A 72,089-nucleotide genomic window follows, 5' to 3' on the forward strand; every position below is an offset into this window, starting at 1 on the left:
CAGCAAAACTCTGCACTGTACACTACTGAGTACTCCTAATGCTCCCCAAAATTAGTAAATCAAGTGTCTAAACGGAGAGGACGCCAGCCACGTCCTCTCCCTATCAATCTCAATGCACGTGTGAAAATGGCGGCGACGCGCGGCTCCTTATATAGAATCCGAGTCTCGCGATAGAATCCGAGCCTCGCGAGAATCCGACAGCGTCATGATGACGTTCGGGCGCGCTCGGGTTAACCGAGCAAGGCGGGAAGATCCGAGTCGCTCGGACTCGTGAAAAAAAACATGAAGTTCTGGCGGGTTCGGATTCAGAGAAACCGAACCCGCTCATCTCTAATTTTCACCCTTAAATAAAGATTTTCTTAATTCCTTACCTGTGTGCTAATTAGATATCACCTTGTTTTCACATTAAACAGACTTCTACATGAGAAAGCAGCAAGGATGCAGTGGCGTTAATGTTTCCTGGTGTCAACCTGTATTATTTCAGTAGACATTGAAATGAGGATGCATCTTGCTGCCTTTCCAATGAAGCAAGTTTAATTTAGTAATAGGTGAAAAACCATCCTTACAAAGGTGTTCATCAGAGACTTGGCTTTGTGGACACTTTTCAGAGAACATATTTGTTAGCATAAAAATAAAGCCAGAAAATGAAGAGCTGTTTAATCACTCAATTGGATTTTTTTGCCAGCATATTTCTTTTTCTCTGCAACCCACTGCTAAATTGTGCTTCCTAGCTGTTTTTATAAAATCACTGAATCAAATCTAACTCTGATTACATCAGAGAAGGCCAGGTACCCTACACCATAAGAGGGGATTTGAAATTTTGACTTGTCTACTTAAAGATCACCAAAATCTGATAACAAGGTCAATTACGTCCCTGGGTGGGATTGAACCACCAACCTTTTGGTTTATAGCCGTACACACTAACTGATTGCGCCACAGAGACACTTTGCAAAAGTACATACTGACAAAGGCTAATAAGCATTCATCTAAAACGTTTCCTAGAAAAACTTTAAAAAGTCAATAATCTGGAGAGTTTTTGTAAGATGTTTCTTCCATCCACCAACGAAGAAACACATTGGTACTTTCCCATGATGAGTGAGTGCTTCAGGATCTCTTGCACTTACATGTGCAGCAGAGTACTGCAATGGAAGCATGCTGGGCCCATAACCCAGAGGTAGGCAGATTAAAACTATCCTCTGCTATATGCATTTTTTTTGTTAATTAAAGTAATCCAAAACTGGGATTGATATTTTTGCTCTTTTATTTTTCATTAAAGTACAATAACTTTTACCATTTTAATTTGTTTTAATAGTATATTGAAAGTATTGTTTTCTTTTAAAAATCCACTTAATTTTCTTTACCCTATTATTAAAATGGTAATTGACAAAAACAAACTACATTGTCACCAGAAGAGCAATACAAAATGTACAAGTGATATATTAAAATCATCTTTCCAGCTTGAATTTCAATGATGCATTGGGGCAACGATTTTGTGAGAAACATTTTCACCCTTAAATAAAGATTTTCTTAATTCCTTACCTGTGTGCTAATTAGATATCACCTTGTTTTCACATTAAACAGACTTCCACGTGGCGTTAATGTTTCCTGGTGTCAACCTGTATTATTTCAGTAGACATTAAAAAGAGGATGCATCTTGCTGCCTTTCCAATGAAGCAAGTTTAATTTAGTAATAGGTGAAAAACCATCCTTACAAAGGTGTTAATCAGAGACTTGGCTTTGTGGACACTTTTCAGAGAACAAATTTGTTAGCATAAAAATAAAGCCAGAAAATGAAGAGCTGTTTAATCACTCAATTGGATTTTTTTGCCAGCATATTTCTTTTTCTCTGTAACCCACTGCTAAATTGTGCTTCCTAGCTGTTTTTATAAAATCACTGAATCAAATCTAACTCTGATTACATCAGAGAAGGCCAGGTACCCTACACCATAAGAGGGAGGTTGAAATTTTGACTTGTCTACTTAAAGATCACCAAAATCTGATAACAAGGTCAATTACTTCCCTGGGTGGGATTGAACCACCAACCTTTTGGTTTATAGCCATACACACTAACTGATTGCGCCACAGAGACACTTTGCAAAAGTACATACTGACAAAGGCTAATAAGCATTCATCTAAAACGTTTCCTAGAAAAACTTTAAAAAGTCAATAATCTGGAGAGTTTTTGTAAGATGTTTCTTCCATCAACCAACGAAGAAACACATTGGTACTTTCCCATGATGAGTGAGTGCTTCAGGATCTATTGCACTTACATGTGCAGCAGAGTACAGCAATGGAAGCATGCTGGGCACATAACCCAGAGGTAGGCAGATTGAAACTATCCTCTGCTATATGCATTTTTTTTTGTTAATTAAAGTAATCCAAAACTGGGATTGATATGTTGGCTCTTTTATTTTTACTTACAGTACAATAACTTTTACCATTTTAATTTGTTTTAATAGTATATTGACAGTATTGTTTTCTTTCAAAAATCCACTTAATTTTCTTTACCCTATTATTAAAATGGTAATTGACAAAAACAAACTACATTGTCACCAGAAGAGCAATACAAAATGTACAAGTGATATATTAAAATCATCTTTCCAGCTTGAATTTCAATGATGCATTGGGGCAACGATTTTGTGAGAAACATTTTCACCCTTAAATAAAGATTTTCTTAATTCCTTACCTGTGTGCTAATTAGATATCACCTTGTTTTCACATTAAACAGACTTCCACATGAGAAAGCAGCAAGGATGCAGTGGCGTTAATGTTTCCTGGTGTCAACCTGTATTATTTCAGTAGACATTGAAATGAGGATGCATCTTGCTGCCTTTCCAATGAAGCAAGTTTAATTTAGTAATAGGTGAAAAACCATCCTTACAAAGGTGTTAATCAGAGACTTGGCTTTGTGGACACTTTTCAGAGAACAAATTTGTTAGCATAAAAATAAAGCCAGAAAATGAAGAGCTGTTTAATCACTTAATTGGATTTTTTTTGCCAGCATATTTCTTTTTCTCTGCAACCCACTGCAAAATTGTGCAGCCTAGCTGTTTTTATAAAATCAGTGAATCAAATCTAACTCTGATTACATCAGAGAAGGCCAGGTACCCTACACCATAACAGGGGGTTTGAAATTTTGACTTGTCTACTTAAAGATCACCAAAATCTGATAACAAGGTCAATTACGTCCCTGGGTGGGATTGAACCATCAACCTTTTGGTTAATAGCCGGACACACTAACCGATTGCGCCACAGAGACACTTTGCAAAAATTACGTACTGACAAAGGCTAATAAGCATACATCTAGAACGTTTCCTAGAAAAACTTTAAAAAGTCTATAATCTGGAGAGTTTTTGTAAGATGTTTCTTCCATCAACCAACAAAGAAACACATTGGTACTTTCCCATGATGAGTGAGTGCTTCAGGATCTCTTGCACTTACATGTGCAGCAGAGTACAGCAATAGAAGCATGCTGGGCCCATAACCCAGCGGTAGGCAGATTGAAACTATCCTCTGCTATATGCATTTTTTTTTGTTAATTAAAGTAATCCAAAACTGGGATTGATATTTTGGCTCTTTTATTTTTACTTAAAGTACAATAACTTTTACCATTTTAATTTGTTTTAATAGTATATTGACAGTATTGTTTTCTTTCAAAAATCCACTTAATTTTCTTTACCCTATTATTAAAATGGTAATTGACAAAAACAAACTACATTGTCACCAGAAGAGCAATACAAAATGTGCAAGTGATATATTAAAATCATCTTTCCAGCTTGAATTTCAATGATGCATTGGGGCAACGATTTTGTGAGAAACATTTTCACCCTTAAATAAAGATTTTCTTAATTCCTTACCTGTGTGCTAATTATATATCACCTTGTTTTCACATTAAACAGACTTCCACATGAGAAAGCAGCAAGGATGCAGTGGCGTTAATGTTTCCTGGTGTCAACCTGTATTATTTCAGTAGACATTGAAATGAGGATGCATCTTGCTGCCTTTCCAATGAAGCAAGTTTAATTTAGTAATAGGTTAAAAACCATCCTTACAAAGGTGTTAATCAGAGACTTGGCTTTGTGGACACTTTTCAGAGAACAAATTTGTTAGCATAAAAATAAAGCCAGAAAATTAAGAGCTGTTTAATCACTCAATTGGATTTTTTTTGACAGCATATTTCTTTTTCTCTGCAACCCACTGCTAAATTGTGCTTCCTAGCTGTTTTTATAAAATCACTGAATCAAATCTAACTCTGATTACATCAGAGAAGGCCAGGTACCCTACACCAGAACAGGGGGATTTGAAATTTTGACTTGTCTACTTAAAGATCACCAAAATCTGATAACAATGTCAATTACGTCCCTGGGTGGGATTAAACCACCAACCTTTTGGTTAACAGCCGTGCACACTAACTGATTGCGCCACAAAGACACTTTGCAAAAGTACATACTGACAAAGGCTAATAAGCATTCATCTAAAACGTTTCCTAGAAAAACTTTAAAAAGTCAATAATCTGGAGAGTTTTTGTAAAATGTTTCTTCCATCAACCAACGAAGAAACACATTGGTACTTTCCCATGATGAGTGAGTGCTTCAGGATCTCTTGTACTTACATGTGCAGCAGAGTACAGCAATGGAAGCATGCTGGGCCCATAACCCAGCGGTAGGCAGATTGAAACTATCCTCTGCTATATGCATTTTTTTTTGTTAATTAAAGTAATCCAAAACTGGGATTGATATTTTGGCTCTTTTATTTTTACTTAAAGTACAATAACTTTTACCATTTTAATTTGTTTTAATAGTATATTGACAGTATTGTTTTCTTTCAAAAATCCACTTAATTTTCTTTACCCTATTATTAAAATGGTAATTGACAAACACAAACTACATTGTCACCAGAAGAGCAATACAAAATGTACAAGTGATATATTAAAATCATCTTTCCAGCTTGAATTTCAATGATGCATTGGGGCAACGATTTTGTGAGAAACATCTTCACCCTTAAATAAAGATTTTCTTAATTCCTTACCTGTGTGCTAATTAGATATCACCTTGTTTTCACATTAAACAGACTTCCACATGAGAAAGCAGCAAGGATACAGTGGTGTTAATGTTTCCTGGTGTCAACCTGTATTATTTCAGTAGACATTGAATTGAGGATGCATCTTGCTGCCTTTCCAATGAAGCAAGTTTAATTTAGTAATAGGTGAAAAACCATCCCTACAAAGGTGTTAATCAGAGACTTGGCTTTGTGGACACTTTTCAAAGAACAAAATTGTTAGCATAAAAATAAAGCCAGAAAATGAAGAGCTGTTTAATCACTCAATTGGATTTTTTTTGCCAGCATATTTCTTTTTCTCTGCAACCCACTGCTAAATTGTGCTTCCTAGCTGTTTTTATAAAATCACTGAATCAAATCTAACTCTTATTACATCAGAGAAGGCCAGGTACCCTACACCATAACAGGGGGTTTGAAATTTTGACTTGTCTACTTAAAGATCACCAAAATCTGATAACAAGGTCAATTACGTCCCTGGTTGGGATTGAACCACCAACCTTTTGGTTAGTAGCCGGACACACTAACCGATTGCGCCACAGAGACACTTCCCAAAAAGTACATACTGACAAAGGCTAATAAGCATACATCTAGAACGTTTCCTAGAAAAACTTTAAAAAGTCAATAATCTGGAGAGTTTTTGTAAAATGTTTCTTCCATCAACCAACGAAGAAACACATTGGTACTTTCCCATGATGAGTGAGTGCTTCAGGATCTCTTGCACTTACATGTGCAGCAGAGTACTGCAATGGAAGCATGCTGGGCCCATAACCCAGAGGTAGGCAGATTGAAACTATCCTTTGCTATATGCATTTTTTTTTGTTAATTTAAGTAATCAAAACTGGGATTGATATTTTTGCTCTTTTATTTTTACTTGAAGTACAATAACTTTTACCATTTTAATTTGTTTGAATAGTATATTGACAGTATAGTTTTCTTTAAAAAATCCACTTAATTTTCTTTACCCTATTATTAAAAGGGTAACTGACAAAAACAAACTACATTGTCACCAGAAGAGCAATACAAAATGTACAAGTGATATATTAAAATCATCTTTCCAGCTTGAATTTCAATGATGCATTGGGGCAACGATTTTGTGAGAAACATTTTCACTAGAGATGAGCGCCTGAAATTTTTCGGGTTTTGTGTTTTGGTTTTGGGTTCGGTTCCGCGGCCGTGTTTTGGGTTCGAACGCGTTTTGGCAAAACCTCACCGAATTATTTTTGTCGGATTCGGGTGTGTTTTGGATTCGGGTGTTTTTTTCCAAAAACACTAAAAAACAGCTTAAATCATAGAATTTGGGGGTCATTTTGATCCCAAAGTATTATTAACCTCAAAAACCATAATTTACACTCATTTTCAGTCTATTCTGAATACCTCACACCTCACAATATTATTTTTAGTCCTAAAATTTGCACCGAGGTCGCTGTGTGAGTAAGATAAGCGACCCTAGTGGCCGACACAAACACCGGGCCCATCTAGGAGTGGCACTGCAGTGTCACGCAGGATGTCCCTTCCAAAAAACCCTCCCCAAACAGCACATGACGCAAAGAAAAAAAGAGGCGCAATGAGGTAGCTGTGTGAGTAAGATTAGCGACCCTAGTGGCCGACACAAACACCGGGCCCATCTAGGAGTGGCATTTTTGTTCTCCATATTTTAATAGGCACAACTAAAAGGCACCTCAGGTAAACAATGGAGATGGATGGATTGGATACTAGTATACAATTATGGATGGGCTGCCGAGTGCCGACACAGAGGTAGCCACAGCCGTGAACTACCGCACTGTACTGTGTCTGCTGCTAATATATAGACTGGTTGATAAAGAGATAGTATACTCGTAACTAGTATGTATGTATAAAGAAAGAAAAAAAAACCACGGTTAGGTGGTATATACAATTATGGACGGGCTGCCGAGTGCCGACACAGAGGTAGCCACAGCCATGAACTACCGCACTGTACTGTGTCTGCTGCTAATATATAGACTGGTTGATAAAGAGATAGTATACTCGTAACTAGTATGTATGTATAAAGAAAAAAAAAAAAACCACGGTTAGGTCACTGGTATATACAATTATGGACGGGCTGCCGAGTGCCGACACAGAGGTAGCCACAGCCGTGAACTACCGCACTGTACTGTGTCTGCTGCTAATATATAGACTGGTTGATAAAGAGATAGTATACTCGTAACTAGTATGTATGTATAAAGAAAGAAAAAAAAACCACGGTTAGGTCACTGGTATATACAATTATGGACGGGCTGCGGAGTGCCGACTCAGAGGTAGCCACAGCCGTGAACTACCGCACTGTACTGTGTCTGCTGCTAATATATAGACTGGTTGATAAAGAGATAGTATACTCGTAACTAGTATGTATGTATAAAGAAAGAAAAAAAAACCACGGTTAGGTGGTATATACAATTATGGACGGGCTGCCGAGTGCCGACACAGAGGTAGCCACAGCCGTGAACTACCGCACTGTACTGTGTCTGCTGCTAATATATAGACTGGTTGATAAAGAGATAGTATACTCGTAACTAGTATGTATGTATAAAGAAAGAAAAAAAAACCACGGTTAGGTCACTGGTATATACAATTATGGACGGGCTGCCGAGTGCCGACACAGAGGTAGCCACAGCCGTGAACTACCGCACTGTACTGTGTCTGCTGCTAATATATAGACTGGTTGATAAAGAGATAGTATACTCGTAACTAGTATGTATGTATAAAGAAAGAAAAAAAAACCACGGTTAGGTCACTGGTATATACAATTATGGACGGGCTGCCGAGTGCCGACACAGAGGTAGCCACAGCCGTGAACTACCGCACTGTACTGTGTCTGCTGCTAATATATAGACTGGTTGATAAAGAGATAGTATACTCGTAACTAGTATGTATGTATAAAGAAAGAAAAAAAAACCACGGTTAGGTCACTGGTATATACAATTATGGACGGGCTGCCGAGTGCCGACACAGAGGTAGCCACAGCCGTGAACTACCGCACTGTACTGTGTCTGCTGCTAATATATAGACTGGTTGATAAAGAGATAGTATACTCGTAACTAGTATGTATGTATAAAGAAAGAAAAAAAAACCACGGTTAGGTCACTGGTATATACAATTATGGACGGGCTGCCGAGTGCCGACACAGAGGTAGCCACAGCCGTGAACTACCGCACTGTACTGTGTCTGCTGCTAATATATAGACTGGTTGATAAAGAGATAGTATACTCGTAACTAGTATGTATGTATAAAGAAAGAAAAAAAAACCACGGTTAGGTCACTGGTATATACAATTATGGACGGGCTGCCGAGTGCCGACACAGAGGTAGCCACAGCCGTGAACTACCGCACTGTACTGTGTCTGCTGCTAATATAGACTGGTTGATAAAGAGATAGTATACTACTAATATTATATACTGGTGGTCAGGTCACTGGTCACTAGTCACACTGGCAGTGGCACTCCTGCAGCAAAAGTGTGCACTGTTTAATTTTAATATAATATTATGTACTCCTGGCTCCTGCTATAACCTATAACTGGCACTGCAGTAGTGCTCCCCAGTCTCCCCCACAATTATAAGCTGTGTGAGCTGAGCAGTCAGACAGATATATAATATATATAGATGATGCAGCACACTGGCCTGAGCCTGAGCAGTGCACACAGATATGGTATGTATGTGACTGAGTCACTGTGTGCTGTGTATCGCTTTTTTCAGGCAGAGAACGGATTATAAATAAAAGTGGTGGTCACTGGTCACTATCAGCAAAACTCTGCACTGTACACTACTGAGTACTCCTAATGCTCCCCAAAATTAGTAAATCAAGTGTCTAAACGGAGAGGACGCCAGCCACGTCCTCTCCCTATCAATCTCAATGCACGTGTGAAAATGGCGGCGACGCGCGGCTCCTTATATAGAATCCGAGTCTCGCGATAGAATCCGAGCCTCGCGAGAATCCGACAGCGTCATGATGACGTTCGGGCGCGCTCGGGTTAACCGAGCAAGGCGGGAAGATCCGAGTCGCTCGGACTCGTGAAAAAAAACATGAAGTTCTGGCGGGTTCGGATTCAGAGAAACCGAACCCGCTCATCTCTAATTTTCACCCTTAAATAAAGATTTTCTTAATTCCTTACCTGTGTGCTAATTAGATATCACCTTGTTTTCACATTAAACAGACTTCCACATGAGAAAGCAGCAAGGATGCAGTGGCGTTAATGTTTCCTGGTGTCAACCTGTATTATTTCAGTAGACATTGAAATGAGGATGCATCTTGCTGCCTTTCCAATGAAGCAAGTTTAATTTAGTAATAGGTTAAAAACCATCCTTACAAAGGTGTTAATCAGAGACTTGGCTTTGTGGACACTTTTCAGAGAACAAATTTGTTAGCATAAAAATAAAGCCAGAAAATTAAGAGCTGTTTAATCACTCAATTGGATTTTTTTTGCAAGCATATTTCTTTTTCTCTGCAACCCACTGCTAAATTGTGCTTCCTAGCTGTTTTTATAAAATCACTGAATCAAATCTAACTCTGATTACATCAGAGAAGGCCAGGTACCCTACACCAGAACAGGGGGATTTGAAATTTTGACTTGTCTACTTAAAGATCACCAAAATTTGATAACAAGGTCAATTACGTCCCTGGGTGGGATTGAACCACCAACCTTTTGGTCAATAGCCGTGCACACTAACTGATTGCGCCACAAAGACACTTTGCAAAAGTACATACTGACAAAGGCTAATAAGCATTCATCTAAAACGTTTCCTAGAAAAACTTTAAAAAGTCAATAATCTGGAGAGTTTTTGTAAAATGTTTCTTCCATCAACCAACGAAGAAACACATTGGTACTTTCCCATGATGAGTGAGTGCTTCAGGATCTCTTGCACTTACATGTGCAGCAGAGTACAGCAATGGAAGCATGCTGGGCCCATAACCCAGCGGTAGGCAGATTGAAACTATCCTTTGCTATATGCATTTTTTTTTGTTCATTTAAGTAATCAAAACTGGGATTGATATTTTTGCTCTTTTATTTTTACTTAAAGTACAATAACTTTTACCATTTTAATTTGTTTTAATAGTATATTGACAGTATTGTTTTCTTTCAAAAATCCACTTAATTTTCTTTACCCTATTATTAAAAGGGTAACTGACAAAAACAAACTACATTGTCACCAGAAGAGCAATACAAAATGTACAAGTGATATATTAAAATCATCTTTCCAGCTTGAATTTCAATGATGCATTGGGGCAACGATTTTGTGAGAAACATTTTCACTAGAGATGAGCGCCTGAAATTTTTCGGGTTTTGTGTTTTGGTTTTGGGTTCGGTTCCGCGGCCGTGTTTTGGGTTCGAACGCGTTTTGGCAAAACCTCACCGAATTATTTTTGTCGGATTCGGGTGTGTTTTGGATTCGGGTGTTTTTTTCCAAAAACACTAAAAAACAGCTTAAATCATAGAATTTGGGGGTCATTTTGATCCCAAAGTATTATTAACCTCAAAAACCATAATTTACACTCATTTTCAGTCTATTCTGAATACCTCACACCTCACAATATTATTTTTAGTCCTAAAATTTGCACCGAGGTCGCTGTGTGAGTAAGATAAGCGACCCTAGTGGCCGACACAAACACCGGGCCCATCTAGGAGTGGCACTGCAGTGTCACGCAGGATGTCCCTTCCAAAAAACCCTCCCCAAACAGCACATGACGCAAAGAAAAAAAGAGGCGCAATGAGGTAGCTGTGTGAGTAAGATTAGCGACCCTAGTGGCCGACACAAACACCGGGCCCATCTAGGAGTGGCATTTTTGTTCTCCATATTTTAATAGGCACAACTAAAAGGCACCTCAGGTAAACAATGGAGATGGATGGATTGGATACTAGTATACAATTATGGATGGGCTGCCGAGTGCCGACACAGAGGTAGCCACAGCCGTGAACTACCGCACTGTACTGTGTCTGCTGCTAATATATAGACTGGTTGATAAAGAGATAGTATACTCGTAACTAGTATGTATGTATAAAGAAAGAAAAAAAAACCACGGTTAGGTGGTATATACAATTATGGACGGGCTGCCGAGTGCCGACACAGAGGTAGCCACAGCCGTGAACTACCGCACTGTACTGTGTCTGCTGCTAATATATAGACTGGTTGATAAAGAGATAGTATACTCGTAACTAGTATGTATGTATAAAGAAAAAAAAAAAACCACGGTTAGGTCACTGGTATATACAATTATGGACGGGCTGCCGAGTGCCGACACAGAGGTAGCCACAGCCGTGAACTACCGCACTGTACTGTGTCTGCTGCTAATATATAGACTGGTTGATAAAGAGATAGTATACTCGTAACTAGTATGTATGTATAAAGAAAGAAAAAAAAACCACGGTTAGGTCACTGGTATATACAATTATGGACGGGCTGCGGAGTGCCGACTCAGAGGTAGCCACAGCCGTGAACTACCGCACTGTACTGTGTCTGCTGCTAATATATAGACTGGTTGATAAAGAGATAGTATACTCGTAACTAGTATGTATGTATAAAGAAAGAAAAAAAAACCACGGTTAGGTGGTATATACAATTATGGACGGGCTGCCGAGTGCCGACACAGAGGTAGCCACAGCCGTGAACTACCGCACTGTACTGTGTCTGCTGCTAATATATAGACTGGTTGATAAAGAGATAGTATACTCGTAACTAGTATGTATGTATAAAGAAAGAAAAAAAAACCACGGTTAGGTCACTGGTATATACAATTATGGACGGGCTGCCGAGTGCCGACACAGAGGTAGCCACAGCCGTGAACTACCGCACTGTACTGTGTCTGCTGCTAATATATAGACTGGTTGATAAAGAGATAGTATACTCGTAACTAGTATGTATGTATAAAGAAAGAAAAAAAAACCACGGTTAGGTCACTGGTATATACAATTATGGACGGGCTGCCGAGTGCCGACACAGAGGTAGCCACAGCCGTGAACTACCGCACTGTACTGTGTCTGCTGCTAATATATAGACTGGTTGATAAAGAGATAGTATACTCGTAACTAGTATGTATGTATAAAGAAAGAAAAAAAAACCACGGTTAGGTCACTGGTATATACAATTATGGACGGGCTGCCGAGTGCCGACACAGAGGTAGCCACAGCCGTGAACTACCGCACTGTACTGTGTCTGCTGCTAATATATAGACTGGTTGATAAAGAGATAGTATACTCGTAACTAGTATGTATGTATAAAGAAAGAAAAAAAAACCACGGTTAGGTCACTGGTATATACAATTATGGACGGGCTGCCGAGTGCCGACACAGAGGTAGCCACAGCCGTGAACTACCGCACTGTACTGTGTCTGCTGCTAATATATAGACTGGTTGATAAAGAGATAGTATACTCGTAACTAGTATGTATGTATAAAGAAAGAAAAAAAAACCACGGTTAGGTCACTGGTATATACAATTATGGACGGGCTGCCGAGTGCCGACACAGAGGTAGCCACAGCCGTGAACTACCGCACTGTACTGTGTCTGCTGCTAATATAGACTGGTTGATAAAGAGATAGTATACTACTAATATTATATACTGGTGGTCAGGTCACTGGTCACTAGTCACACTGGCAGTGGCACTCCTGCAGCAAAAGTGTGCACTGTTTAATTTTAATATAATATTATGTACTCCTGGCTCCTGCTATAACCTATAACTGGCACTGCAGTAGTGCTCCCCAGTCTCCCCCACAATTATAAGCTGTGTGAGCTGAGCAGTCAGACAGATATATAATATATATAGATGATGCAGCACACTGGCCTGAGCCTGAGCAGTGCACACAGATATGGTATGTATGTGACTGAGTCACTGTGTGCTGTGTATCGCTTTTTTCAGGCAGAGAACGGATTATAAATAAAAGTGGTGGTCACTGGTCACTATCAGCAAAACTCTGCACTGTACACTACTGAGTACTCCTAATGCTCCCCAAAATTAGTAAATCAAGTGTCTAAACGGAGAGGACGCCAGCCACGTCCTCTCCCTATCAATCTCAATGCACGTGTGAAAATGGCGGCGACGCGCGGCTCCTTATATAGAATCCGAGTCTCGCGATAGAATCCGAGCCTCGCGAGAATCCGACAGCGTCATGATGACGTTCGGGCGCGCTCGGGTTAACCGAGCAAGGCGGGAAGATCCGAGTCGCTCGGACTCGTGAAAAAAAACATGAAGTTCTGGCGGGTTCGGATTCAGAGAAACCGAACCCGCTCATCTCTAATTTTCACCCTTAAATAAAGATTTTCTTAATTCCTTACCTGTGTGCTAATTAGATATCACCTTGTTTTCACATTAAACAGACTTCCACATGAGAAAGCAGCAAGGATGCAGTGGCGTTAATGTTTCCTGGTGTCAACCTGTATTATTTCAGTAGACATTGAAATGAGGATGCATCTTGCTGCCTTTCCAATGAAGCAAGTTTAATTTAGTAATAGGTTAAAAACCATCCTTACAAAGGTGTTAATCAGAGACTTGGCTTTGTGGACACTTTTCAGAGAACAAATTTGTTAGCATAAAAATAAAGCCAGAAAATTAAGAGCTGTTTAATCACTCAATTGGATTTTTTTTGCAAGCATATTTCTTTTTCTCTGCAACCCACTGCTAAATTGTGCTTCCTAGCTGTTTTTATAAAATCACTGAATCAAATCTAACTCTGATTACATCAGAGAAGGCCAGGTACCCTACACCAGAACAGGGGGATTTGAAATTTTGACTTGTCTACTTAAAGATCACCAAAATTTGATAACAAGGTCAATTACGTCCCTGGGTGGGATTGAACCACCAACCTTTTGGTCAATAGCCGTGCACACTAACTGATTGCGCCACAAAGACACTTTGCAAAAGTACATACTGACAAAGGCTAATAAGCATTCATCTAAAACGTTTCCTAGAAAAACTTTAAAAAGTCAATAATCTGGAGAGTTTTTGTAAAATGTTTCTTCCATCAACCAACGAAGAAACACATTGGTACTTTCCCATGATGAGTGAGTGCTTCAGGATCTCTTGCACTTACATGTGCAGCAGAGTACAGCAATGGAAGCATGCTGGGCCCATAACCCAGCGGTAGGCAGATTGAAACTATCCTTTGCTATATGCATTTTTTTTTGTTCATTTAAGTAATCAAAACTGGGATTGATATTTTTGCTCTTTTATTTTTACTTAAAGTACAATAACTTTTACCATTTTAATTTGTTTTAATAGTATATTGACAGTATTGTTTTCTTTCAAAAATCCACTTAATTTTCTTTACCCTATTATTAAAATGGTAATTGACAAAAACAAACTACATTGTCACCAGAAGAGCAATACAAAATGTACAAGTGATATATTAAAATCATCTTTCCAGCTTGAATTTCAATGATGCATTGGGGCAACGATTTTGTGAGAAACATCTTCACCCTTAAATAAAGATTTTCTTAATTCCTTACCTGTGTGCTAATTAGATATCACCTTGTTTTCACATTAAACAGACTTCCACATGAGAAAGCAGCAAGGATACAGTGGCGTTAATGTTTCCTGGTGTCAACCTGTATTTATTCAGTAGACATTGAATTGAGGATGCATCTTGCTGCCTTTCCAATGAAGCAAGTTTAATTTAGTAATAGGTGAAAAACCATCCCTACAAAGGTGTTAATCAGAGACTTGGCTTTGTGGACACTTTTCAAAGAACAAATTTGTTAGCATAAAAATAAAGCCAGAAAATGAAGAGCTGTTTAATCACTCAATTGGATTTTTTTTGCCAGCATATTTCTTTTTCTCTGCAACCCACTGCTAAATTGTGCTTCCTAGCTGTTTTTATAAAATCACTGAGTCAAATCTAACTACATCAGAGAAGGACAGGTACCCTACAGCATAACAGGGGGTTTGAAATTTTGACTTGTCTACTTAAAGATCACCAAAATCTGATAACAAGGTCAATTACGTCCCTGGTTGGGATTGAACCACCAACCTTTTGGTTAGTAGCCGGACACACTAACCGATTGCGCCACAGAGACACTTTGCAAAAAGCACATACTGACAAAGTCTAATAAGCATACATCTAGAACGTTTCCTAGAAAAACTTTAAAAAGTCAATAATCTGGAGAGTTTTTGTAAGATGTTTCTTCCATCAACCAACGAAGAAACACATTGGTACTTTCCTATGATGAGTGAGTGCTTCAGGATCTCTTGCACTTACATGTGCAGCAGAGTACTGCAATGGAAGCATGCTGGGCCCATAACCCAGAGGTAGGCAGATTGAAACTATCCTTTGCTATATGCATTTTTTTTGTTAATTTAAGTAATCAAAACTGGGATTGATATTTTTGCTCTTTTATTTTTACTTAAAGTATAATAACTTTTACCATTTTAATTTGTTTTAATAGTATATTGACAGTATAGTTTTCTTTAAAAAATCCACTTAATTTTCTTTACCCTATTATTAAAAGGGTAATTGACAAAAACAAACTACATTGTCACCAGAAGAGCAATACAAAATGTACAAGTGATATATTAAAATCATCTTTCCAGCTTGAATTTCAATGATGCATTGGGGCAACGATTTTGTGAGAAACATCTTCACCCTTAAATAAAGATTTTCTTAATTCCTTACCTGTGTGCTAATTAGATATCACCTTGTTTTCACATTAAACAGACTTCTACATGAGAAAGCAGCAAGGATGCAGTGGCGTTAATGTTTCCTGGTGTCAACCTGTATTATTTCAGTAGACATTGAAATGAGGATGCATCTTACTGCCTTTCCAATGAAGCAAGTTTAATTTAGTAATAGGTGAAAAACCATCCCTACAAAGGTGTTAATCAGAGACTTGGCTTTGTGGACACTTTTCAGAGAACAAATTTGTTAGCATAAAAATAAAGCCAGAAAATGAAGAGCTGTTTAATCACTCAATTGGATTTTTTTTGCCAGCATATTTCTTTTTCTCTGCAACCCACTGCTAAATTGTGCTTCCTAGCTGTTTTTATAAAATCACTGAATCAAATCTAACTCTGATTACATTAGAGAAGGCCAGGTACCCTACACCATAAGAGGGGGTTTGAAATTTTGACTTGTCTACTTAAAGATCACCAAAATCTGATAACAAGTTCAATTACATCCCTGGGTGGGATTGAACCACCAACCTTTTGGTTAGTAGCTGGACACACTAACCGATTGCGCCACAGAGACACTTTGCAAAAAATATATACTGACAAAGGCTAATAAGCATACATCTAGAACGTTTCCTAGAAAAACTTTAAAAAGTCAATAATCTGGAGAGTTTTTGTAAGATGTTTCTTCCATCAACCAACGAAGAAACACATTGGTACTTTCCCATGATGAGTGAGTGCTTCAGGATCTCTTGCACTTACATGTGCAGCAGAGTACTGCAATGGAAGCATGCTGGGCCCATAACCCAGAGGTAGGCAGATTGAAACTATCCTCTGCTATATGCATTTTTTTTTGTTAATTAAAGTAATCCAAAACTGGGATTGATATGTTAGCTATTTTATGTTTACTTAAAGTACAATAACTTTTACCATTTTAATTTGTTTTAATAGTATATTGACAGTATTGTTTTCTTTCAAAAATCCACTTAATTTTCTTTACCCTATTATTAAAATGGTAATTGACAAAAACAAACTACATTGTCACCAGAAGAGCAATACAAAATGTACAAGTGATATATTAAAATCATCTTTCCAGCTTGAATTTCAATGATGCATTGGGGCAACGATTTTGTGAGAAACATCTTCACCCTTAAATAAAGATTTTCTTAATTCCTTACCTGTGTGCTAATTAGATATCACCTTGTTTTCACATTAAACAGACTTCCACATGAGAAAGCAGCAAGGATGCATTGGCGTTAATGTTTCCTGGTGTCAACCTGTATTATTTCAGTAGACATTGAAATGAGGATGCATCTTGCTGCCTTTCCAATGAAGCAAGTTTAATTTAGTAATAGGTGAAAAACCATCCTTACAAAGGTGTTCATCAGAGACTTGGCTTTGTGGACACTTTTCAGAGAACAAATTTGTTAGCATAAAAATAAAGCCAGAAAATGAAGAGCTGTTTAATCACTCAATTGGATTTTTTTGCCAGCATATTTCTTTTTCTCTGCAACCCACTGCTAAATTGTGCTTCCTAGCTGTTTTTATAAAATCACTGAATCAAATCTAACTCTGATTACATCAGAGAAGGCCAGGTACCCTACACCATAAGAGGGGATTTGAAATTTTGACTTGTCTACTTAAAGATCACCAAAATCTGATAACAAGGTCAATTACGTCCCTGGGTGGGATTGAACAACCATCCTTTTGGTTTATAGCCGTACACACTAACTGATTGCACCACAGAGACACTTTGCAAAAGTACATACTGACAAAGGCTAATAAGCATTCATCTAAAACGTTTCCTAGAAAAACTTTAAAAAGTCAATAATCTGGAGAGTTTTTGTAAGATGTTTCTTCCATCCACCAACGAAGAAACACATTGGTACTTTCCCATGATGAGTGAGTGCTTCAGGATCTCTTGCACTTACATGTGCAGCAGAGTACTGCAATGGAAGCATGCTGGGCCCATAACCCAGAGGTAGGCAGATTGAAACTATCCTTTGCTATATGCATTTTTTTTGTTAATTTAAGTAATCAAAACTGGGATTGATATTTTTGCTCTTTTATTTTTACTTGAAGTACAATAACTTTTACCATTTTAATTTGTTTGAATAGTATATTGACAGTATAGTTTTCTTTAAAAAATCAACTTAATTTTCTTTACCCTATTATTAAAAGGGTAATTGACAAAAACAAACTACATTGTCACCAGAAGAGCAATACAAAATGTACAAGTGATATATTAAAATCATCTTTCCAGCTTGAATTTCAATGATGCATTGGGGCAACGATTTTGTGAGAAACATCTTCACCCTTAAATAAAGATTTTCTTAATTCCTTACCTGTGTGCTAATTAGATATCACCTTGTTTTCACATTAAACAGACTTCCACATGAGAAAGCAGCAAGGATGCAGTGGCGTTAATGTTTCCTGGTGTCAACCTGTATTATTTCAGTAGACATTGAAATGAGGATGCATCTTGCTGCCTTTCCAATGAAGCAAGTTTAATTTAGTAATAGGTGAAAAACCATCCCTACAAAGGTGTTAATCAGAGACTTGGCTTTGTGGACACTTTTCAGAGAACAAATTTGTTAGCATAAAAATAAAGCCAGAAAATGAAGAGCTGTTTAATCACTCAATTGGATTTTTTTTCCAGCATATTTCTTTTTCTCTGCAACCCACTGCTAAATTGTGCTTCCTATCTGTTTTTATAAAATCACTGAATCAAATCTAACTCTGATTACATCAGAGAAGGCCAGGTACCCAACACCATAACAGGGGGTTTGAAATTTTGACTTGTCTACTTAAAGATCACCAAAATCTGATAACAAGGTCAATTACGTCCCTGGGTGGGATTGAACCACCAACCTTTTGGTTAGTAGCCAGACACACTAACCGATTGCGCCACAGAGACACTTTGTAAAAAGTGCGTACTGACAAAGGCTAATAAGCATACATCTAGAACGTTTCCTAGAAAAACTTTAAAAAGTCAATAATCTGGAGAGTTTTTGTAAGATGTTTCTTCCATCAACCAACGAAGAAACACATTGGTACTTTCCCATGATGAGTGAGTGCTTCAGGATCTCTTGCACTTACATGTGCAGCAGAGTACTGCAATGGAAGCATGCTGGGCCCATAACCCAGAGGTAGGCAGATTGAAACTATCTTTTGCTATATGCACTTTTTTTGTTAATTTAAGTAATCAAAACTGGAATTGATATTTTTGCTCTTTTATTTTTACTTAAAGTACAATAACTTTTACCATTTTAATTTGTTTGAATAGTATATTGACAGTATAGTTTTCTTTAAAAAATCCACTTAATTTTCTTTACCCTATTATTAAAAGGGTAATTGACAAAAACACCAGAAGAGCAATACAAAATGTACAAGTGATATATTAAAATCATCTTTCCAGCTTGAATTTCAATGATGCATTGGGGCAACGATTTTGCGAGAAACATCTTCACCCTTAAATAAAGATTTTCTTAATTCCTTACCTGTGTGCTAATTAGATATCACCTTGTTTTCACATTAAACAGACTTCTACATGAGAAAGCAGCAAGGATGCAGTGGCATTAATGTTTCCTGGTGTCAACCTGTATTATTTCAGTAGACATTGAAATGAGGATGCATCTTGCTGCCTTTCCAATGAAGCAAGTTTAATTTAGTTATAGGTGAAAAACCATCCCTACAAAGGTGTTAATCAGAGACTTGGCTTTGTGGACACTTTTTAGAGAACAAATTTGTTAGCATAAAAATAAAGGCAGAAAATGAAGAGCTGTTTAATCACTCAATTGGATTTTTCTGCCAGCATATTTTTTTTCTCTGCAACCCATTGCTAAATTGTGCTTCCTAGCTGTTTTTTATAAAATCACTGAATCAAATCTAACTCTGATTACATCAGAGAAGGCCAGGTACCCTACACCATAAGAGGGGGTTTGACATTTTGACTTGTCTACTTAAATATCACCAAAACCCGATCACAAGGTCAATTATGTCCCTGGGTGGGATTGAACCACCAACCTTTTGGTTAGTAGCCAGACACACTAACCGATTGCGCCACAGAGACACTTTGCAAAAAGTACATACTGACAAAGGCTAATAAGCATTCATCTAGAACGTTTCCTAGAAAAACTTTAAAAAGTCAATAATCTGGAGAGTTTTTGTAAGAATTTTCTTAAATCAACCAACGAAGAAACACATTGGTACTTTCCCATGATGAGTGAGTGCTTCAGGATCTCTTGCACTTACATGTGCAGCAGAGTACTGCAATGGAAGCATGCTGGGCCCATAACCCAGAGGTAGGCAGATTGAAACTATCCTTTGCTATATGCATTTTTTTTGTTAATTTAAGTAATCAAAACTGGGATTGATATTTTTGCTCTTTTATTTTTACTTAAAGTATAATAACTTTTACCATTTTAATTTGTTTTAATAGTATATTGACAGTATAGTTTTCTTTAAAAAATCCACTTAATTTTCTTTACCCTATTATTAAAAGGGTAATTGACAAAAACAAACTACATTGTCACCAGAAGAGCAATACAAAATGTACAAGTGATATATTAAAATCATCTTTCCAGCTTGAATTTCAATGATGCATTGGGGCAACGATTTTGTGAGAAACATCTTCACCCTTAAATAAAGATTTTCTTAATTCCTTACCTGTGTGCTAATTAGATATCACCTTGTTTTCACATTAAACAGACTTCTACATGAGAAAGCAGCAAGGATGCAGTGGCGTTAATGTTTCCTGGTGTCAACCTGTATTATTTCAGTAGACATTGAAATGAGGATGCATCTTACTGCCTTTCCAATGAAGCAAGTTTAATTTAGTAATAGGTGAAAAACCATCCCTACAAAGGTGTTAATCAGAGACTTGGCTTTGTGGACACTTTTCAGAGAACAAATTTGTTAGCATAAAAATAAAGCCAGAAAATGAAGAGCTGTTTAATCACTCAATTGGATTTTTTTTGCCAGCATATTTCTTTTTCTCTGCAACCCACTGCTAAATTGTGCTTCCTAGCTGTTTTTATAAAATCACTGAATCAAATCTAACTCTGATTACATTAGAGAAGGCCAGGTACCCTACACCATAAGAGGGGGTTTGAAATTTTGACTTGTCTACTTAAAGATCACCAAAATCTGATAACAAGTTCAATTACATCCCTGGGTGGGATTGAACCACCAACCTTTTGGTTAGTAGCTGGACACACTAACCGATTGCGCCACAGAGACACTTTGCAAAAAATATATACTGACAAAGGCTAATAAGCATACATCTAGAACGTTTCCTAGAAAAACTTTAAAAAGTCAATAATCTGGAGAGTTTTTGTAAGATGTTTCTTCCATCAACCAACGAAGAAACACATTGGTACTTTCCCATGATGAGTGAGTGCTTCAGGATCTCTTGCACTTACATGTGCAGCAGAGTACTGCAATGGAAGCATGCTGGGCCCATAACCTAGAGGTAGGCAGATTGAAACTATCCTCTGCTATATGCATTTTTTTTGTTAATTAAAGTAATCCAAAACTGGGATTGATATGTTAGCTATTTTATGTTTACTTAAAGTACAATAACTTTTACCATTTTAATTTGTTTTAATAGTATATTGACAGTATTGTTTTCTTTCAAAAATCCACTTAATTTTCTTTACCCTATTATTAAAATGGTAATTGACAAAAACAAACTACATTGTCACCAGAAGAGCAATACAAAATGTACAAGTGATATATTAAAATCATCTTTCCAGCTTGAATTTCAATGATGCATTGGGGCAACGATTTTGTGAGAAACATCTTCACCCTTAAATAAAGATTTTCTTAATTCCTTACCTGTGTGCTAATTAGATATCACCTTGTTTTCACATTAAACAGACTTCCACATGAGAAAGCAGCAAGGATGCATTGGCGTTAATGTTTCCTGGTGTCAACCTGTATTATTTCAGTAGACATTGAAATGAGGATGCATCTTGCTGCCTTTCCAATGAAGCAAGTTTAATTTAGTAATAGGTGAAAAACCATCCTTACAAAGGTGTTCATCAGAGACTTGGCTTTGTGGACACTTTTCAGAGAACAAATTTGTTAGCATAAAAATAAAGCCAGAAAATGAAGAGCTGTTTAATCACTCAATTGGATTTTTTTGCCAGCATATTTCTTTTTCTCTGCAACCCACTGCTAAATTGTGCTTCCTAGCTGTTTTTATAAAATCACTGAATCAAATCTAACTCTGATTACATCAGAGAAGGCCAGGTACCCTACACCATAAGAGGGGATTTGAAATTTTGACTTGTCTACTTAAAGATCACCAAAATCTGATAACAAGGTCAATTACGTCCCTGGGTGGGATTGAACAACCATCCTTTTGGTTTATAGCCGTACACACTAACTGATTGCACCACAGAGACACTTTGCAAAAGTACATACTGACAAAGGCTAATAAGCATTCATCTAAAACGTTTCCTAGAAAAACTTTAAAAAGTCAATAATCTGGAGAGTTTTTGTAAGATGTTTCTTCCATCCACCAACGAAGAAACACATTGGTACTTTCCCATGATGAGTGAGTGCTTCAGGATCTCTTGCACTTACATGTGCAGCAGAGTACTGCAATGGAAGCATGCTGGGCCCATAACCCAGAGGTAGGCAGATTGAAACTATCCTTTGCTATATGCATTTTTTTTGTTAATTTAAGTAATCAAAACTGGGATTGATATTTTTGCTCTTTTATTTTTACTTGAAGTACAATAACTTTTACCATTTTAATTTGTTTGAATAGTATATTGACAGTATAGTTTTCTTTAAAAAATCAACTTAATTTTCTTTACCCTATTATTAAAAGGGTAATTGACAAAAACAAACTACATTGTCACCAGAAGAGCAATACAAAATGTACAAGTGATATATTAAAATCATCTTTCCAGCTTGAATTTCAATGATGCATTGGGGCAACGATTTTGTGAGAAACATCTTCACCCTTAAATAAAGATTTTCTTAATTCCTTACCTGTGTGCTAATTAGATATCACCTTGTTTTCACATTAAACAGACTTCCACATGAGAAAGCAGCAAGGATGCAGTGGCGTTAATGTTTCCTGGTGTCAACCTGTATTATTTCAGTAGACATTGAAATGAGGATGCATCTTGCTGCCTTTCCAATGAAGCAAGTTTAATTTAGTAATAGGTGAAAAACCATCCCTACAAAGGTGTTAATCAGAGACTTGGCTTTGTGGACACTTTTCAGAGAACAAATTTGTTAGCATAAAAATAAAGCCAGAAAATGAAGAGCTGTTTAATCACTCAATTGGATTTTTTTTCCAGCATATTTCTTTTTCTCTGCAACCCACTGCTAAATTGTGCTTCCTATCTGTTTTTATAAAATCACTGAATCAAATCTAACTCTGATTACATCAGAGAAGGCCAGGTACCCAACACCATAACAGGGGGTTTGAAATTTTGACTTGTCTACTTAAAGATCACCAAAATCTGATAACAAGGTCAATTACGTCCCTGGGTGGGATTGAACCACCAACCTTTTGGTTAGTAGCCAGACACACTAACCGATTGCGCCACAGAGACACTTTGTAAAAAGTGCGTACTGACAAAGGCTAATAAGCATACATCTAGAACGTTTCCTAGAAAAACTTTAAAAAGTCAATAATCTGGAGAGTTTTTGTAAGATGTTTCTTCCATCAACCAACGAAGAAACACATTGGTACTTTCCCATGATGAGTGAGTGCTTCAGGATCTCTTGCACTTACATGTGCAGCAGAGTACTGCAATGGAAGCATGCTGGGCCCATAACCCAGAGGTAGGCAGATTGAAACTATCTTTTGCTATATGCACTTTTTTTGTTAATTTAAGTAATCAAAACTGGGATTGATATTTTTGCTCTTTTATTTTTACTTAAAGTACAATAACTTTTACCATTTTAATTTGTTTTAATAGTATATTGACAGTATAGTTTTCTTTAAAAAATCCACTTAATTTTCTTTACCCTATTATTAAAAGGGTAATTGACAAAAACACCAGAAGAGCAATACAAAATGTACAAGTGATATATTAAAATCATCTTTCCAGCTTGAATTTCAATGATGCATTGGGGCAACGATTTTGCGAGAAACATCTTCACCCTTAAATAAAGATTTTCTTAATTCCTTACCTGTGTGCTAATTAGATATCACCTTGTTTTCACATTAAACAGACTTCTACATGAGAAAGCAGCAAGGATGCAGTGGCATTAATGTTTCCTGGTGTCAACCTGTATTATTTCAGTAGACATTGAAATGAGGATGCATCTTGCTGCCTTTCCAATGAAGCAAGTTTAATTTAGTTATAGGTGAAAAACCATCCCTACAAAGGTGTTAATCAGAGACTTGGCTTTGTGGACACTTTTTAGAGAACAAATTTGTTAGCATAAAAATAAAGGCAGAAAATGAAGAGCTGTTTAATCACTCAATTGGATTTTTCTGCCAGCATATTTTTTTTCTCTGCAACCCATTGCTAAATTGTGCTTCCTAGCTGTTTTTTATAAAATCACTGAATCAAATCTAACTCTGATTACATCAGAGAAGGCCAGGTACCCTACACCATAAGAGGGGGTTTGACATTTTGACTTGTCTACTTAAATATCACCAAAACCCGATCACAAGGTCAATTATGTCCCTGGGTGGGATTGAACCACCAACCTTTTGGTTAGCAGCCAGACACACTAACCGATTGCGCCACAGAGACACTTTGCAAAAAGTACATACTGACAAAGGCTAATAAGCATTCATCTAGAACGTTTCCTAGAAAAACTTTAAAAAGTCAATAATCTGGAGAGTTTTTGTAAGAATTTTCTTAAATCAACCAACGAAGAAACACATTGGTACTTTCCCATGATGAGTGAGTGCTTCAGGATCTCTTGCACTTACATGTGCAGCAGAGTACTGCAATGGAAGCATGCTGGGCCCATTACCCAGAGGTAGGCAGATTGAAACTATCCTCTGCTATATGCATTTTTTTTGTTAATTAAAGTAATCCAAAACTGGGATTGATATGTTAGCTATTTTATGTTTACTTAAAGTACAATAACTTTTACCATTTTAATTTGTTTTAATAGTATATTGACAGTATTGTTTTCTTTCAAAAATCCACTTAATTTTCTTTACCCTATTATTAAAATGGTAATTGACAAAAACAAACTACATTGTCACCAGAAGAGCAATACAAAATGTACAAGTGATATATTAAAATCATCTTTCCAGCTTGAATTTCAATGATGCATTGGGGCAACGATTTTGTGAGAAACATCTTCACCCTTAAATAAAGATTTTCTTAATTCCTTACCTGTGTGCTAATTAGATATCACCTTGTTTTCACATTAAACAGACTTCCACATGAGAAAGCAGCAAGGATGCATTGGCGTTAATGTTTCCTGGTGTCAACCTGTATTATTTCAGTAGACATTGAAATGAGGATGCATCTTGCTGCCTTTCCAATGAAGCAAGTTTAATTTAGTAAGAGGTGAAAAACCATCCTTACAAAGGTGTTCATCAGAGACTTGGCTTTGTGGACACTTTTCAGAGAACAAATTTGTTAGCATAAAAATAAAGCCAGAAAATGAAGAGCTGTTTAATCACTCAATTGGATTTTTTTGCCAGCATATTTCTTTTTCTCTGCAACCCACTGCTAAATTGTGCTTCCTAGCTGTTTTTATAAAATCACTGAATCAAATCTAACTCTGATTACATCAGAGAAGGCCAGGTACCCTACACCATAAGAGGGGATTTGAAATTTTGACTTGTCTACTTAAAGATCACCACAATCTGATCACAAGGTCAATTACGTCCCTGGGTGGGATTGAACCACCAACGTTTTGGTTTATAGCTGTACACACTAACTGATTGCACCACAGAGACACTTTGCGATAGTACATACTGACAAAGGCTAATAAGCATTCATCTAAAACGTTTCCTAGAAAAACTTTAAAAAGTCAATAATCTGGAGAGTTTTTGTAAGATGTTTCTTCCATCCACCAACGAAGAAACACATTGGTACTTTCCCATGATGACTGAGTGCTTCAGGATCTCTTGCACTTACATGTGCAGCAGAGTACTGCAATGGAAGCATGCTGGGCCCATAACCCAGAGGTAGGCAGATTACAACTATCCTCTGCTATATGCATTTTTTTTTGTTAATTAAAGTAATCCAAAACTGGGATTGATATTTTTGCTCTTTTATTTTTCATTAAAGTACAATAACTTTTACCATTTTAATTTGTTTTAATAGTATATTGAAAGTATTGTTTTCTTTTAAAAATCCACTTAATTTTCTTTACCCTATTATTAAAATGGTAATTGACAAAAACAAACTACATTGTCACCAGAAGAGCAATACAAAATGTACAAGTGATATATTAAAATCATCTTTCCAGCTTGAATTTCAATGATGCATTGGGGCAACGATTTTGTGAGAAACATTTTCACCCTTAAATAAAGATTTTCTTAATTCCTTACCTGTGTGCTAATTAGATATCACCTTGTTTTCACATTAAACAGACTTCCACATGAGAAAGCAGCAAGGATGCAGTGGCGTTAATGTTTCCTGGTGTCAACCTATATTATTTCAGTAGACATTGAAATGAGGATGCATCTTGCTGCCTTTCCAATGAAGCAAGTTTAATTTAGTAATAGGTGAAAAACCATCCTTACAAAGGTGTTAATCAGAGACTTGGCTTTGTGGACACTATTCAGAGAACAAATTTGTTAGCATAAAAATAAAGCCAGAAAATGAAGAGCTGTTTAATCACTCAATTGGATTTTTTTGCCAGCATATTTCTATTTCTCTGCAACCCACTGCTAAATTGTGCTTCCTAGCTGTTTTTATAAAATCACTGAATCAAATCTAACTCTGATTACATCAGAGAAGGCCAGGTACCCTACACCATAAGAGGGGGTTTGAAATTTTGACTTGTCTACTTAAAGATCACCAAAATCTGATAACAAGGCCAATTACGTCTCTGGGTGGGATTGAACCACCAACCTTTTGGTTAATAGCCATACACACTAACTGATTGCGCCACAGAGACACTTTGCAAAAGCACATACTGACAAAGGCTAATAAGCATTCATCTAAAACGTTTCCTAGAAAAACTTTAAAAATTCAATAATCTGGAGAGTTTATGTAAGATGTTTCTTCCATCAACAAACGAAGAAACACATTGGTACTTTCCCATGATGAGTGAGTGCTTCAGGATCTACTGCACTTACATGTGCAGCAGAGTACAGCAATGGAAGCATGCTGGGCACATAACCCAGAGGTAGGCAGATTGAAACTATCCTCTGCTATATGCATTTTTTTTTGTTAATTAAAGTAATCCAAAACTGGGATTGATATGTTGGCTCTTTTATTTTTACTTACAGTACAATAACTTTTACCATTTTAATTTGTTTTAATAGTATATTGACAGTATTGTTTTCTTTCAAAAATCCACTTAATTTTCTTTACCCTATTATTAAAATGGTAATTGACAAAAACAAACTACATTGTCACCAGAAGAGCAATACATAATGTACAAGTGATATATTAAAATCATCTTTCCAGCTTGAATTTCAATGATGCATTGGGGCAACGATTTTGTGAGAAACATTTTCACCCTTAAATAAAGATTTTCTTAATTCCTTACCTGTGTGCTAATTAGATATCACCTTGTTTTCACATTAAACAGACTTCCACATGAGAAAGCAGCAAGGATGCAGTGGCGTTAATGTTTCCTGGTGTCAACCTGTATTATTTCAGTAGACATTGAAATGAGGATGCATCTTGCTGCCTTTCCAATGAAGCAAGTTTAATTTAGTAATAGGTTAAAAACCATCCTTACAAAGGTGTTAATCAGAGACTTAGCTTTGTGGACACTTTTCAGAGAACAAATTTGTTAGCATAAAAATAAAGCTAGAAAATTAAGAGCTGTTTAATCACTCAATTGGATTTTTTTTGCCAGCATATTTCTTTTTCTCTGCAACCCACTGCTAAAATGTGCTTCCTAGCTGTTTTTATAAAATCACTGAATCAAATCTAACTCTGATTACATCAGAGAAGGCCAGGTACCCTACACCAGAACAGGGGGTTTGAAATTTTGACTTGTCTACTTAAAGATCACCAAAATCTGATAACAAGGTCAATTACGTCCCTGGGTGTGATTGAACCACCAACCTTTTGGTTAATAGCCATGCACACTAACTGATTGCGCCACAGAGACACTTTGCGAAAGTCCATACTGACAAAGGCTAATAAGCATTCATCTAAAACGTTTCCTAGAAAAACTTTAAAAAGTCAATAATCTGGAGAGTTTTTGTAAGATGTTTCTTCCATCAACCAACGAAGAAACACATTGGTACTTTCCCATGATGAGTGAGTGCTTCAGGATCTCTTGCACTTACATGTGCAGCAGAGTACAGCAATGGAAGCATGCTGGGCCCATAACCCAGCGGTAGGCAGATTGAAACTATCCTCTGCTATATGCATTTTTTTTTGTTAATTAAAGTAATCCAAAACTGGGATTGATATTTTGGCTCTTTTATTTTTACTTAAAGTACAATAACTTTTACCATTTTAATTTGTTTTAATAGTATATTGACAGTATTGTTTTCTTTCAAAAATCCACTTAATTTTCTTTACCCTATTATTAAAATGGTAATTGACAAAAACAAACTACATTGTCACCAGAAGAGCAATACAAAATGTACAAGTGATATATTAAAATCATCTTTCCAGCTTGAATTTCAATGATGCATTGGGGCAACGATTTTGTGAGAAACATCTTCACCCTTAAATAAAGATTTTCTTAATTCCTTACCTGTGTGCTAATTAGATATCACCTTGTTTTCACATTAAACAGACTTCCACATGAGAAAGCAGCAAGGATACAGTGGCGTTAATGTTTCCTGGTGTCAACCTGTATTATTTCAGTAGAAATTGAAATGAGGATGCATCTTGCTGCCTTTCCAATGAAGCAAGTTTAATTTAGTAATAGGTGAAAAACCATCCCTACAAAGGTGTTAATCAGAGACTTGGCTTTGTGGACACTTTTCAAAGAACAAATTTGTTAGCATAAAAATAAAGCCAGAAAATGAAGAGCTGTTTAATCACTCAATTGGATTTTTTTTGCCAGCATATTTCTTTTTCTCTGCAACCCACTGCTAAATTGTGCTTCCTAGCTGTTTTTATTAAATCACTGAATCAAATCTAACTCTGATTACATCAGAGAAGGCCAGGTACCCTACACCATAACAGGGGGTTTGAAATTTTGACTTGTCTACTTAAAGATCACCAAAATCTGATAACAAGGTCAATTACGTCCCTGGTTGGGATTGAACCACTAACCTTTTGGTTAGTAGCCGGACACACTAACCGATTGCGCCACAGAGACACTTTGCAAAAAGTACATACTGACAAAGTCTAATAAGCATACATCTAGAACGTTTCCTAGAAAAACTTTAAAAAGTCAATAATCTGGAGAGTTTTTGTAAGATGTTTCTTACATCAACCAATGAAGAAACACATTGGTACTTTCCCATGATGAGTGAGTGCTTCAGGATCTCTTGCACTTACATGTGCAGCAGAGTACTGCAATGGAAGCATGCTGGGCCCATAACCCAGAGGTAGGCAGATTGAAACTATCCTTTGCTATATGCATTTTTTTTGTTAATTTAAGTTATCAAAACTGGGATTGATATTTTTGCTCTTTTATTTTTACTTAAAGTACAATAACTTTTACCATTTTAATTTGTTTTAATAGTATATTGACAGTATTGTTTTCTTTAAAAAATCCACTTAATTTTCTTTACCCTATTATTGAAAGGGTAATTGACAAAAACAAACTACATTGTCACCAGAAGAGCAATACAAAATGTACAAGTGATATATTAAAATCATCTTTCCAGCTTGAATTTCAATGATGCATTGGGGCAACGATTTTGTGAGAAACATCTTCACCCTTAAATAAAGATTTTCTTAATTCCTTACCTGTGTGCTCATTAGATATCACCTTGTTTTCACATTAAACAGACTTCTACATGAGAAAGCAGCAAGGATGCAGTGGCGTTAATGTTTCCTGGTGTCAACCTGTATTATTTCAGTAGACATTGAAATGAGGATGCATCTTGCTGCCTTTCCAATGAAGCAAGTTTAATTTAGTAATAGGTGAAAAACCATCCCTACAAAGGTGTTAATCAGAGACTTGGCTTTGTGGACACTTTTCAGAGAACAAATTTGTTAGCATAAAAATAAAGCCAGAAAATGAAGAGCTGTTTAATCACTCAATTGGATTTTTTTTTGCCAGCATATTTCTTTTTCTCTGCAACCCACTGCTAAATTGTGCTTCCTAGCTGTTTTTATTAAATCACTGAATCAAATCTAACTCTGATTACATCAGAAAAGGCCAGGTACCCTACACCATAACAGGGGGTTTGAAATTTTGACTTGTCTACTTAAAGATCACCAAAATCTGATAACATGGTCAATTACATCCCTGGGTGGGATTGAACCACCAACCTTTTGGTTAGTAGCCGGACACACTAACCGATTGCGCCACAGAGACACTTCGCGAAAAGTACATACTGACAAAGGCTAATAAGCATACATCTAAAACTTTTCCTAGAAAAACTTTAAAAAGTCAATAATCTGGAGAGTTTTTTTAAGATGTTTCTTCCATCAACCAACGAAGAAACACATTGGTACTTTCCCATGATGAGTGAGTGCTTTAGGATCTCTTGCACTTACATGTGCAGCAGAGTACTGCAATGGAAGCATGCTGGGCCCATTACCCAGAGGTAGGCAGATTGAAACTATCCTCTGCTATATGCATTTTTTTTGTTAATTAAAGTAATCCAAAACTGGGATTGATATGTTAGCTCTTTTATGTTTTCTTAAAGTACAATAACTTTTACCATTTTAATTTGTTTTAATAGTATATTGACAGTATTGTTTTCTTTCAAAAATCTACTTAATTTTTTTTACCCTATTATTAAAATGGTAATTGACAAAAACAAACTACATTTGCTTGGGAGAAAAATGCAAAGGTACAAGACAGCTTTTCCTTGCCAATATCTCTCTTTTGCAAAGAGCTACGCATTGGAAAATTCAGGGCTATACCGTGTAGATGAAGCACTAACAGGAGGCTTTAACATTTTCATTCTAGTGTCCTTCGTTTGGGAGAAAAATCCAATGGTACAAGACAGCTTTTCCTTGCCAATATCTCTCTTTTGCAAAGAGCTGCGCATTGGAAAATTCAGGGCTATGCCGTGTAGATGATGGCCTAACAGGAGGCTTTAAAATTTTCTTTCTAGTGTCCTTCGTTTGGGAGAAAAATGCAAAGGTACAAGACACCTTTTCCTTGCCAATATCTCTCTTTTGCAAAGAGCTGCGCATTGGAAAATTCAGGGCTATGCCGTGTAGATGATGGCCTAACAGGAGGCTTTAAAATTCCAAACGAAGGACACTAGAAAGAAAATTTTAAAGCCTCCTGTTAGGCCATCATCTACACGGCATAGCCCTGAATTTTCCAATGCGCAGCTCTTTGCGATTACAATCCAACATGAATCAGGCTCTATTACCTATCACAATGCACTGCAGGTAGTACAAAATGGGGTTAATATAGGAGAAAAACCCCCAGAGCTGTGCTCCTTAACTGTCCCTGGTGGCTAGTGGAGCTGCTGCCCAGTAATCAGTGTCCACGCCAGTGCGCACACGGCCCGCCCCCTACAGCCACGCTGGATCTCGGTATAGTGTGGGCACAGAAGCCCCTTACCTCCCTTTCATCAGCGGCCTCGTGATCCCGGAGGGCGGTGTGTGTGTGACTGACCTTAGGAAGAAACCGGAGCCTCCGCTGCAGTGACCCAGCAACCAGGGCACGGGAGTATACTGCGCCGCTGGGAGTGATGGAGCTGCAGTAAAGATGTCTATTAGACCTTGCCTGCTGCAGCCCTTGTAGATTCTTATAAAAAAAGTTCTTCTTTTCTTGTCAAAATTAATAGCTAAGAATAGGCTGCCTGAGGCAGCCCCCTGTTAAGTGGCCTGCTACTGAAGGCACCAACTACAAACTGAGCTCCCTGTTCATGGAAGCGAGGTTATAGAGCAGGGGGCGCTGAGCATCTTGGGAACAGTCAAAAACTTTTAGCCTGTTGGTGCCTCAGATCAAGATCCTACTCTACACCCCAATGTGAATCCTTGTGGAGTCCAGTGTACCCCACAGAAGAAATGAATGTGTCACACCCATTGGCAGCAACATTAGAATAGCTGCTGATGGGCACAATTGAGAAAGGAAGGGGGGAAAACATTTGAATCCAGCACATATATGTAATTTGAATATGTAATTTGTACCTTCCTACTTTAAAATGTAATGGATGAACCTCACCCTGTGAGAACTATCTTTATGATCAAGAGATCTCATATGCAAGATAAGTATGTGTTGGCAGAGGCGCTCACTGGGCAGAGATGCTGATCGCATCTCTGGCATGTGCCGGTGCACTGCGGCACCAGCACACACACACACTTCAGACCTGATCTCCTGTTGTGTGAATATGCACAGCAGAGATCAGGTCTGAATTAGGCCCTATATACAGCTGTCAGTAAGGCAGGGATCTGCTGCTGCCAGTGAGGCAGGGATCTGCTGCTGCCAGTGAGGCAGGGATGTGCTGCTGTCAGTGAAGCAGTGATCTGCTGCTGTCAGTGAGGCAGTGATCTGCTGCTGTCAGTAAGGCAGGGATGTGCTGCTATAAGTGAGGCAGGGATGTGCTGCTGTCAGTGAAGCAGGGATGTGCTGCTGTCAGCAAGGCAGTGATCTGCTGCCCACTATCTCCCTATCACCCCTGCCTGAGTCACACACTTTCCCTGTCACCCCTGCCCCAGTTACCCGCTATCTCCCAGTCGCCGCTGCCTCAGTTAACCACTATACCTGCGACCCCTGCCTCAGTCACCCACTATACCAGTCACCCCTGCTTTAGTCACCCACTATCTCTGTCACCCCGGCCTCAGTCACCCACTATCTCCCACTCATACATGCTTCAGTCACCCACTATCTCCCAGTCATCCCTGCCTCAGTCACCTACTGACACCAGTGCAGACATTTCTGCTGCGGACTCTCCACTCTCCAGCGTGAACGTCCTGACGACTGAGGAAATCCGCTTCCCAGTTGAGGACTCCGGGAATGAACACTGCCGATATTGCTGGCAGATGACGTTCTACCCAACTGAGGATTTTTGATACTTCCAGCTTTGCTATGCAATTTCGAGTGCCGCCTTGATGATTTGTGTACACTACCGTGGTGGCGTTGTCCGATTGTACTTGAACAGGCCTGTTCTGTACTAGAGGCAGGGCCAGTGTCAATGAATTGAACACTGCCTGCAATTCCAGAATGTTTATCGGGAGGAGAGATTCCTCCCTGGTCCACCGATGGTGAAGGGTCGTCATCACGGCCATGACCTTGGTGAATTTCCGAGGTGCCGTGGCCAAACCAGAAGGCAGGACCTGAAATCCAAAAACTAACCAGGCACAACACTGCTTAGCTTCCAACATCAGATGAGATTGGACATATCCAGTGTGATGCGGCTGTAGATGATTTTTGCTGTTTCTAACTTCTACTTCTAACTACTGGTACATCAATGAATAAGTTTCAAAATAGAATGCATCAAGAGAACGGTGTTGGTAGTATAAAACTACCTACAGCACCTGGTATTCCCAGGTGGTCTCACATCCAAGAACATACCAGGCCTAAAATCAGGTGATATTGGGCATATACAGTGTGGTGTGGCTGTAGATGAGCTTAGTGGTTTCTGTTAGAGTTCTTCTACTTCTAACTACTCGTACATAAATGAGTAAGCGGACGATTTATTAAACCTGGTGAAATGATAATTTGCATGGTGATAAAGTACCAGCCAATCAGCTCCTAATTGCCATGTCACAGGCTGGGTTTGAAAAATGACAGTTAGGAGCTGACTGGCTGGTACTTTATCACCTTGCACTTTATCAGTTCACCAGGCTTAATAGATCTGCCCCAATGTTTCAAAATGGAATGCATCAAGAGAACGGTGTTAGTATTGTAAAAATACACACAGCTCCTGGTATTTCCTGGTGGTCTCCCATCCAAGTACTAAAACCAGGACCAACACTGCTCAGCTTCCATGATCAGGAGAGATTGGGCAAATCCAGTGTGCTGTGGCTGTAGATGAGCTGGTGGTTTTTATTACAGCTCTTCTACTTCTAACTTCTGGTACATAAAAGAATACATGTAAAAATTAAATGTACCAAGAAAATGGTGTTGGTAGTTTAAAAACACCTAAAGAATCTGATACTACCAAGCAGTCTCCCATCCATGTATTAACAAAGTCCAATACTGCTTTGCTTCAAAAATCAAATGAGATTGGGCATATCCAGTGTGGTGTGGCTTTAGATAAGCTTTGTGGTTTCTGTTAGAGCTCTTCTACTTCTAACTACTGGTACATTAATGAATATGTATAAGGTTGTAGTTTATCCAATATGCCTTTACTACCTTACCTTTCAACCCCCCCTCCCCTCTTCTCCTTATAGCTTCCTTAGTTCTCTCCTCCTCATGTGTGCGTTATTTGTTTTCTCATACGTCCTAGATGATGCTGGGGTCACATTAAGAACCTTGGGGTATAGACTGGATCCGCAGGAGACATGGGCACTTTAAGACTTTCAAAGGGTGTGAACTGTCTCCTCCCTCTATGCCCCTCCTCCAGACTCCAGTTTTAGTATTGTGCGCAGTGATACTGGATGCACTACAGGGGAGCTCTACTGAGTTTCTCTGAAAAGACTTGTTAGTTTTTTTTATTCTCAGGGAGGCTGCTGGCAACAGTCTCCCTGCTTCGTGGGACTTAGGGGAGAGAAGTATGACCAACTTCTAGTGAGTTCAATAGCTCTGCTTCAGGCTGACAGGACACCATTAGCTCCTGAGGGTGCTGATCGCTGGGTACGCCTAGATGCACACTCCCGCAGCCTGCCGTCACCCCCTTACAGAGCCAGAAGACAGGTGAGTAGCAGAAGAACAGAAGACTTCTTCTCCAGTGATGGCATTCTGAGGTACCGAGCAGCGAGCGGAACGCTGCGCGCCATGCTCCCACACAAACACAGGCACTGCAGGGTGCAGGGCACAGGGGGGGGGGGGGGCACCCTGGGCAGCATAAATTCCTCACAAAAGGCTGGAAAAAGTGGACATTAGTGCCTGGGCACTGTCCTTACCCCGCTAGCGTAATTAATTATTTCTGAGCAGGACAGATACGCGCCATTACAGTAGCGGGGCTTCTTCCTCACCTCACCAGAACATCTTTAGAGCATTACAAGTCTATCACTATAGAGTTTATTATTTCCCAGACTGTGTACTTTTGGCGCTGGATTGTGAGCTGAAAAATCCTCTGTGTCCCTCTGACAGATTTACTGACGGTCTGTCCCCCATAAGCCGATGTGTCTGTGGGTACTTGGTACATGTGTGTCAACATGTCGATGGCTGAATGTTTTTCCCAAGAGGAAACTATATTAGGAATGCAGACATATGATGGTGGCCCTGTTGGCACCACCAATAACTGACTGGGTAAAAGTTTCAGTAATATCAGAGTAAGGTTGGATAAATCTGTGTCCCAGACACAGCCGTAGAGAATAGATGTGATGTTCTTGGCTATGTTTCTTTTCCCTCAGGCCCCGCGGGGTCGCAAAAATGTTATTTTGCCCAGTTACTACACACTGATACTGACACGGATACTGATTCCTATGTCGACCATAATGTTTCCTGATTAGATCCAATATTGGCAAGGAGCATTCAGTACATGATTGTGGATATTAAGGACATATTAAAATCACTGAAGACCCTGCTGTTCCTGAGAAAGGGGTCTATATGTATGTATATATAGATATATAATGAAAGCTGATGTAACGTTCCTCCATCTCTGTTTGAGAAAGTCTGGGCCAGCTCGACAAGATGGTTTCAAATCCCCAAAAGGATTCTGGTTGTTTATTCATTTCCCGCCGCGGACAGAATAAAGTGGGAGTCACCCCCTGTTCTGCACGGGGCCCTGTCACAAATCCAGCGGATCGTATGCAGGAAGCTACATTATTTCTAGTTATGTAACCAAGGGTACATTACTTAGACCTGCCATTACATGTGCATGGGTGAGTAGTAGTATTCAAGAATTGGTCGAATACCTTGTCATCCGATATAGATACCTTGGAGAGATGGGATACTCCTTACGTTGTATCATATCAAGGACACTGCAGCATACTTACGTGAGACTGCAAGGGATATAGGACTCTTGAGTTCACGGGCCAATTTCATGGCAGTCTCGGATAGGAGGGCATTGTGGATTCACCAAGAGAATGCTGATGCTGACTCCAAGAAGAAAGGGAGTCCCTTCCCTATGAAGGTGAAGCGTTGTTTGGTGACTGCCTAGTTAATTTGATCTCGGCAGCTCCCGCAGGTAAGTCAACCTTCTTGCCCTATGTTCCCTCCCAACGGATGAAGACGCATCATTATCTGATGCAGTCATTTCGGCCCAATAGATATGCAAGAAGTTAAGATTCCCCTTTCTTTGCAGGTAGAGGAAGGAGAAGAGGGAAGAGGTCTGCATCCTCTTCAAGATCGCAGGAGCAGAGATCATCCTCTGCTTCTGCCAAATCCACCGCATGACGCTGGGGCTCTCTTGCAGGAGCCCGCACCAGTGGGGGCACGTCTAAAACTCTTCAGTCAGTTCTGGATTCATTCGGACATGGACTCGTGTGTTTTACAAATAGTGTCCCAAGGGTACAAACTGGGGTTTCAAGACGTTCCCCCTCACCGATTGTTCAAATCGGCTTTAGTCAGCAGGGAGAAGGTTTTTATTCAAGCCTCTTCGTGGTCCCTAAGCCGGACAGCTCAGTCAGACCAATCTGAAATCTGAAATCCCTCAATTTCTACGTAAGGAAATTAAATTTCAAGATGGAATCTCTCAGTGCAGTGATCTCCAGTCCGGAGGAAGGAGATTTCATGGTTTTGGTAGACATAAAGGATGCCTACTTACATGTTCCCATTTAGCCTCTGCATCAAGCTACCTGAGGTTTGCAATTCAGTATTGCCATTACCAATTTCAGACATTGCCGTTTGGTCTGTCCACGGCTCTGAGGATTTTCACCAGGGTGATCGCAAGCAAGGAGTAACAATTATCCCGTACTTGGATGATCTTTTGATAAAGGCGAAATCCAGGGACCAGTTAGTGCAAAACATTGCACTCTCCCTGACAGTTCTTCAACAACATAGTTGGCTCCTAAACTTGCCAAAATCGCAGTTGGTCCCAATGACGCGGTTGTTGTTTTTGGGAGTGATACTGGACACAGAAGAGGTTTTCTTCCAGTGGAAAGGCTCTGGAGATCCAGAGTCTGGTCAAACAAATTCTGAAACCAGCAAGAGTGTTAATCCATCAATGCATTTGGTTGCTGGGTAAGATGGTTGCGGCCTACGAGCCCATTCAGTTTGGCTGGTTCCATGCCAGAGTGTTCCAGTGGGACCTGTTGGACAAGTGGTCCGGATCCCACCTACACACGCACCGGAGGATAATCCTGTCTTCCAAGACCAGAATCTCACTCCATTGGTGGCTGCACAGTTCTCACCTCCTAGAGGGGCAAAGGTTCGGGATCCAGGACTGGATCCTAGGGACCATGGATGCAACCCTCCGAGGCTGGGGAGCAGTCACACAGGGGGAAAACGTCCAAGGAAGATGGTCAAGTCGGGAAAGTTGTCTCCACATAAATGTTCTGGAGTTAAGGGCCATTTAATAACTGCAGACACAATACGCACTGGGACGGGTGCCCAGCATCCTCTACGGAATAAGAGAAAAGGATTTACCTGTAGGTATTAAAATCCTATTTTCTCTAACGTCCTAGAGGATGCTGGGGACTCCGTAAGGACCATGGGGATAGACGGCTCCGCAGGAGACATGGGCACTTTAAGAAAGACTTTAGTTCTGGGTGTGCACTGGCTCCTCCCTCTATGCCCCTCCTCCATACCTCAGTTTGATACTGTGCCCAGTGGAGACTGGGTGCTTTTCAGGAGCTCTCCTGAGCTTTCTGACAGAAAGTATTTTGTTAGGTTTTTAATTTTCAGGGAGCACTGCTGGCAACAGACTCCCTGCATCGAGGGACTGAGGGGAGAGAAGCAGCCCTACTCTCCGAGTTGCAAGGTCCTGCTTCTTAAGCTACTGGACACCATTAGCTCCAAAGGGATTAGCTCCAAAGGGATTGGTACGCAGGATCTCACCCTCGCCGTCCGTCCCAGAGCCGCGCCGCCGTCCCCCTCGCAGAGCCGGAAGATAGAAGCCGGGTGAGTATGAGAAGAAAAGAAGACTTCAGAGGCGGCAGAGGACTTCATGATCTTCATTGAGGTAACGCACAGCACTGCAGCTGTGCGCCATTGCTCCCATACACCTCACATACTCCGGTCACTGTAAGGGTGCAGGGCGCAGGGGGGGGCGCCCTGGGCTGCAATATAAACCTCTTTTTGGCAGAAATATAACATATATACAGCTGGGCACTGTATATATGTATGAGCCCCCGCCAATTGTACAGTTTAAGCAGGACAGAAGCCCGCCGCCGAGGGGTCGGGGCTTCTCCCTCAGCACTCACCAACGCCATTTTTTCTCCACAGCACCGCTGAGAGGAAGCTCCCCGGACTCTCCCCTGCTTATACCACGGTAGACAAGAGGGTTGAAAAGAGAGGGGGGGGCACATAATTTGGCGCAAATTACTTACAGCAGCGCTACTGTGCAAACATTAAGTTACTGTGCTATTCCTGGGTTATATAGCGCTGGGGTATGTGCTGGCATACTCTCTCTCTGTCTCTCCAAAGGGCAGAGCCGGCCATAGGCATAGGCAAACTAGGCAATTGCCTAGGGCATTTGATATGCCTAGGGGCATCAGCAACTTCTGCTGATTAAAATGATATGCGGCATGCCTATATTCTGTGTGTAGCATTTCATATGCAGATACAGCCACAGTCTCACACAGTATATAGGCGTGCTGCATATCATTTTAATCGGCAGAAGCTGCGTGTGCATCCTAACAACATAGCAATGCAAATAAGATGCATTTTAATAAAAAAAAGGTGCCCCAACGTTAGCATTGAGGCAAGATTTATGAGGACACATCTGTATCCAAGCAGAGGCAGAGGTCACAGTGTTAGTGGCAGTGTGAGTGCTGTGTGCATGTGAGTGGGTTGATTGTGCAGTAGTGTTCGGAATATGAGTAAGGAGCATTATGTGTGTCATGTAAAAATGCATTAATAATGTGCAACATATGGGTAAGGGGCACTATGTGTGTCATTATGTGTATAAGGGCATTAATAATGTGCGGCATATGTGTAAGGGACATTGGTGGTCATTTCGAGTTGTTCGCTCGGTAATTTTCTTCGCATTGCAGCGATTTTCCGCTAATTGCGCATGCGCAAGGGTGGTCATTCCGAGTTGTTCGCTCGGTAATTTTCTTCGCATCGCAGCGATTTTCCGCTAATTGCGCATGCGCAATGTTCGCTCTGCGACTGCGCAAAGTAAATTTGCTATGCAGTTAGGTATTTTACTCACGGCATTACGAGGTTTTTTCTTTGTTCTGCTGATCGTAGTGTGATTGACAGGAAGTGGGTGTTTCTGGGCGGAAACTGGCCGTTTTATGGGTGTGTGTGAAAAAACGCTGCCGTTTCTGGGTAAAACGCGGGAGTGTCTGAAGAAACGGGGGAGTGTCTGGGCGAACGCTGGGTGTGTTTGTGATGTCAAACCAGGAACGAAACTGACTGAACTGATCACAGTTGTCGAGTAAGTCTGGAGCTACTCAGAAACTGCTAAGAAGTGTCTATTCGCAATTCTGCTAATCTTTCGTTCGCAATTTTGATAAGCTCAGATTCACTCCCAGTAGGCGGCGGCTTAACGTGTGCAATGCTGCTAAAAGCAGCTTGCGAGCTAACAACTCGGAATGAGGGCCATTATGTGTAAAAGGGCATTAATAAAGGTTGTCATAATGTGTAAGACGCATTATGTTTATAAGGACATTAGTGATGTGTCTCATATGTGTAAGGGGCATTACTGTGTGGAATTATGTGTATAAATGCATTACTAATGTGTGGCATTATGTGTATAAGGTGCTCTAATATGTAGCGTTGCGTATAGAAAGGGCATTTACTGTGTCGTCTAATGTGAATAAAGAGCAATAGGGTGTGGTGTAATGTAAATAAGGAGCAATTCAGTGTGATGTAATGTGAATAAGGAGCACTACTGTGAGAAGTAACGTTTATAAGGTAAAGTAATACTACTGTGGGATGTAATGTGAATTATGGACACTATCGCGTGATCAAATGTGAATAAAATTGCAGTACTGTGTGGCGGAATTTTAATTGGGGGTACTATTGTGAGGACATGCCCATTGCCAGCAAAAACACACCCCTTTTTGGACTGTGCGCCAAATGTGCGAACTGTTCCTGTTTAAAATATAGGGGGTACAAACACCAAAATAAGTACTGTTATGGGTGAGGGTTGATGGTGCTGGGAAAGAGGTGCAAGGTCAGAGGCGGAACCAGCGGTGGTGCTAGGGGGCACCAGGCAAAATCTTGCCTAGGGCATCATATTGGTTAGGGCCAGCTCTGCCAAAGGGCCTTGTGGGGGAAATGTCTTCAGTAAAAGCATTCCCTGTGTGTGTGGTGTGTCGGTACGCGTGTGTCGACATGTCTGAGGAAGAAGGCTATATTAGAGAGGAGCGGGAGCAAATGAATGTGGTGTCTCCGCCGACACCTGATTGGATGGATATGTGGAATGTTTTAAATGCTAGTGTAAACTCATTGCACAAAAGATTAGACAAGGCTGAAGCTTTGGGACAGTCAGGGTCTCAACCCATGCCTGATCCTATGTCGCAGGGACTGTCAGGGTCTCATAAGTGCCCACTATCCAGATTGTTGACACAGATACCGACACGGATTCTGACTCCAGTGTCGATTACGATGATGCAAAGTTACAGCCAAAATTGGCAAAATACATTTGATATATGATTATGGCAATAAAAGATGTTTTGCACATCACAGAGGAGCCCCCTATCCCTGACAAGAGGGTACATATGTACAAGGGAAAGAAGCCTGAGGTAACCTTTTCCCCTCACACGAGCTGAACGAGTTATGTGAAAAAGCTTGGGAATCTCCTGCAGATTTCCAAAAGGATTCTTATGGCGTATCCTTTCCCATCAACGGATAGGTTACGATGGGAATCCTCCCCTTGGGTGGACAAAGCATTAACACGCTTATCCAAGAAGTTAGCCCTCCCGTCCCAGGATATGGCTACCCTCAAAGAGTCTGCTGACCGCAAACAGGAGATTACCCTGAAGTCCATTTATACACATTCAGGTACCTTACTCAGACCGGCAATTGCGTCAGCCTGGGTGTGTATGTGTAGTGCTGTAGCGGCATGGACGGATACTCTAGATAAGGATACTATTTTATTGCCCCTGGGGCATATAAGAGATGCTGTCCTATATATGTGTGTATGCAAACTACAGGTGGTGCTGCATGGCTCACACCCTTTTACTTGTCTTGTAGAGCAACTCTGGAGCTGTTACTGGGTCCAGCTGCTGCAAGAAATCAGCTTGAATGCTTCAGGGGCTGGGGCATGGCCAACATGAGCCCCACACTGATGGGGGTGTATAAAGCGATCTAGGGGTCATCCAAGCGCAACCCCACAAAGGCCGCCATGCCCTGCGTGACCATTTTCTCTTTTCATATGCAGACGAGGGTTGCAGCCAACTATACCCATTGCTTGGATGACATCACCATATGCGAATCCATCTGCTGCAGGCCTTCCCCCAGGAATGCTTGCACTAGTTGTTGCATTTGGTTTGTTGTTAGGGGGGTGCTTCAGTATTAGGCAGCCTTCTGCCCTCACACATTCGTCTGAAAATGTGTTCTCCCTGCAGTTGTTGTCCCCAGATGAGAGTTCCCTTGTGCTGCCTCAGTTGAATCTCCTTTACTTGACGGAGGTGTGCCTGAGCAGCGGCCCTCCCCAGCCCTATCTCAAATCATACTTATTTTGCTTAGGTGATACCATGGTCATGAAGATTGTTTTCCCAGGGTGAGGTTCATTCATTGCATTCTGGGTATGCTGACCTCTGTGATTTCCCCAAATGTGGGAATCTCGACTGCATAATTTGTGGTAGGGGGGGGGGACTGCATTTGTGCTTTCCCCTGGTTGGCTCTGGTATAATTTAGATCTCATTGTCTCAGGTCTCTCTCCCGCCTAGCTTGCTGTCTGTTTCCACTTCTCTTTTCTTGAGCCCCTCCCTTCTATGCCCTTGCGCACTATCCTGACTTCTCCCGTCTGCTTACTTTGTGCCTTCCAACGCACAATGCGAACTACAGGTGGTGTTGCAGGGCCCACACCCTTTTATTTGCATTACAGAGCAGCTCTGGAGCTGTTACAGTGCCCAGCTGCTGCAAGAAATCAGCTTGAATGCTTCAGGGGCTGGGGCATGGCCAACATGAGCCCCACACCAAAGGAGGGTGGGGGGTGTTCAATGCGAACTAGGGGTCATCCAAGTGCCCCTTTTCTCTTTTCATATGCAGATGAGGGTTCCAGCCAACTTTGGCCCACTGCTTGGATGACATCACCGTATGCAAATCCGTCTGCTGCAGACCTTTCCCCAGGAATGCTTGTACTAGTTGTTGCATATGGTTTGATGTTTGAGGGTGCTTCAGTATTAGGCAGCCTTCCGCCCTCTCATTTTCATCTGAAAAGATGTGGTCTCCCTGCAGTTGTTGTCCCCAGACAAGAGTTCCCTTGTGCTTCCTCAGTTGAATCTCCTTAACTTGACGGGGGTGTGCTCGAGCAGCCGCCCTCCACAGCCCTATCCCAACACATGCTTTTCTTGCGTATGAGATCTCTTGATCATGAAGATAGTTCTCACAGGGTGAGGTTCATCCATTACATTTTAAAGTAGGAAGGTACAAATTACATATTCAAATTACATATATGTGCTGGATTCAAATGTTTTCCCCCCTTCCTTTCTCAATTGTGCCCATCAGCAGCTATTCTAATGTTGCTGCCAATGGGTGTGACACATTCATTTCTTCTGTGGGGTACACTGGACTCCACAAGGATTCACATTGGGGTGTAGAGTAGGATCTTGATCTGAGGCACCAACAGGCTCAAAGCTTTTGACTGTTCCCAAGATGCTCAGCGTCCCCTGCTCTATAACCTCGCTTCCATGAACAGGGAGCTCAGTTTGTAGTTGGTGCCTTCAGTAGCAGGCCACTTAACAGGGGGCTGCCTCAGGCAGCCTATTCTTAGCTATTAATTTTGACAAGAAAAGAAGAACTTTTTTTATAAGAATCTACAAGGGCTGCAGCAGGTTAGGTCTAATAGACATCTTTACTGCAGCTCCATCACTCCCAGCGGCGCAGTATACTCCCGTGCCCTGGTTGCTGGGTCACTGCAGCGGAGGCTCCGGTTTCTTCCTAAGGTCAGTCACACACACACCGCCCTCCGTGATCACGAGGCCGCTGATGAAAGGGAGGTAAGGGACTTCTGTGCCCACACTATACCGTGATCCAGCATGGCTGTAGGGGGTGGGCCATGTGCGCACTGGCGTGGACACTGATTACTGGGCAGCCGCTCCACTAGCCACCAGGGACAGTTAAGGAGCACAGCTCTGGGGGGGTTTTCTCTTATATTAACCCCATTTTGTACTACCCGCAGTGCATTGTGATAGGTAATAGAGCCTGATTCAGGTTGGATTGCAATCGCAATAAGCAATCCAACTGCAAAAATTGCTAAGAGCATACGCATGCGCCTGCATTTTCTGCGGCACCCCGCAGATAATGCGATCGCTTCTGACTGTCAATCGGTGCTGGGGGGAAGGGGCAGCAACAATCCATTTCCAAGTCAGAGATGGAGCGGTGCATGGGCAGGGCTACAAAATGGGGTCGGCAACGGAGAAACAGGAGGCGTGGTCAGAGCTGCTGCATGACATCACATGCAGCAGCTGCGATCACAAAAATGGTGGCGGCTTCCTGCGCACACATACAGTCTGCACCAACAGGAGGCTAACCCATTTTTTATGATCACGCTGAACTGCACTGAGACTGCAATTTCAGCGTGGTCAAGAAGGGAGGCGGCATGCTGGGTGGCCCCAGCATGCGAACCAAAGTAACTAAGTAAGTTACAGAATTTGCAATCCTTACTGAATTAGGCCCATTGATTACAAAATGTATTTGTAAATATTTGAAGTTTTTCTTCAGGGACTAACACAAAAGATGCTTGGGGCTACTAACACATGGGTAAGCCACGTAAAGCTTCCCATGGGTCAGTGGCATCACAACGGGGTTGCGGCCCACACCCGAGTGTCACCCGCCAAGGGGGGTGACACCAAAGTGCCGGCTCCTCTTCAGTGACAGAATATGGGTGTTTCACTGTAACATTACGTGCAACACCCAGTTTCTGTCACTGTGCAGGAGCCAGCACCACTCACACACTAGTCCCCGGGTGCAGCACTCAACCCCCGGGATACCCGGAGCAACAAAATGGAGATTCAGGAAAACAGGCCACACCCCTACCTATGAGACCATGCCTCCTTTTTACCATTGCGCTGCTTATCTGCGCGCACTGCATTACAATCTCCCTCGCTGCCTCTCTGGGTGTCACCAATGATAGTGACACCTTTGCCATGCTTGTAGCAGCTGGTCCTAAGATCTACACCTCCAGCCCTGAGTGTTTGCCCTTGTGACTTGTTGATCATCATAGCGAAGCAGATTCTTACAGAAAACTGCAGGGGCTTAGATTGAAAAGAAAAACATTGACGAACCCATCATTTCAGCAACAGGGTCTGCCACACGGCTGACTGAAATGACTGGTTGGTTTGGGTCCCCACCAAAAAAGAAGCAATCAATCTCTCCTTGCACAAACTGGCTCTACAGAGGCAAGATGTCCACCTCATCATCCTCCGATTCCTCACCCCTTTCACTGTGTACATCGCCCCCCTCACATATTATTAATTCGTCCCCACTGGAATCCACCATCTCAGATCCCTGTGTACTTTCTGGAGGCAATTGCTGGTAAATGTCTCCACGGAGGAATTGATTATAATTCATTTTGATGATCATCATCTTCTCCACATTTTCTGGAAGTAACCTCGTACGCCGATTGCTGACAAGGTGAGCGGCTGCACTAAACACTCTTTTGGAGTACACACTGGAGGGAGGGCAACTTAGGTAGAATAAAGCCAGTTTGTGCAAGGGCCTCCAAATTGCCTCTTTTTCCTGCCAGTATACATACGGACTGTCTGACGTGCCTACCTGGATGCGGTCACTCATATAATCCTCCACCATTCTTTCAAAGGTGACAGAATCATATGTAGTGACAGTAGACGACATGTCAGTAATCGTTGCCAGGTCCTTCAGTCCGGACCAGATGTCAGCACTCACTCCAAACTGCCCTGCATCACCGCCAGCGGGTGGGCTCGGAATTCTTAGCCTTTTCCTTGCACCCCCAGTTGCGGGAGAATGTGAAGGAGGAGCTGTTGACGGGTCACGTTCCGCTTGACTTGACAATTTTCTCACCAGCAGGTCTTTGAACCTCTGCAGACTTGTGTCTGCCGGAAAGAGAGATACAATGTAGGTTTTAAATCTAGGATCGAGCACGGTGGCCGAAATGTATTGCTCTGATTTCAACAGATTGAATCCTGGTTAAGCGAATTAAGGGCTCCATCCACAAGTCCCACATGCCTAGCGGAATCGCTCTGTTTTAGCTCCTCCTTCAATGTCTCCAGCTTCTTCTGCAAAAGCCTGGCAGTGTCTGAACTGACTTCACGTGTGGCAAGTTCAAAGGGTTGCAGAACCTTACACAACGTTGAAATCATTCTCCACTGCGCTTGAGTCAGGTGCATTCCCCCTCCTTTGTCTATATCGTGGGTAGATGTATAGGCTTGAATGGCCTTTTGCTGCTCCTCCATCCTCTGAAGCATATAGAGGGTTGAATTCCACCTCGTTACCACCTCTTGCGTCAGAGGATGGCAGGGCAGGTGCAGGAATGTTTGGTGGTGCTCCAGTCTTCGGCACGCGGTGGCTGAATGCAGAAAGTGGCCCGCAATTCTTCGGGCCTCCGACAGCATCTCTTGCACGCCCCTGTCGTTTTTTTAAATAATTCTGCACCACCAAATTCAATGTATGTGCAAAACATGGGACGTGCTGGAATTTGCCCAGATGTAATGCACGCACAATATTGGTGGCATTGTCCGATGTCACAAATCCCCAGGAGAGTCCAATTGGGGTAAGCCATTCTGCGATGATGTTCCTCAGTTTCCGTAAGAGGTTGTCAGCTGTGTGCCTCTTATGGAAAGCGGTGATACAAAGCGTAGTCTGCCTAGGAACGAGTTGGCATTTGCGAGATGCTGCTACTGGTGCCGCCGCTGCTGTTCTTGCTGCGGGAGGCAATACATCTACCCAGTGGGCTGTCACAGTCATATAGTCCTGAGTCTGCCCTGCTCCACTTAACCACGGACATGTGGACTAGTGGACCTTGGGTACAACTGCATTTTTTAGGACACTGGTGACTCTTTTTCTGAGGTCTGTGTACATTTTCGGTATCGCCTGCCTAGAGAAATGGAACCTAGATGGCATTTGGTACCGGGGACACAGTACCTCAATCAAGTCTCTAGTTGCCTCTGAATTAACGATGGATACCGGAACCACGTTTCTCACCACCCAGGCTGACAAGACCTGAGTTATCCGCTTTGCAGCAGGATGACTGCTGTGATATTTCATCTTCCTCGCAAAGGACTGTTGGACAGTCAATTGCCTACTGGAAGTAGTACAAGTGGTCTTCCGACTTCCCCTCTGGGATGACGATCGACTCCCAGCAGCAACAACAGCAGCGCCAGCAGCAGTAGGCGTTACACTCAAGGATGCATCGGAGGAATCCCAGGCAGGAGAGGACTCGTCAGACTTGCCAGTGACATGGCCTGCAGGACTATTGGCTTTCCTGTCTAAGGAGGAAATTGACACTGAGGGAGTTGGTGGTGTGGTTTGCAGGAGCTTGGTTACAAGAGGAAGGGATTTAGTGGTCAGTGGACTGCTTCCGCTGTCATCCAAAGTTTTTGAACTTGTCACTGACTTATGATTAATGCGCTGCAGGTGACGTATAAGGGAGGATGTTCTGAGGTGGTTAACGTCCTTACCCCTACTTATTACAGCTTGACAAAGGCAACACACGGCTTGACACCTGTTGTCCGCATTTGTGTACAGGATGCATACCTTCATGTCCCCATTTATCCATCTCATCAGGCGTACCTCAGATTTGCGGTACAGGATTGTCATTGCCAATTTCAGACGTTGCTGTTTGGTCTCTCCACGGCCCAGAGAATTTTCACCAAGGTAATGGCGGAAATGATGGTTCTCCTGCGTAAGCAAGGTGTCACAATTATCCCGTACTTGAGCGATCTCATAAAAGCGAGATCAAGAGAGCAGTTGCTGAACAGCGTATCACTTTCACTGAAAGTGTTACAGCAACACGGCTGGATTTTCAATATCCCAAAGTCGCAGTTGGTTTCTACGACTCGTCTGTCTTTCTTGGGCATGATTCTGGACACAGACCAGAAGAGAGTTTATCTCCCGATAGGAAAGGCCCAGGAACTCATGACTCTTGTCAGGAACCTATTGAAACCAAAACTTGTGTCAGTGCATCACTGCACTCGAGTCCTGGGAAAGATGGTGGCATCATACGAAGCCATTCCATTCGGAAGGTTCCATGCGAGGACTTTCCAATGGGACCTACTGGACAAGTGGTCTGGGTCACATTTGCAGATGCATTGGTTGATCACCCTGTCCCCCAGGGTCAGGGTATCACTCCTGTGGTGGCTGCAGAGTGCTCACCTTCTCGAGTGACGCAGATTCGGCATTCAGGACTGGATCCTGGTGACCACAGAGGCAAGCCTCCAAGGTTGGGGAGCAGTCACACAGGGAAGAAATATCCAAGGTCTTTGGTCAAGTCAAGAGACTTGTCTTCACATCAACATCCTGAAACTAGGGGCCATATACAATGCCCTACGTCAAGCGGAGACCTTACTTCGCGACCAACCGGTTCTGATCCAGTCAGACAACGTCACCGCAGTGGCTCATGTAAACCGCCAAGGCGGCACAAGGAGCAGAGTGGCGATGGCACAAGCCACCAGAATTCTTCGCTGGGTGGAGAATCACGCAAGCGCACTGTCAGCAGTGTTCATTCTGGGAGTGGACAACTGGGAAGCAGACTTCCTCAGCAGACACGACCTACATCCGGGAGAGTGGGGACTTCATCAGGAAGTCTTTGCACAGATTACAAGTCGGTGGGAACTGCCACAGATAGACATGATGGCGTCCCGGCTCAACAAAAAGCTACAGAGGTATTGCGCAAGGTCAAGAGACCCTCAGGCAGTAGCTGTAGACACCCTAGTGACACCGTGGGTGTTCCGGCCGGTCTATGTATTTCCTCCTCTTCCTCTCATACCCAAGGTGTTAAGGATAATAAGACAAAGAGGAGTGAGAACAATCCTCATTGTTCCAGATTGGCCACGGAGGACCTGGTATCCGGATCTGCAGGAAATGCTCACAGAAGATCCGTGGCCTCTTCCTCTAAGACAGGACCTGTTGCATCAGGGGCCCTGTCTGTTCCAAGACTTACCGCGGCTGCGTTTGACGGCATGGCGGTTGAATGCCGGATCCTAGCAGTGAAAGGCATTCCAGTTGAGGTCATCCCTACGCTGATAAAGGCTAGGAAGGATGTAACGTCAAAACATTACACCGTATATGGTGAAATTATGTTTCTTGGTGTGAGGCCAGGAATGCTCCTACGGAAGAATTCCATCTGGGCCGTTTCCTTCACTTCCTACAAACTGGAGTGAATTTGGGCCTAAAATTAGGCTCTATTAAGGTCCAGATTTCGGCCTTATCCATTTTCTTTCAAAAAGAATTGGTTTCTCTTCCAGAAGTTCAGACTTTTGTAAAAGGAGTGCTGCATATTCAGCCTCCTTTTGTGCCTCCGGTGGCACCTTGGGACCTTAACGTGGTGTTAAGTTTTCTAAAATCACACTGGTTTGAACCACTTAAAACGGTGGAGTTAAAATATCTCACATGGAAGGTGGTCATGTTATTAGCCTTGGCTTCGGCTAGGCGAGTGTCGGAATTAGCGGCTTTGTCACATAAAAGCCCATATTTGGTGTACCATGTGGATAGAGCGGAATTGCGGACCCGTTTTCAATTCCTACCAAAAGTGGTCTCATCTTTTCACATGAACCAACCTATTGTGGTGCCTTTGGCTACGCGTGACTTGGAGGATTCCGAGTTACTTGATGTGGTCAGGGCTTTGAAAATTTACGTGGCCAGGACGGCTAGAGTCAGGAAAACTGAAGCGCTGTTTGTCCTGTATGCAACCAACAAGATTGGTGCCCCTGCTTCAAAGCAGGCTATTGCTCGCTGGATTTGTAACACGATTCAGCAAGCGCATTCTATGGCTGGATTGCAGTTACCGAAATCGGTCTAGGCCCATTCCACGAGGAAAGTGGGCTCTTCTTGGGCGGCTGCCCGAGGGGTCTCGGCACTACAGCTGTGTCGAGCTGCTACTTGGTCAGGTTCAAACACCTTTTCAAAATACTATAAGTTTGATACCCTGGCTGAGGAGGAACTCATGTTTGCTCAATCGGTGCTGCAGAGTCATCCGCACTCTCCCGCCCGTTTTGGAGCTTTGGTATAATCCCCATGGTCCTTACGGAGTCCCCAGCATCCTCTAGGATGTTAGAGAAAATAAGATTTTAAACCTACCGGTAAATCTTTTTCTCGTAGTCCGTAGAGGATGCTGGGTGACCGTCCCAAGTGCGGACTACTTCTGCAATACTTGTATATAGTTATTGCTTCAATAAGGGTTATGTTAGAGTTGCATCAATCCTGCACTGATGCTACAGTATGTTGTTTTTTCGTACTCATAACTGGGTAGTTTATCACAAGTTATACGGTGTGATTGGTGTGGCTGGTATGAATCTTGCCCTGGATTAACAAAATCCTTTCCTCATACTGTCAGTCTCCTCTGGGCACAGTTTCTCTAACTGTGGCATAGAGGGGCATAGAGGGAGGAGCCAGTGCACACCCAGAACTAAAGTCTTTCTTAAAGTGCCCATGTCTCCTGCGGAGCCCGTCTATCCCCATGGTCCTTACGGAGTCCCCAGCATCCTCTACGGACTACGAGAAAAAGATTTACCGGTAGGTTTAAAATCTTATTTTCTACTTTATTATTTTCTATCCTAGTTTATTACGACCAACTTTCATCCAAGGAGTTTGATATTCTACTACCTGCATGCAATTTAAATTGCTTAAATTGTTTATATGGTTGATTTGTCCTTCACAATCCATAATCTGCAACTTGGATGTACTTGTGTCATTGAAAATCTTATAATAAAAATGTTTATATATTGAAAAAAAAAGTTATAAGACATATGCCTACCTACTAAATGGGGTAAAATTAGGGGATTCTGTACTGGAAAAGGACTTAGGTGTCCTCATAGATAGCAAGCTAAGCAGTAGTACCCAAAGTAGGACTGCAGCAAAGAAGGCTAATAAGATATTAGCATGCATAAAACGGGGTATTGATGCTAGGGACGAGAGTATTATACTCCCGTTATATAAATCACTAGTGAGGCCACACCTTGAATACTGTGTACAGTTCTGGGCACCGTACTACAAAAAGGATATCCTGGAGCTTGAAAAGGTACAGAGGAGGGCGACCAAACTAATTAAGGGCATGGAGATGATGGCATACAAGGAAAGGCTTGAAAGACTAGGCATGTTTACATTGGAAAAGCGGAGACTAAGAGGGGATATGATCAACATCTACAAATATATAAGGGGACAATACACAGAGCTTGCGTGGGACCTGTTTCTGGTTAGATCAACACAGAGGACTCGTGGACACTCGCTCAGGTTAGAGGAGAGGAGATTCCGCACAATACAGCGTAAAGGCTTTTTCACGGTAAGGACAATACGTGTTTGGAATTCCCTGCCCGAGGGAGTTGTAATGGCGGAATCTGTCAACACCTTTAAGAATGGGTTAGATAAATTCCTATTGGATAAGGATATCCAGGGGTATGGTGCATAGTCATGCATTATAATTACTATAAATAGGGATAAAATGCAATGGCTGACAGCAGCATCAGTCAGACATTTTAGTAAAATCATCATGCATAGGACACCACAAATAGGTTGAACTCGATGGACAATTGTCTTTTTTCAACCTCAGATACTATGTTACTATGTTACTATGTAATATTTGAAGAAACAAAATAAAATAAAGCTATGTATTGGGTTTCACTAACAAGCACATTGGAAGACTTGACTACTGTTAAAAGACATGCATTACATGGTATAGAGCCACAAACCACAATGTAGTAAAATAAAAACAAACTTACATGTGTATCAAACCTATGTGAGGCTTACATTGATAGTGCAAGATCAACACTCTATCAACTGTGCAAACTAGACTGCACATAAATGCCATAAAATTTATCTTAGATTTTAGTAAATAAGGCCTGTTGCTGTCCGGGTCACACAGCCGTCACGGCCCCGCCCCCATACGGTCCGGTCATGTCTGCGTTGTCCTGACTGTGCCCCCAAAATGGCGGCACAACGCCGCTGGCCCGACTCCTCCTGCCCAGTGACCGCCTCTACCTGTCAATCAGGCAGAGGCGCTCACTGGGCAGAGATGCTGATCGCATCTCTGGCATGTGCCGGTGCACTGTGGCACCAGCACACACGCACTTCAGACCTGATCTCCTGTTGTGTGAATATGCACAGCAGGGATCAGGTCTTAATTAGGCCCTATATACAGCTGTCAGTAAAGCAGGGATGTGCTGCTGCCAGTGAGGCAGGGATGTTCTGCTGTCAGTGAAGCAGTGATGTGCTGCTGTCAGTGAAGCAGTGATGTGCTGCTGTCAGCGAGGCAGTGATGTGCTGCTGTCAGCGAGGCAGGGATGTGCTGCTATAAGTGAGGCAGGGATGTGCTGCCGTCAATGAGGCAGGGATGTGCTGCCGTCAATGTTGCAGGGATGTGTTGCTGTCAACGTTGCAGGGATGTGCTGCTGTCAGTGAAGCAGGAATGTGCTGCTGCAGTGAGGCAGAGATATGCTGCCCACTATCTCCCTATCACCCCTGCCTGAGTCGCACACTTTCCCTGTCACCCCTGCCTCAGTTACCCACTATCTCCCAGTCACCGCTGCCTCAGTCAACCACTATACCTGCGACCCCTGCCTCAGTCTCTTACTGTCCCTGTCACCCCTGCCACAGTCATCCACTATCTCCCTATCATCCCTGCCTTATTCATTTATTATCCCTGTCACCCACTTTCTTCCCATACTTACCCAACCCCTTCCTATCACCCCTCCCTCAGTAACCAACTATCTCCCTGTCACCCCTGCCTAAGTCACCCACTATCACTGTCACCCCTGCATCAGTCACCCACTATCTCCCAGTCACCCCGGCTTCAGTCACCCACTATATCCCACTCATACATGCTTCAGTCACCCACTATCTCCCAGTCATCCCTGCCTCAGTCACCTACTGACACCAGTGCAGATATTTCTGCTGCAGCCTCTCCACTCTCCAGCGTGAACGTCCTGACGACTGAGGAAATCCGCTTCCCAGTTGAGGACTCCGGGAATGAACACTGCCGATATTGCTGGCAGATGACGTTCTACCCAACTGAGGATTTTTTTATACTTCCAGCTTTGCCATGCAGTTTCGAGTGCCGACTTGATGATTTGTGTACACTACCGTGGTGGCGTTGTCCGATTGTACTTGAACAGGCCTGTTCTGTACTAGAGGCAGGGCCAGTATCAATGAATTGAACACTGCCCGCAATTCCAGAATGTTTATCGGGAGGAGAGATTCCTCCCTGGTCCACCGATGGTGAAGGGTCGTCATCACGGCCATGACCTTGGTGAATTTCCGAGGTGCCGTGGCCAAACCAGAAGGCAGGACCTGAAATCCAAAAACTAACCAGGCACAACACTGCTTAGCTTCCAACATAAGATGAGATTGGACATATCCAGTGTGATGCGGCTGTAGATGATTTTTGCTGTTTCTAACTTCTACATCAATGAATAAGTTTCAAAATAGAATGCATCAAGAGAACGGTGTTGGTAGTATAAAACTACCTACAGCACCTGGTATTCCCAGGTGGTCTCACATCCAAGAACAAACCAGGCCTAAGATCAGGTGATATTGGGCATATACAGTGTGGTGTGGCTGTAGATGAGCTTAGTGGTTTCTGTTAGAGTTCTTCTACTTCTAACTACTAGTACATAAATGAATAAGCGGCCGATTTATTAAACCTGGTGGAATGATAATTTGCATGGTGATAAAGTACCAGCCAATCAGCTCCTAATTGCCATGTCACAGGCTGGGTTTGAAAAATGACAGTTAGGAGCTGACTGGCTGGTACTTTATCACCTTGCACTTTATCAGTTCACCAGGCTTAATAGATCTGCCCCAATGTTTCAAAATGGAATGCATCAAGAGAACGGTGTTGGTATTGTAAAAATACACACAGCTCCTGGTATTTCCTGGTGGTCTCCCATCCAAGTACTAAAACCAGGACCAACACTGCTCAGCTTCCATGATCAGGAGAGATTGGGCAAATCCAGTGTGCTGTGGCTGTAGATGAGCTGGTGGTTTCTGTTAGAGCTTTTCTACTTCTAACTTCTGGTACATAAAAGAATACATGTAAAAATTAAATGTACCAAGAAAAGGGTGTTGGTAGTTTAAAAACACCTAAAGAATCTGATAATACATGGATGGGAGACTGCTTGGTAGTAACAAAGTCCAATACTGCTTTGCTTCAAAGATCAAATGAGATTGGGCATATCCAGTGTGGTGTGGCTTTAGATAAGCTTTGTGGTTTCTGTTAGAGCTCTTCTACTTCTAACTACTGGTACATTAATGAATATGTATAAGGTTGTAGTTTATCCAATATGCCTTTACTACCTTACCTTACCCCCCCCCTCCCCCCCCCCCCTTCCTTTGTTCTCTCCTCGTGTGTGCGTTATTTGTTTTCTCATACGTCCTAGAGGATGCTGGGATCACATTAAGAACCATGGGGTATAGACGGGATCCGCAGGAGACATGGGCACTTTAAGACTTTCAAAGGGTGTGAACTGTCTCCTCCCTCTATGCCCCTCCTCCAGACTCCAGTTTTAGAATTGTGCCCAGTGAGACTGGATGCACTACAGGGGAGCTCTACTGAGTTTCTCTGAAAAGACTTATGTTAGTTTTTCTTATTTTCAGGGAGGCTGCTGGCAACAGTCTCCCTGCTTCGTGGGACTTAGGGGAGAGAAGTATGACCAACTTCTAGTGAGTTCAATGGCTCTACTTCTGGCTGACAGGACACCATTAGCTCCTGAGGGTGCTGATCGCTGGGTACGCCTAGATGCCCACTCCCGTAGCCTGCCATCACCCCCTTACAGAGCCAGAAGTCAGAAGACAGGCGAGTAGCAGAAGAACAGATGGCATTCTGAGGTACCACGCAGCGAGCGGAATGCTGTGCGCCATGCTCCCACACAAACACAGGCACTGCAGGGTGCAGGGCGTTGGGGGGGGGGGCACCCTGGGCAGCATAAATTCCTCACAAAAGGCTGGCAAAAGTGGACATTAGTGCCTGGGCACTGTCCTTACCCCACCAGCGTAATTAATTATTTGTTTCTGAGCGGGACAGAAGCGTGCCATTACAGCGGCGGGGCTTCTTCCTCACCTCACCAGCACATCTATAGAGCGTTACAAGTCTATCACTATAGAGTTTATTATTTCCCAGACTGTGTACTTTTGACGCTGGGTTGTGAGCTGAAAAATCCCATCTGTCCCTCTGACAGATTTACTGTAGGTCTATCCCCCATAAGCCGATGTGTCTGTGGGTACTTGGTACATGTGTGTCAACATGTCGGTGGCTGAATGTTTTTCCCAAGAGGAAACTATATTAGGAATGCAGACATATGATGGTGGCCCTGTTGGCACCACCAATAACTGACTGGGTGAAAGTTTCAGTAATATCAGAGTGAGGTTGGATAAATCTGTGTCTCAGACACAGACGTAGAGAAAAGATGTGATGTTCATGGCTATGCTTCTTTTCCCTCAGGCCCCGCAAAAATGTTATTTTGCCCAGTTACTACACACTGATACTGACTCGGATACTGATTCCTATGTCGACCATAATATTTCCTGATTAGATCCAATATTGGCAAGGAGCATTCAGTACATGATTGTGGATATTAAGGACATATTAACATCACTGAGGACCCTGCTGTTCCTGACAAAGGGGTCTATATGTATGTATATATATAGATATATAATGAAAGCTGATGTAACGTTCCTCCATCTCTGTTTGAGAAAGTCTGGGCCTGCTCGACAAGATGGTTTCAAATCCCCAAAAGGTTTCCGGTTGTTTATTCATTTCCTGCCGCGGACAGAATAAAGTGGGAATCACCCCCTGTTCTGCATGGGGCCCTGTCACAAATCCAGCGGATCGTATGCAGGAAGCTACATTATTTCTAGTTATGTAACCACGGGTACATTACTTAGACCTGCCATTACATGCGCATGGGTGAGTAGTAGTATTCAAGAATTGGTCGAATACCTTGTCATCCGATATAGATATCCTGGAGACATGGGATGCTCCTTACGTTGGATCATATCAAGGACACTGCAGCATACTTACGACTGCAAGGGATATAGGACTCTTGAGTTCACGGGCCAATTTCATGGCAGTCTCGGATAGGAGGGCATTGTGGATTCACCAAGGGAATGCTGATGCTGACTCCAAGAAGAAAGGGAGTCTCTTCCCTATGAAGGTGAAGCCTTGTTTGGCGACGGCCTAGTTAATTTGATCTCGGCAGCTCCCGCAGGTAAGTCAACCTTCTTGCCCTATGTTCCCTCTCAACGGATGAAGACGCATCATTATCTAACGCAGTCATTTTGGCCCAATAGATATGCAAGAAGTTAAGATTCCCCTTTCTTTGCAGGTAGAGGAAGGAGAAGAGGGAAGAGGTCTGTAGCCTCTTCAAGATCGCAGGAGCAGAGATCGTCCTCTGCTTCTGCCAAATCCACTGCATGACGCTGGGGCTCTCTTGCAGGAGCCCACACCAGTGGGGGCACGTCTAAAACACTTCAGTCAGTTCTGGAATAATTTGGACCTGGACTCGTGGGTTTTACAAATAGTGTCCCAAGGGTACAAACTGGGGTTTCAAGACGTTCCCCCTCACCGATTGTTCAAATCGGCCTTAGTCAGCAGGGAGAAGGCTTTTATTCAAGCCTCTTCGTGGTCCCGAAGCCGGAAGGCTCAGTCAGACCAATCTGAAATCTGAAATCCCTCAATTTCTACCTAAAGAAATTCAATTTCAAGATGGAATCTCTCAGGGTAGGGATCTCCAGTCCGGAGGAAGGAGATTTCATGGTTTTGGTAGACATAAGGATGCCTACTTACATGTTCCGTTTAGCCACTGCATCAAGCTACCTGAGGTTTGCAATTCAGTATTGTCATTACCAATTTCAGACGTTGCTGTTTGGTCTGTCCACGGCTCCGAGGATTTTCACCAGGGTGATGGCGGAAATGATGGTTCTCCTTCGCAAACAAGGAGTCACAATTATCCCGTACTTGGATGATCTCTTGATAAAGGCGAGATCCAGGGACCAGTTGTTGCAAAACATTGCACTCTCCCTGACAGTTCTTCAACAACATGGTTGGCTCCTAAACTTGCCAAAATCGCAGTTGGTCCCAATGACGCGGTTGTTGTTTTTGGGAGTGATACTGGACACAGAAGAGGTTTTCTTCCAGTGGAAAGGCTATGGAGATCCAGAGTCTGGTCAAACAAATTCTGAAACCAGCAAGAGTGTTAATCCATCAATGCATTCGGTTGCTGGGGAAGATGGTTGCGGCCTACGAGGCCATTCAGTTTGGCAGGTTCCATGCTAGAGTGTTCCAGTGGGACCTGTTGGACAAGTGGTCCGGATCCCACCTACACATGCACCGGAGGATAATCCTATCTTCCAAGACCAGAATATCACTCCATTGGCGGCTGCACAGTTCTCACCTCCTAGAGGGGCGATGGTTCGGGATCCAGGACTGGATCCTAGGGACCACGGATGCAACCCTCCGAGGCTGGGGAGCAGTCACACAGGGGGAAAACATCCAAGGAAGATGGTCAAGTCGGGAAAGTTGTCTCCACATAAATGTTCTGGAGTTAAGGGCCATTTAATAACTGCAGACACAGTACGCACTGGGACGGGTGCCCTGCATCCTCTACGGACTAAGAGAAAAGGATTTACCGGTAGGTATTAAAATCCTATTTTCTCTAACGTCCTAGAGGATGCTGGGGACTCTGTAAGGACCATGGGGATAGACGGGCTCCGCAGGAGACATGGGCACTTTAAGAAAGACTTTAGTTCTGGGTGTGCAGTGGCTCCTCCCTCTATGCCCCTCCTCCATACCTCAGTTTGATACTGTGCCCAGTGGAAACTGTGTGCTTTTCAGGAGCTCTCCTGAGCTTTCTGACAGAAAGTATTTTGTTAGGTTTTTAATTTTCAGGGAGCACTGCTGGCAACAGACTCCCTGCATCGAGGGACTGAGGGGAGAGAAGCAGCCCTACTCTCTGAGTTGCAAGGTCCTGCTTCTTAGGCTACTGGACACCATTAGCTCCAGCGGGATTGGTACGCAGGATCTCACCCTCGCCGTCCGTCCCAGAGCCGCGCCGCCGTCCCCCTCGCAGAGCCGGAAGATAGAAGCCGGGTGAGTATGAGAAGAAAAGAGACTTCAGCGGTGGCAGAAGACTTCATGATCTTCACTGAAGTAATGCACAGCACTGCAGCTGTGCGCCATTGCTCCCATACACCTCACATACTCTGGTCACTGTAAGGGTGCAGGGCGCCCTGGGCAGCAATATAAACCTCTTTTTGCCAAAAATATAACATATATACAGCTGAGCACTGTATATATGTATGAGCCCCCGCCAATTTTACAGTTTAAGCGGGACAGAGGCCCGCCGCCGAGGGGGCGGGGCTTCTCCCTCAGCACTCACCAGCGCCATTTTTTCTCCACAGCACCGCTGAGGCAGCTCCCCAGACTCTCGCCTGCTGAAACCACGGTAGACAAGAGGGTTGAAAAGAGGAGGGGGGGCACATAATTCGGCGCAAATTACATACAGCAGCACTACTGGGCAAACATTAAGTTACTGTGTTATTCCTGGGTTATATAGCGCTGGGGTGTGTGCTGGCATACTCTCTCTCTCTGTCTCTCCAAAGGGCCTTGTGGGGAAACTGTTTTCAGAAAAAGCATTCCCTGTGTGTGTGGTGTGTCGGTACACGTGTGTCGACATGTCTGAGGAAGAAGGCTATATTAGAGAGGAGCGGGAGCAAATTAATGTGGTGTCTCTGCGACAGCTGATTGGATGGATATGTGGAATGTTTTAAATGCTAGTGTAAACTCAGTGCACAAAAGATTAGACAAGGCTGAAGCTTTGGGACAGTCAGGGTCTCAACCCATGCCTGATCCTATGTCGCAGGGACTGTCAGGGTCTCATAAGCGCCCACTATCCCAGATTGTTGACACAGATACTGACACGGATTCTGACTCCAGTGTCGATTACGATGATGCAAAGTTACAGCCAAAATTGGCAAAATCCATTCGATATAGGATTATGGCAATAAAAGATGTTTTGCACATCACAGAGGAACCCCCTGTCCCTGACAAGAGGGTACATAAGTACAAGGGAAAGAAGCCTGAGGTAACCTTTCCCCCCTCACACGAGCTGAACGAGTTATGTGAAAAAGCCTGGGAATCTCAAGATAAAAGACTGCAGATTTCCAAAAGGATTCTTATGGCGTATCCTTTCCCATCAATGGATAGGTTAAGATGGGAATCCTCCCCTAGGGTGGACAAAGCATTAACACGCTTATCCAAGAAGGTAGCCCTCCCGTCCCAGGATACGGCTACCCTCAAAGAGTCTGCTGACCGCAAACAGGAGATAACCCTGAAGTCCATTTATACACATTCGGGTACCTTACTCAGACCGGCAATTGCGTCGGCCTGGGTGTGTAGTGCTGTAGCAGCATGGACGGATACCTTATCTGAGGGGATGGATACCCTAGATAAGGATACTATTTTATTGACCCTGGGGCATATAAGAGATGCTGTCCTATATGTGTGTATGCAAAGTACAGGTGGTGCTGCAGGGCTCACACCCTTTTACTTGTCTTGTAGAGCAACTCTGGAGCTGTTATTGGATCCATCTGCTGCAGGACTTCCCCCAGGAATGCTTGCACTAGTTGTTGCATTTGGTTTGTTGTTTGGGGGTGCTTCAGTATTAGGCAGCCTTCTGCCCTACCATGTTCATCTGAAAATATGTGTTCTCCCTGCAGTTGTTGTCCCCAGATGAGAGTTCCCTTGTGCTGCCTCAGTTGAATCTCCTTTACATGACAGAGATGTGCCTGAGCAGCGGCCCTCCCCAGCCCTATCCCAAGTCATACTTATTTTGCATAGGAGATACCATGGTCATGAAGATTGTTCTCCCAGGGTGAGGTTCATTCATTGCATTCTGGGTATGCTGACCCCTGTGATTTCCACAAATGTGGGAAACTCGACTGCATTATTTGTGGTAGTGGGGGACTGTGTTTGTTCTTTCCTCTGGTCAGCTCTGGTAAAAGTCAGATTTATTTGTCTCAGATCTTCCTCTAGCCTTGTTCTTCTATCGAGAGTTTCCTTATGCTGCCTCAGTTGGATCTACTTCACTTGACAGGGGGGTGCCCGAGCAGCGACCCTCCCCAGCTCTAGCCCAACTCCTACTTACCTGCCAGGTGAGATACTATGATCATGAAGTTGCTTCTCCCAGGACAAGGATCACCCATTGCACTCTGGGTGTGCTGCTCCTGCGATTTCCCCAAATGTGGGAAACTTGACTGCATAATTTGTGTTTCCCCTGGTCAGCTCTCATATAATTCAGATCTCTTTGTCTCAGGTCTCTCTCCAGCCTAGTTTGCTGTCTGTTTCCACTTCTTTTTTCTTGAGCCCCTCCCTTCTATACCCTAGTGGGGCATAGCCAACATGAGCCCCACACCGAAGGAGGGTGGAGGTGTTTAATGCGAACTAGGGGTCATCCAAGCGCCGCAAAAGGCCGCCATGCCCTGCACGCCCCTCTTCTCTATTCATATGCAGATGAGGGTTGATGCCAACTTTGACCCACTGCTTGGATGACATCACCATATGCAAATCCATCTGCTGCAGGCCTTCCCCCAGGAATGCTTGCACTAGTTGTTGCATTTGGTTTGTTGTTTGGGGGTGCTTCAGTATTAGGCAGCCTCTGCCCTCCCATGTTCATCTGAAAATATGTGTTCTCCCTGCAGTTGTTGCCCCCAGATGAGAGTTCCCTTGTGCTGCCTCAGTTGAATCTCCTTTACTTGACAGAGATGTGCCTGAGCAGCGGCCCTCCCCAGCTCTATCCCAAATCATACTTATTTTGCATAGGAAATACCATGGTCATGAAGATTGTTTTCCCAGGGTGAGGTTCATTCATTGCATTCTGGGTATGCTGACCCCTGTGATTTCCCCAAATGTGGGAAACTGGACTGCATTATTTGTGGTAGTGAGGGACTGTGTTTGTGCTTTCCTCTGGTCAGCTCTGGTAAAAGTCAGATTTCTTTGTCTCAGATCTTCCTCTAGCCTTGTTCTTCTTTCGAGAGTTCCCTTGTGCTGCCTCAGTTGGATCTCCTTCACTTGACAGGGGGGTGCCCGAGCAGCGACCCTCCCCAACTCTAGCCCAGCTCCTACTTACCTGCCAGGTGAGATACTATGATCATGAAGGTGCTTCTCCCAGGGCAAGGCTCACCCATTGCACTCTGGGTGTGCAACTCCTGCGGTTTCCCCAAATGTTGGACACTTGACTGCATAATTTGTGTTTCACCTGGTCGGCTCTCGTATAATTCAGATCTCTTTGCCTCAGGTCTCTCTCCAGCCTAATGTGCAGTCTGTTTCCACTTCTCTTTTCTTGAGTTGCTCCCTTCTATGCCCTTGCGCACTATCCTGACTTCTCCCGTCTGCTTACTTTGTGCCTTCCAACGCACAATGCAAACTACAGGTAGTGCTGCAGGGCCCACACCCTTTTACTTGCCTTACAGAGCAGCTCTGGAGCTGTTACAGTGCCCAGCTGCTGCAAGAAATCAGCTTGAATGCTTCAGGGGCTGGGGCATAGCCATCATGAGCCCCACACCGAAGGAGGGTGGAGGTGTTTAATGCGAACTAGGGGTCATCCAAGCACCGCAAAAGGCCGCCATGCCCTGCATGCCAATTTTCTCTTTTCATATGCAGACGAGGGTTGAAGCCAACTTTGACCCACTGCTTGGATGACATCACCATATGCAAATCCATCTGCTGCAGGCCTTCCCCCAGGAATGCTTGCACTAGTTGTTGCATTTGGTTTGTTGTTTGGGGGTGCTTCAGTATTAGGCAGCCTTCTGCCCTCCCATGTTCATCTGAAAATATGTGTAACTCCTGCAGTTGTTGTCCCCAGATGAGAGTTCCCTTGTGCTGCCTCAGTTGAATCTCCTTTACTTGACAGAGATGTGCCTGAGCAGCGGCCCTCCCCAGCCCTATCCCAAATCATACTTATTTTGCATAGGAGATACCATGGTCATGAAGATTGTTCTCCCAGGGTGAGGTTCATTCATTGCATTCTGGGTATGCTGACCCCTGTTATTTCCCCAAATGTGGTAAACTTGACAGCATTATTTGTGGTAGTGGGGGACTGTGTTTGTGCTTTCCTCTGGTCAGCTTTGGTAAAAGTAAGATTTCTTTGTCTCAGATTTTCCTCTAGCCTTGTTCTTCTTTCGAGAGTTCCCTTGTGCTGCCTCAGTTGGATCTCCTTCACTTGACAGGGGGCTGCCCGAGCAGCGACCCTCCCCAGCTCTAGCACATGTAAGTTTGTTTTTATTTTACTACATTGTGGTTTGTGGCTCTATACCATGTAATGCATGTCTTTTAACAGTAGTCAAGTCTTCCAATGTGCTTGTTAGTGAAACCCAATACATAGCTTTATTTTATTTTGTTTCTTCAAATATTGAATGCATATGTCTTATAACTTTTTTTTTCAATATATAAACATTTTTATTATAAGATTTTCAATGACACAAGTACATCCAAGTTGCAGATTATGGGTTGTGAAGGACAAATCAACCATATAAACAATTTAAGCAATTTAAATTGCATGCAGGTAGTAGAATATCAAACTCCTTGGATGAGAGTTGGTCGTAATAAACTAGGATAGAAAAGAATAAAGTAGAAAATAAGATTTTAAACCTACCGGTAAATCTTTTTCTCGTAGTCCGTAGAGGGTGCTGGGGACTCCGTAAGGACCATGGGGATAGACGGGCTCCGCAGGAGACATGGGCACTTTAAGAAAGACTTTAGTTCTGGGTGTGCACTGGCTCCTCCCTCTATGCGCCTCTATGCCACAGTTAGAGAAACTGTGCCCAGAGGAGACTGACAGTATGAGGAAAGGATTTTGTTAATCCAGGGCAAGATTCATACCAGCCACACCAATCACACCGTATAACTTGTGATAAACTACCCAGTTATGAGTACGAAAAAACAACATACTGTAGCATCAGTGCAGGACCGATGCAACTATAACATAACCCTTATTGAAGCAATAACTATATACAAGTATTGCAGAAGTAGTCCGCACTTGGGACGGGCGCCCAGCATCCTCTACGGACTACGAGAAAAAGATTTACCGGTAGGTTTAAAATCTTATTTTCTCTAACGTCCTAGAGGATGCTGGGGACTCCATAAGGACCATGGGGATTATACCAAAGCTCCAAAACGGGCGGGAGAGTGCGGATGACTCTGCAGCACCGATTGAGCAAACATGAGTTCCTCCTCAGCCAGGGTATCAAACTTATAGTATTTTGAAAAGGTGTTTGAACCTGACCAAGTAGCAGCTCGACACAGCTGTAGTGCCGAGACCCCTCGGGCAGCCGCCCAAGAAGAGCCCACTTTCCTCGTGGAATGGGCCTAGACCGATTTCGGTAACTGCAATCCAGCCATAGAATGCGCTTGCTGAATCGTGTTACAAATCCAGCGAGCAATAGCCTGCTTTGAAGCAGGGGCACCAATCTTGTTGGTTGCATACAGGACAAACAGCGCTTCAGTTTTCCTGACTCTAGCCGTCCTGGCCACGTAAATTTTCAAAGCCCTGACCACATCAAGTAACTCGGAATCCTCCAAGTCACGCGTAGCCAAAGGCACCACAATAGATTGGTTCATATGAAAAGATGAGACCACTTTTGGTAGGAATTGAGGATGGGTCCGCAATTCCGCTCTATCCACATGGAACACCAAATATGGGCTTTTATGTGACAAAGCCGCTAATTCCGACACTCGCCTAGCCGAAGCCAAGGCTAATAACATGACCACCTTCCACGTGAGATATGTTAACTCCACCGTTTTAAGGCTGCTAAAAACTGCTAGCGAGCAATCAACTCAGAATGACCCCCATAGTGTATTGCAAGAAAATATCTGTAAATCCAATGGTACCGTAAGTGCGGTATATACTCGCACTTCTTTGCGGGGCGAGAACAGTAGCTTTGTATTTGTTTGTTGCTTACTGCAAATAGGCCTGGGGATTTGGTATTACACTCTGCCAATCCAGACCTAGCAGTAAGACTGGAGTCAGTCGTTTAGCTTGCTGGGGTTCTGTTACTACTCTGTGAACTTAGCAAGTTTGCGGCTGTATTCTAAGACTTGCCTGTCTAATCCTGTCTCACTGTGCTAGGTGTCAGGGGTCAGTTTAGTGGCAGTAAGCTAAAACCTGTGCACTGCAAGTGAGAAATAGGATTGTGGAGACTCTCCTTGTGTCTATCATTCCATCTCTGACCAAGGAGTTTACTGCCACACCCGTTGGTAACCCTTTAGGGTTTTGCTGTTGCCCTTAGCAACAGCATTTCGGGTTCTCTACGTATTAAAACACAACATCTTGCTTTTTCCATCTGTGCAGTTCTAATACAAGGGAGATACCCAGTTCCTTAGCCTCTGGGCTTCTCTGTTCACTTTGTGTGTATTTTGTTACCCTATTACCTTCTGTGTACGTTATGTCATATTCCCCAGTTTGTCTGTGAGTCCATTTGTTTTGCATAACAGTTCAAACACCAGTACATTCCTGCAGACACTGGAGTGCATAACAGTTCTGACACCAGTACTTTCCTGCAGGCACTGGTGTGCATAACATATTCAGCAGCCTAATACTCCTGTTGAAATTTTGTGGGAATATGGAGCATACCCCTCAAAATACGTTGCAACAGGTGGTCGATCAGGTGCAGGTCCTGACTCGACAATTTAATGATTTGTCCATTAAAATGCACACCTCCCAGGCTGCTGGCGGAGCTCCCGCAGCAGCAGCACCTGCAGGGGTTAAGGAGCCGAAAGTAAATCTCCCGGATCGTTTTTCTGGAGATCGCTCGCAGTTCTTTTGTTTCAAGGAGAGCTGCAAGCTATACTTCCGGCTTAGGCCTCAGTCTTCTGGGTCGGAGATTCAGCGGGTGGGCATAGTGATTTCCTTGCTACAAGGAGACCCACAGGTCTGGGCATATGGGTTGCAGCCTGACTGTCCGTCGCTTAAAAGTGTTGATGCTTTTTTTACGGCACTGGGCATGTTGTATGATGACCCTGACAAGACGGCCTCAGCCGAGGCTCAGATTTCGATCCTTAAGCAAGGGCGAAGGCCAGTTGAGGTTTACTGTACGGAGTTTCGGAGGTTGGGCTATGATACCCAGTGGAATGACCCAGCCCTGAGACACCAGTACCGAAGAGGTCTTTCTAACCAGATAAAGGACCAACTGGTACAATATCCCTTGCCTGATAGCTTGGATCAGCTCATGCAGTTATCCATCCGGGTGGATAGACGGCTGAGAGAGCGTAGGCTTGAAAGGGAGACTGAGATTTCCTTCCTTCCCAAGGGAACCTCAGACTCTAAGGAATTTTCTGAGGAGCCTATGCAGATTGGGGCTACCCGCCTCTCCTCGCGTGAGAAGACGCGGAGGAGACAGCAGGGGTTGTGTTTGTACTGTGGGAATAAAGGTCATGTGGTAGTATCATGCCCAGAAAAGCCGGAAAACTTCAGGGCCTGAGGGTGATGGGAAATATCCTGTCAGGCCAGAAGTCAGAATTTCCCAAGAAGACTTTTATCATTCCGGTGACCTTGAAGATCCTCGGTCAAACTGTCAAGACTGAGGCCTTTGTGGACAGTGGGGCCGACGGGGTTTTTATGGACCGCCAATTCGCCCTGAAACACTCTGTTCCCTTAGTACCCTTGGCATCGGAAATTGAGATTTGTGGGTTAAACGGGGAACCATTATCCCAAGGTAAAATTACCTCTTGCACTAGCCAGATTTCTTTGTTTATTGGAGCCACACACTCTGAAAAATTGTCCTTTTATGTGACTGTCTGTACTTTTGCCCCATTGGTGTTGGGGTTACCCTGGTTAAGGGCCCACAATCCTCAATTTGACTGGGTCTCTGGGGAGATTCTTAGTTGGGGTACTGATTGTTTCAGGAGTTGCTTGAGCCTTCCAGTCAGGCTCTCGCAGCTAAGTTTGCCAGGATTGCCAGGGTGTTATGCTGATTTTGCGGACGTGTTCTCCAAAAAAGTTGCAGAGGTACTACCTCCCCATCGCCCCTATGACTGTGCCATTGATTTGTTGCCAAATGCTAAGCTTCCCAAGAGCAGGTTGTACTCCCTGTCACGTCCTGAGACTCAGGCTATGGCAGAGTACATTCAGGAGAACTTGGCTAAGGGATTTATCAGACCTTCACAGTCTCCAGTTGGGTCGGGGTTCTTCTTCGTGGGTAAAAAGGACGGTTCGTTGCGACCCTGCATCGACTTCAGGGAATTGAACCGTATCACGATTAAAAACTCATACCCACTGCCTCTCATTTCGGTCTTGTTTGACCAGCTTCGTACTGCCACCATTTTTTCTAAGATTGACCTACGCGGTGCGTACAATCTAATCCGAATAAGAGAGGGGGATGAATGGAAGACTGCCTTTAATACCCACTCAGGGCATTATGAATATTTGGTGATGCCTTTTGGGCTCTGTAATGCCCCGGCAGTCTTCCAGGATTTCATGAATGATGTGCTCAGGGAATATTTGGATAGATTCTTAGTTGTATACTTAGATGACATCCTAATCTTCTCCCATTCCCTGGAGGAACATCGGAAGCATGTACGCTTAGTCCTCCAGAAACTCAGAGACCACCGGCTTGGGGCGAAGCTGGAGAAGTGCGAATTTGAAGTTCAGCAAATCGCATTTCTAGGATATATTATCTCCCCAGAGGGTTTCCAAATGGAGGGTTCCAAGGTACAGGCAGTCCTGGATTGGGTGCAGCCCACTAGTTTGAAGGCGCTTCAGCGTTTCCTGGGCTTTGCGAATTTTTATAGACGATTTATCGCTGGATTTTCGTCTATAGTGGCGCCCTTGGTGGCACTCACTAAGAAAGGGGCGGATGTTGCTCACTGGTCTTGTGAGGCTAAAGCGGCTTTTGCCCGTCTCAAAAGGGCATTTGTTTCGGCCAAGGTGCTGCGACACCCAGATCCAGAGCGTCCTTTTGTGGTGGAGGTGGATGCCTCTGAGATGGGTATTGGGGCAGTGCTTTCTCAGATGGGAGTGTCTGATAATCGCCTTCATCCCTGTGCTTACTTTTCCCGTAAATTTTCGCCTGCCGAGATGAATTATGACGTGGGTAACCGGGAATTGTTGGCTATTAAGGATGCACTCGAGGAGTGGAGACACTGGCTTGAGGGGGCTAAGTTTGTGGTCTCAATTCTCACTGACCATAAGAATCTGGCATATTTAGAGTCAGCGAAGCGTCTCAATGCCAGGCAGGCACGATGGGCTTTGTTTTTTGCTCGCTTTAATTTTTTGATAACATATCGCCCTGGGTCAAAAAACATCAAGGCTGATGCGCTCTCGCGGAGTTTTGCTCCAATCCAGGAGACCACCGAGGAGCCGTTGCCCATTGTTTCCCCATCATGTATTAAAGTGGGCATTACCCAGGACCTCTTATCATTAGTCCTTAGAGCACAGGAGCAGGCTCCTCCATACCTTCCGGTAGGTCTTTTGTTTGTGCCTCCTAGGTTAAGACAGCGAGTGTTCCTGGAATTCCATGCCAAGAAGTCGGCAGGTCACCCGGGTATTGCCAGAACTCGGGAGTTGCTATCTAGGGCGGTGTGGTGGCCCTCGGTGGCTAAGGATGTGGATCAGTGGGTTCGGGCATGTGACATCTGTGCCCGAAATAAGACTCCTAGAGGGGTTCCTGTTGGCCCATTACATCCACTCTCTATCCCATCTAAGCCATGGACCCACATTTCAATGGATTTTGTGGTGGACTTGCCCAAATCCTCGGGGATGACAGCCATCTGGGTTGTCGTTGACAGGTTTTCGAAGATGGCGCACTTCGTTCCACTGGTTGGGCTGCCATCAGCCAGACGCCTGTCTGAATTATTTATGCTGCATGTTGTGCGTCTCCACGGGTTGCCACTTGATGTGGTCTCTGACCGCGGATCCCAGTTTGTGGCCAAATTCTGGAGGGCATTTTGTTCCGATCTCCAGATTTCTGTCAGCTTGTCGTCAGGCTACCATCCGCAGTCTAATGGGCAGACTGAAAGGGTGAACCAGTCCTTGGAGCAGTTCCTCAGGTGTTATGTCTCCAAGTGTCAGACTGACTGGGTTGCTCATCTGTCCATGGCGGAGTTTGCCTATAACAACGCGGCTCACTCTGCTACAGGGATCTCTCCCTTCCTTTGTGTGTATGGGCATCATCCTAAGGCCAATTCTTTTGACCCCCTGGACTCCACGCCTGGTGGTTCCTCTGTGGTTTCGGTCCTTAGAGGTATTTGGCGGAAAGTGAAGAAAGCCCTTGTGTCTGTGTCATTAGTGACCAAAAGGGTTTTTGATAAGCGGAAAAGACCCTGCAGCTTCAAATTAGGAGACTTCGTCTGGTTGTCTACCAAGAATTTGAAGTTGAGACAGCCATCTCATAAGTTAGGGCCCCGGTTCATCGGCCCTTATAAGATCACCAGGGTTATCAATCCGGTGGCATTTCAGTTAGATCTGCCCCGTTCTTTGGGTATCAATAAAACATTTCATTGTTCCCTTTTAAAACGGGCGATTAGTAATCCTTCTTCCAGTGGAAGACCTTCCCCTCTTCTGATACGTGGCCAGAGGGAGTTTGTTGTTGAAAGGATTCTTGACTCCAAGGTGGTTCGGGGTCGGCTGTCATTTTTGGTGCACTGGAAGGGGTATGGCCCGGAGGAGCGGTCGTGGGTGCGCAGTTGTGATCTTCATGCCCCCAGACTGATACGCTCTTTCTTCTCGCAGTTCCCCGATAAACCCGGTGGTAGGGGTTCTTTGACCCCTCGTCAGAGGGGGGGTACTGTTAGGGTCTCCTGCCCTGTGCTGCCACGTCGTCATGGCAACCGGGAGACAAGTGCTAGTGGAGTAACCTGAGCGCAGCTGATACTCCGGTTCGGGTCTTTTGCTGTGCAGTGGTTATAGGCTCTGTGCACGGCAGGGGATCCGGTGCTGGTTTTTGTGCTCACAGTCTGTGAGGTCTGAGTGGGGCGTGGACAGCACCTGCTTTATAAGGCCTCTTTTCAGGGTAAGCAGATGCTGCTGAATCTTTGTTGGTTAGTCAGTTCATGAAAGTTAGCCAGTACTGTGTAGCTTTGTATTTGTTTGTTGCTTACTGCAAATAGGCCTGGGGATTTGGTATTACACTCTGCCAATCCAGACCTAGCAGTAAGACTGGAGTCAGTCGTTTAGCTTGCTGGGGTTCTGTTACTACTCTGTGAACTTAGCAAGTTTGCGGCTGTATTCTAAGACTTGCCTGTCTAATCCTGTCTCACTGTGCTAGGTGTCAGGGGTCAGTTTAGTGGCAGTAAGCTAAAACCTGTGCACTGCAAGTGAGAAATAGGATTGTGGAGACTCTCCTTGTGTCTATCATTCCATCTCTGACCAAGGAGTTTACTGCCACACCCGTTGGTAACCCTTTAGGGTTTTGCTGTTGCCCTTAGCAACAGCATTTCGGGTTCTCTACGTATTAAAACACAACATCTTGCTTTTTCCATCTGTGCAGTTCTAATACAAGGGAGATACCCAGTTCCTTAGCCTCTGGGCTTCTCTGTTCACTTTGTGTGTATTTTGTTACCCTATTACCTTCTGTGTACGTTATGTCATATTCCCCAGTTTGTCTGTGAGTCCATTTGTTTTGCATAACAGTTCAAACACCAGTACATTCCTGCAGACACTGGAGTGCATAACAGTTCTGACACCAGTACTTTCCTGCAGGCACTGGTGTGCATAACAGAAATTAAGTTAGTTCACAAGTACATTCAAATTCAGATCTAAAGTCTAGGTAGGCCTCACGTCCTGGCAGCCCCCAGCACTTAAAAATGCCTTGATTAGAGGTAGAGAATTAAATGTAGATAAAAAGTAGACACAAAATAAGACTCCACAGAGCAGTTATCAGGTGTCTTTATCAATTGTTGCATTTCAAAAATCAAGCAATTAGGGAACACAATGTTGCAACAATGTAACCCTATTTGCAAAATAGTACTAAATAAGTTTGTCGATGTAAGACATTTGCAAAGGCGCATCCAAAACACGCTGGAAAATGCAACTGAGTCTGTTTTTGGAGGCTAGAATAGGAAATGTGCATCGGTCCTACAAGTACTGAAAGCTCTTCTACCATCTCCCTTTGTACATTCAAATTCAGATCTAAAGTCTAGGTAGGCCTCACGTCCTGGCAGCCCCCAGCATTTAAAAATGCCTTGATTAGAGGTAGTGAATTAAATGTAGATAAGAAGTAGACACAAAATAAGACTCCACAGAGCAGTTATCAGGTGTCTTTATCAATTGTTGCATTTAAAAAATCAAGCAATTAGGGAACACAATGTTGCAACAATGTAACCCTATTTGCAAAATAGTACTAAATAAGTTTGTCGATGTAAGACATTTGCAAAGGCGCATCCAAAACACGCTGGAAAATGCAACTGAATCTGTTTTTGGAGGCTAGAATAGGAAATGAGCATTGGTCCTACAAGTACTGAAAGCTCTTCTCCCATCTCCCTTTTCTGAAAAGCCATTTAATATATGGTTCCCAGATAGGGGACATATCAGATATTGCCTTTCAAAAGCAGCAAATATCATACCACTTCTATTGCCATCAAAGATAAACATTGATTGTTTTCAGATATTGGATTGAAAAAGCAGTCTTTATTGACATAAAGAAGCAAAAAAACATACATAAACATTACACACATAAGTACCGTGTTGCAGCACAGCCAAAACACAATACAAATGCTGTCGGTATAGTACAGTTCAAGAACTACAGCACAGGCCAGCCTACACTATAAATCATGAACTGCACTATACATTTAAACAATACAATAATACAACAGTTAATAAGGCTATGGGTGTGGAGTGTAAGAGGGTGAAGGAATCACAAGCCCGAAGCTTTATTGAAAGACAGACACATATAAAGGGAGGATTAATAAATACAAAGATATCCTTTACTATAGAATGTAGTCCAATCCGGTCTTTCAACTCTTCCACAACTGAAAAACGGATAGTGTTCCCAAGCCTTCCATCCTGGAATATCTTCAGTCTCTCGCCAATGAAGAAAACAATCCCTCCAGAAGACTCTTCAACCACGATACAAGATCACAGCCAAAAGGGCGAGAAGCAACTACACTTGCGTTTAACCAAAATGGCTAAAACTTAGTGAAGGAAAGTGCAGTGCACCAAAACATAAGCTGACACAATCATGGAGAATGCGCCAGCATATATGCTCTTCTATCTATATTTTGCAAACCTGCTCTTGTCCCCTCCAGCTGCTCCATGTAGATTTGACGCCTGGCAAGGTGCATAACCCACTGACAAGCAGGCACACTCCTGCATGAGTTTTCACTCTCACTAGCTGGATGATACACATTCATTTGCATGTGCTCCACCTCCGACACACCGCCCACCCAACCACCCAGTCACCAGAGCCACCCACAAGCCAACTGCCTCCGTGATTTAATTTGCACAGTGCAGTCATCCAGGCAGCATGTCCTTCTCAATGGAATAATCTCTGGTTCCATGGAATCTTCCGCATTGGAATGCTGCGGAACAAAAATGATTTAAACATTCAGCTTGCTAGCATTCAATGTACCTGCGGCTTGGCTCTAGCACATGGGTCTTCATCCTGTGGCCCTCCAGCTGCTGTGAAACTACACATCCCAGCATGCCCTGCCACAGTTTTGCTATTAAGGTATGCTAAAACTGAGGCAGGGCATGCTGGTATATGTAGTTCCACAGCAGCTGGAGGGTCGCAGGTTGAAGACCCATATTCTAGCATGCCTGTTCTATGATGCATGTTCCGTGATGTCACAATCAGCTTGGAATGGGGTGTCTAGCATGCATTTGCTGACAGCCACTTGAGGGAGACACACATCAGGAGATGCAGCATATCGGAGGTCTTCGATGCCTTTCCAGCAAAATGCACACCACCAGCTGCTGGTCTGGACACAAAACAATGCCCACAATTGAAGGCTCAAAATGCCCAACTACAGGATTAATATAAGTAGTGAATTTAGGAATGAATTTAGAAGTAGGAAATTAAGTTAGTTCACAAGTACATTCAAATTCAGATCTAAAGTCTAGGTAGGCCTCACGTCCTGGCAGCCCCCAGCATTTAAAAATGCCTTGATTAGAGGTAGGGAATTAAATGTAGATAAGAAGTAGACACAAAATAAGACTCCACAGAGCAATTATCAGGTGTCTTTATCAATTGTTGCATTTAAAAAAATCAAGCAATTAGGGAACACAATGTTGCGACAATGTAACCCTATTTGCAAAATAGTACTAAATAAGTTTGTCGATGTAAGACATTTGCAAAGGCGCAAACAAAACACGCTGGAAAATGCAACTGAATCTGTTTTTGGAGGTTAGAATAGATGCAGGATCAAGTAGCTCAATGGGTAGGGTATTTGATTAGAATTCAACAGGTTATAGGTTTGAATCCTGGGTATGATAGTTTGAGGTGTTATTTAATAAAGTATGTTTATATATTAGTCACACATGGTTTACTTGTACAAATGGCATGTCACCAGTTAGTGCTGACTGCTGATATGCCATTTGCACAAACACGCCATGTGTGACTATATATGCATTTAAGGAGGGCACCCCGGCAATACCACAAACCATTGAGTGTCAAGTATACTAGATATATCTTCATATCTCATGTGCTTTCTCTGAGACCAATCTTGTTATGCCCCTTCCCCACAAGGCATGCGCC

The 72,089-nt window shown here is 42.9% G+C and overlaps 9 non-coding genes and 1 pseudogene across 9 annotated transcripts; 6 read left to right on the forward strand and 4 right to left on the reverse strand.

The window, feature by feature from the left end:
• Positions 1-18,508: 18,508 nt before the first annotated feature.
• On the reverse strand, positions 18,509-18,582 carry TRNAS-ACU (transfer RNA serine (anticodon ACU)). The gene has a single exon. It is a non-coding gene; the product is annotated as a tRNA-Ser (tRNA).
• A 1,081-nt stretch (positions 18,583-19,663) lies between these two features.
• On the reverse strand, positions 19,664-19,737 carry TRNAS-ACU (transfer RNA serine (anticodon ACU)). Its single transcript has one exon. It is a non-coding gene; the product is annotated as a tRNA-Ser (tRNA).
• A 3,431-nt stretch (positions 19,738-23,168) lies between these two features.
• On the reverse strand, positions 23,169-23,242 carry TRNAS-ACU (transfer RNA serine (anticodon ACU)). Its single transcript has one exon. It is a non-coding gene; the product is annotated as a tRNA-Ser (tRNA).
• A 1,081-nt stretch (positions 23,243-24,323) lies between these two features.
• On the reverse strand, positions 24,324-24,397 carry TRNAS-GCU (transfer RNA serine (anticodon GCU)). Its single transcript has one exon. It is a non-coding gene; the product is annotated as a tRNA-Ser (tRNA).
• Positions 24,398-41,730: 17,333 nt separating this feature from the next.
• LOC135022738 (U1 spliceosomal RNA) lies at positions 41,731-41,897 on the forward strand. Its single transcript, XR_010219810.1, has one exon. It is a non-coding gene; the product is annotated as a U1 spliceosomal RNA (small nuclear RNA).
• A 17,330-nt stretch (positions 41,898-59,227) lies between these two features.
• On the forward strand, positions 59,228-59,391 carry LOC135022737 (U1 spliceosomal RNA). The gene has a single exon (XR_010219809.1). It is a non-coding gene; the product is annotated as a U1 spliceosomal RNA (small nuclear RNA).
• A 152-nt stretch (positions 59,392-59,543) lies between these two features.
• On the forward strand, positions 59,544-59,685 carry LOC135022742 (U1 spliceosomal RNA; annotated as a pseudogene).
• A 523-nt stretch (positions 59,686-60,208) lies between these two features.
• Positions 60,209-60,372, forward strand: LOC135022739 (U1 spliceosomal RNA). The gene has a single exon (XR_010219811.1). It is a non-coding gene; the product is annotated as a U1 spliceosomal RNA (small nuclear RNA).
• Positions 60,373-60,524: 152 nt separating this feature from the next.
• On the forward strand, positions 60,525-60,687 carry LOC135022743 (U1 spliceosomal RNA). The gene has a single exon (XR_010219813.1). It is a non-coding gene; the product is annotated as a U1 spliceosomal RNA (small nuclear RNA).
• A 671-nt stretch (positions 60,688-61,358) lies between these two features.
• Positions 61,359-61,522, forward strand: LOC135022741 (U1 spliceosomal RNA). Its single transcript, XR_010219812.1, has one exon. It is a non-coding gene; the product is annotated as a U1 spliceosomal RNA (small nuclear RNA).
• The last annotated feature ends 10,567 nt before the right edge of the window (positions 61,523-72,089 follow it).

The sequence above is a fragment of the Pseudophryne corroboree genome, unplaced genomic scaffold (assembly GCF_028390025.1).
Source record: "Pseudophryne corroboree isolate aPseCor3 unplaced genomic scaffold, aPseCor3.hap2 scaffold_389, whole genome shotgun sequence".
Classification (NCBI taxonomy): Eukaryota; Metazoa; Chordata; class Amphibia; order Anura; family Myobatrachidae; genus Pseudophryne; species Pseudophryne corroboree.